Source organism: Trichomycterus rosablanca, chromosome 14, assembly GCF_030014385.1.
Source record: "Trichomycterus rosablanca isolate fTriRos1 chromosome 14, fTriRos1.hap1, whole genome shotgun sequence".
Taxonomy (NCBI): Eukaryota; Metazoa; Chordata; class Actinopteri; order Siluriformes; family Trichomycteridae; genus Trichomycterus; species Trichomycterus rosablanca.
The window spans coordinates 20,298,080-20,370,168 of NC_086001.1; the positions used below are offsets into that span (position 1 = coordinate 20,298,080).

General features: G+C 39.3%; 2 protein-coding genes, 2 long non-coding RNA genes and 11 other non-coding genes across 15 annotated transcripts; 6 read left to right on the plus strand and 9 right to left on the minus strand.

The window, feature by feature from the left end:
• The first annotated feature begins 690 nt into the window (after nt 1-690).
• On the plus strand, nt 691-762 carry trnat-cgu (transfer RNA threonine (anticodon CGU)). The gene has a single exon. It is a non-coding gene; the product is annotated as a tRNA-Thr (tRNA).
• A 4,077-nt stretch (nt 763-4,839) lies between these two features.
• Nucleotides 4,840-4,913, minus strand: trnai-aau (transfer RNA isoleucine (anticodon AAU)). The gene has a single exon. It is a non-coding gene; the product is annotated as a tRNA-Ile (tRNA).
• A 7,182-nt stretch (nt 4,914-12,095) lies between these two features.
• Nucleotides 12,096-12,167, plus strand: trnaq-cug (transfer RNA glutamine (anticodon CUG)). The gene has a single exon. It is a non-coding gene; the product is annotated as a tRNA-Gln (tRNA).
• A 307-nt stretch (nt 12,168-12,474) lies between these two features.
• On the plus strand, nt 12,475-12,546 carry trnaq-uug (transfer RNA glutamine (anticodon UUG)). The gene has a single exon. It is a non-coding gene; the product is annotated as a tRNA-Gln (tRNA).
• A 2,532-nt stretch (nt 12,547-15,078) lies between these two features.
• Nucleotides 15,079-20,581, minus strand: LOC134326176 (maternal embryonic leucine zipper kinase-like). The gene is made up of 16 exons (XM_063008371.1): nt 20,537-20,581; nt 18,904-19,004; nt 18,364-18,476; nt 18,241-18,288; nt 18,015-18,157; nt 17,592-17,712; nt 17,409-17,494; nt 17,177-17,293; nt 16,944-17,087; nt 16,789-16,857; nt 16,443-16,535; nt 16,159-16,257; nt 15,915-15,983; nt 15,669-15,833; nt 15,482-15,576; nt 15,079-15,369 (listed from the first exon to the last, which is right to left on the minus strand). Exons 1-14 carry the CDS (start codon nt 20,579-20,581, stop codon nt 15,717-15,719), a joined length of 1,365 nt encoding a protein of 454 aa, XP_062864441.1. The 3' UTR covers nt 15,079-15,369; nt 15,482-15,576; nt 15,669-15,716.
• Nucleotides 19,803-19,876, plus strand: trnai-aau (transfer RNA isoleucine (anticodon AAU)). Its single transcript has one exon. It is a non-coding gene; the product is annotated as a tRNA-Ile (tRNA).
• Nucleotides 19,987-20,060, plus strand: trnan-guu (transfer RNA asparagine (anticodon GUU)). The gene has a single exon. It is a non-coding gene; the product is annotated as a tRNA-Asn (tRNA).
• A 5,035-nt stretch (nt 20,582-25,616) lies between the features above and the next one.
• On the plus strand, nt 25,617-32,699 carry LOC134326177 (zinc finger protein 271-like). Its single transcript, XM_063008372.1, has 2 exons — nt 25,617-25,634; nt 31,521-32,699. Exons 1-2 carry the CDS (start codon nt 25,617-25,619, stop codon nt 32,697-32,699), a joined length of 1,197 nt encoding a protein of 398 aa, XP_062864442.1.
• An 11,993-nt stretch (nt 32,700-44,692) lies between these two features.
• trnaq-uug (transfer RNA glutamine (anticodon UUG)) lies at nt 44,693-44,764 on the minus strand. The gene has a single exon. It is a non-coding gene; the product is annotated as a tRNA-Gln (tRNA).
• Nucleotides 44,765-45,075: 311 nt separating this feature from the next.
• Nucleotides 45,076-45,147, minus strand: trnaq-cug (transfer RNA glutamine (anticodon CUG)). The gene has a single exon. It is a non-coding gene; the product is annotated as a tRNA-Gln (tRNA).
• Nucleotides 45,148-45,547: 400 nt separating this feature from the next.
• Nucleotides 45,548-45,619, minus strand: trnaq-cug (transfer RNA glutamine (anticodon CUG)). The gene has a single exon. It is a non-coding gene; the product is annotated as a tRNA-Gln (tRNA).
• A 793-nt stretch (nt 45,620-46,412) lies between these two features.
• Nucleotides 46,413-48,583, minus strand: LOC134326925 (uncharacterized). Its single transcript, XR_010014644.1, has 5 exons — nt 48,359-48,583; nt 47,693-47,762; nt 47,461-47,506; nt 47,083-47,198; nt 46,413-46,722 (listed from the first exon to the last, which is right to left on the minus strand). It is a non-coding gene; the product is annotated as an uncharacterized LOC134326925 (long non-coding RNA).
• A 6,323-nt stretch (nt 48,584-54,906) lies between these two features.
• LOC134326901 (uncharacterized) lies at nt 54,907-56,333 on the minus strand. Its single transcript, XR_010014632.1, has 3 exons — nt 55,819-56,333; nt 55,413-55,674; nt 54,907-55,332 (listed from the first exon to the last, which is right to left on the minus strand). It is a non-coding gene; the product is annotated as an uncharacterized LOC134326901 (long non-coding RNA).
• A 3,771-nt stretch (nt 56,334-60,104) lies between these two features.
• Nucleotides 60,105-60,178, minus strand: trnan-guu (transfer RNA asparagine (anticodon GUU)). Its single transcript has one exon. It is a non-coding gene; the product is annotated as a tRNA-Asn (tRNA).
• A 10,005-nt stretch (nt 60,179-70,183) lies between these two features.
• On the minus strand, nt 70,184-70,257 carry trnai-aau (transfer RNA isoleucine (anticodon AAU)). The gene has a single exon. It is a non-coding gene; the product is annotated as a tRNA-Ile (tRNA).
• Nucleotides 70,258-72,089: the final 1,832 nt, after the last annotated feature.

Consider the following 72,089-nt stretch of genomic DNA (forward strand, 5'->3'; position numbering starts at 1 on the left):
TTGTCAAGAAAAAATAGACCTGCGGTGTAATTTAGTGAATTCTTGCACTGCACATGGCAGAGGACTAAAAGAAATTAAGACCATGTAGAATAAAAGTATTAGGAAAGTATGAGGTTAAAAGCATCAGCTTTTATTTATTCTTAAAAGAAAAATACATGAACCTCAGTCATCTCACACGAAGATCTGTTCTGCTCAACAACAGTAAAGCTCTCCATCGTTTCTGTGTGGCAGCTCCATAACTGAAGGGCTGTCAGTGTAGAATCGGGTATGTGGGTATATGACCTGCCCTTGTATACCGGCCGGTTAGCTCAGTTGGTTAGTGCGTGGTGCTAATAACGCCAAGGTAGCGGGTTCGATCACCGTATGGGCCACACCCACTTTTGGACTTAAACTAACAAACAAGTGAGGTCAATAGTACCTGCTAGTTAGAGAAGGCCAGAGAAGGCTGGCCAAAAGTGACCAAACCCCTGGCCCTTTTGCCCAATTAGTTAGGTAAAGATTAAAACAGACAAGGGTGAAAGCAGGTTAAAAACTATGGTCAAGTGTGTTTCTAAAGCCGATGGCTTTAAGAACGGTCACTATCAAGCTGGCGTTCTGCTTGTTACTCTTGAACTTTAAGAATGTGCTCAGCTTCCAGTTGTTACTTTTGCACAAGAAAGTTTTTTCAACTTTCTGCCTGCTACCTGGAGAGGCGCGATGGCCAAGTGGTAAGGTGTCGGTCTCGTAAACCGAAAATCACGGGTTCAATCCCCGTTCGTGCCTTTAACATGCATGCTCTCATTTTAAAACATGACCAATATGCTCTAGTTCACATTCCCCCTAGGCTAATTTAAGAATCACATTTCATTTCCTATTTTCCCTTGCAGGTCTTATTTACCACTTAATGCTGTGCTTCCACACCAGCACATTTCCTCTACATAGGGATGGCAGCTTAGAGGTACTGCATGCCGTGCCTGTATGAGCTTCAGAGTGTCACAATCCCTTGAAATATCCAGGTACTTAGTCAGACTCAATCACAAGCTCATTTTAAACTTCACCCAGCTGACTGAGCAAAGGTACAGGAGTTAGATGAATTTTGGATTGGACTTTCTATTGGCTTGCATGACATGATGGAGCTTGTTAACCGAGTGTTTAATGTCTTTTGGAGCCAACCGGTTCAGAGAGCCAGTTCTTAACCGCTACCACAGAAGACTATGCATGTGTGCTGTTAAATCTGCAATCCCTCACTTGACAGAGGCTAGAGATTCCTGCTCCTGGTTCTGCTTCTCTTTTTGCAAAGACTCTCATACCTGTTGGAGGTTTACCCTAAGAAACACAAGTCAAGGATGTAGCTCAGTGGGAGAGCGTGTGCTTTGCATGTATGAGGTCCTGGGTTCAAGCCCAGCATCTCCATTTAGTAGCTTTTAATTAGGGACCATGTCTTGCCTGGCGGTCTTATTCTCTACAATAGCGCTAACGAGCCACAGCAATCCTGCCATGTCACAAAAGGAAATGTAACTCAGTGGTAGAGAGCATGCTTTGCATGTATGAGGTCCAGGGTTCAATCCCCTGCATCCATTTGTTACTTTTGCACAGGGACATTTTTCAGTGTGTGACCTTTCTTTGCTTTGCTACCACTGCCATAAGGCGTCGCTCTCGGAAACCAAATCTCACAGCTCATTTCCAGAGTGTGTCTTATTCGTGCTTTGTTTTTAATGTCACAGACAAAATGCTCCTTGAAACATACACTTGGCCGTTAAAGACCCAATCACAAGTTTTTTCTTTTGTAAACTTCACCTGACTGAAAGATCAACGGCTATAGGACAGCACAAGAGAACTAAATACATCAAAGCTGTAATTCCACAGCAGCATCTTACTGCTACACAGGGATTGTAGCTTAGATTAAGCCGTTTAAATATCCGGGTAGTTGTTTCAGACCCTGTTAGAACATCAAGTTCTTTTGAAAAAAATCTTGCTGCTCAGATCTTCTACTCCAGTGTCATTTACTGAATATGAGAAAACAAGCCTTTGAATTCGTAAGTGTATACTGGGAGAGACTTAAACACACACACACTTATAATAAGTCTTCCAATTTATTAGGTATATGAAGCAGACTTATATAGTCTGTGTCTGCATGAGAAATGTGAGCCTATGCCTAAACTTAGTTGAATTTTATGGGTGAGATAGCCCGAAGCTAAGTTAATGGTTAGGGAGCTGGGATTAGAGAACACACAAAAAACCTATATAAATAGGTGCTATGGTTAACTATTGCTGGGATGTGTAACACAGAGGTCAAAGGAGAAGGACAAATGCCAAAAGTTTATGAACACTTTTTTATTATATCTATCAGTTCCCCTTTTTCAGGCCCAAAAGGCCTGATCTAAATAATAAAATTGTTTCTGGGCCTGGGAATGAGATTCATAACAGAGTTTTGGATACAGTGTAGAAGGCATGGTCCAAATAGGAGAATACACAGTATGATTAGCAGAATGGGTATGAAGGAGGAAAAAATCCAAGGACCCGAGCCTCCAAATAGATTAGTGAACCATTTATACCAAGAGTCATCAGCAAGGACTGGAACAGAAATAGAGTCCTTCATATGTGGAATAATATCGAAAACATTTTGATGATAATCAGGCACTTAAAAACAACATGAGGAATTCAGGACTTTACATACACCTCCTTTCTCTGCAAGGAGTAAATCTAGGGCCAATCTATTTTGTAGAATAGCTTGCCTAAGGGAGCTCATTTCTTCATTAATTAGGGTAAGGGCCTGCTCTGTCTGGTTAGCAAGAGTGAGGACCTGTCATGCCACAGCATTAATTTTGCGCACTGTCCAGGTGATACCTATATTTGGAATGATTGATAGGCCTATCCTTTCACCTGGAGTTGTCCAAGGGTCAGTGAGGCGGTAACCATTGAAACCTGAAGGCATGCTTTCTGTCGAACGTTTAACTTTATGGGGTATATGGGGTATAACTTTAATAGCACGGTATACAGAGACCCCTGGCATCACCACAGCAGGGGTGCACCATCCATGCCATAAATGTCAGACAATACCTTTGTGAGTCCTTGTGGGGAGCCGTAAGTGGGCATTAGTTCCACAAACCCACATGGCAGTGGAGATTCTAAAGGCTGGGGGAACCTCTACAATAGGAGCTCCAGTTATCTTGCCTGAAGCATTAGTTACCCAGGCCCACCTAAGGACCTAAGATTGTAACATTCACTGCACATAAAGTGTGGCCTATAAGGCGACGTCTATATTTTGTGCCATTTATAGTAACTATGCCAGGTTGAGCACACAGGCACACTGATCCTTGAACTGGTCTTACATGAAAAAGCCCAGTAAAAGTATCAGGGGTGAATGGATTAGTGAAATCACTTAGAGTATTACTAAAAATAAAAAGTCAGTATTAAATAAACCATTATTTAGGTTTAGCAGAAACAAGACCTCTGGAGGTACCAAACAAGTGTGGGACTGTGACTGATATTGTCTTAGAAAGGAAGAGTTTAAAGGAACAGCTTCCCAATCTTGGGAAAGAGCGTGACAAACAAGGCATGAGGTATTAACGTGAGTATTCACTGAGGCTGTGAATCCTGTCAAAACCCCTGTCCGCGTCACAGCAAGCACGGTAGTAGGCGGCCCAAAAGCAGCTTCTCCAACCTTCCTAGGATTTAGAGACTTCACTAAAACTAAATCACCATGTTGATATGGGTGTGTTGGGTTATCTGATGGAATAGGCAGAGAGACAGAAACTTTAGTATTTATATTAGACAATTTTTCAACTAACGCTGCAGCATAGTCAGCATATGCAAGTCATCTGCAGAGAAAAGTTTGTTAGTTCCCTTTACCAACAGACAAGGAAATGGTTTGCCAAAGATGACCTCGAATGGAGAGAGTTTAGTGGTTGAACTTGGCGTCATTCTGATTTCTAGCTTACAGCAGGTAACAAATCAACCCAATTCTTACCTGTCTCTAACATGGCCTTAGTTAATCTTTCTTTAATAGTCCGGTTCATTCTTTCTACCATTCCAGATGATTGAGGATAATAAGGAATGTGAAAATGCCAATTGACCTGCAGGTATTTACATAACTTCTGAGTAACCCTAGAAGTAAATGGAGTACCCTGGTCACTGTCAATACATATAGGAAGTCCATATCTAGGAAAGATTTCCTGTGTCAATATTTTCACCACAGTCTCAGCCTTTTCTGTAGCAGTGGGAAAGGCTTCAACCCATTTGGAAAATCTATCCACAATGACAAGTAAATACTTAAACTGTCCACAAGATGGCATGTGTGTAAAGTCAATTTGCAAGTGTGTAAAAGGCTGCTCTGGTAAAGGTAAAGAATCACATTTTACAACATATAAAATGTTGACTTCATCAAAAAGAATCGATTCCTTCAGCTTCTAACAGCTCATTGCTGAGTACTATCAACTTAGTGAATCGACTCTTTCGAGTCTATTCCTGTCGTTCGACTTAAAGAACAAGATTAAAGAATCGACTCATTTAATTCATTTGAACGCGCAGACTCACTCGCTCTTCCGCTGTGCGCTTCTCAAACTGAACTGCACATGAGAAAGAAATCTATGTAGAGATCTCAAATAACATGAACCTGAAGGTATGAACTTAAACTGTAGAAAAGAAAAACAAGCCAGTAGCAGCAGTGTGCACATTAAACCATTTGCAGAAGGGTCATTAAGTTTGGCTAATTGAAATAATGGCATGTTTCTGACCTGAATGAGAGGGGCAGTAAAAAGATCTCACACTTGTCAGAGACAACGTTTGAAGCCCAGGTCAGTAGAACCTGCTAGTTAGAGAAGGTTCACTTGTTTGTTAGTTTAAGTACAAAAGTGGGTGTGGCCAGTACGGGGATCGAACCCGCGACCTTGGCATTATTAGCACCACGCTCTAACCAACTGAGCTAACCGGCCATTTCATTTAGTTACTTTAAATCTTTGTACATAATTCAACACTAACTCCATTCAAGCAGCTGAAACTGACTTTCTTAATACACATCTAAGAGGTTTTGTGGGTTCTTATACAGTGGGGTCAAAAAGTATTTAGTCAGCCACTGATTGTGCAGGTTCTCCTACTTAGAAAGATGAGAGAGGTCTGTAATTTTCATCATAGGTACACTTCAACTATGAGAGACAAAATGAGAAAAAAAAATACAGGAAATCACATTGTAGGTCACCCACAAACAAGCAAGATTTCTGGCTCTCACAGACCTGTAACTTCTTCTTTAAGAAGCTCTTCTGTCCTCCACTCGTTACCTGTATTAATGGGACCTGTTTGACCTCGTTATCTGTATAAAAGACACCTGCCCACAGCCTCAAACAGTCAGACTCCAAACTCAACCATGGCCAAGACCAAAGAGCTGTCGAAGGACACCAGGAAGAAAATTGTAGACCTGCACCAGGCTGGGAAGAGTGAATCTACAATAGGCAAGCAGGTTGGTGTGAATAAATCAACTGTGGGAGCAACTGTAAGAAAATGGAAGACATACAAGACCATTGATAATCTCCCTTGGGGTCAAGATCTCATCCCGTGGGGTCAAAATGATCATGAGAACGGTGAGCAAAAATCCCAGAACTACACGGAGGGACCTGATGAATGACCTGCAGAGAGTTGGGACCAAAGTAACAAAGGCTACCATCAGTAACACACTACGCCGAGAGGGACTCAAATCCTGCAGTGCCAGGCGTGTCCCCCTGCTTAAGCCAGTACATGTCCAGGCCCATCTGAAGTTTGCCAGAGAGCATATGGATGATCCAGAAGAGGATTGGGAGAATATCATGTGGTCAGATGAAACCAAAATGGAACTTTTTGGTAAAAACTCAACTCGTCGTGTTTGGAGGAAGAAGAAAAACCCAAGAACACCATACCTACTGTGAAGCATGGGGGTGGAAACATCATGCTTTGGGGCTGTTTTTCTGCAAAGGGGACAGGACGACTGATCCGTGTTAAGGGAAGAATGAACGGGGCCATGTATCGTGAGATTTTAAGCCAAAACCTCCTTCCATCAGTGAGAGCATTGAAGATGGAACGTGGCTGGTTCTTCCAGCATGACAATGATCCCAAACACACCGCTCGGGCAACGAAGGAGTGGCTCCGTAAAAAGCAATTTATGTCCGGGAGTGGCCTAGCCAGTCTCCAGACCTCAACCCCATAGAAAATTTGTGGAGTCCGTGTTGCCCAGCGACAGCCCCAAAACATCACTGCTCTAGAGGAGATCTGCATGGAGGAATGGGCCAAAATACCAGCTACAGTGTGTGCAAACCTGGTGAAGACTTACAGGAAACGTTTGACCTCTGGCATTGCCAACAAAGGTTATGTTACAAAGTATTGAGTTGAACTTTTGTTATTGACCAAATACTTATTTTCCACCATAATTTACAAATAAATTCTTTAAAAATCCTACAATGTGATTTCCTGAATTTTTTTTTCTCATTTTGTCTCTCATAGTTGAAGTGTAGCTATGATGAAAATTACAGACCTCTCTCATCTTTCTAAGTAGGAGAACCTGCACAATCAGTGGCTGACTAAATACTTTTTGGCCCAACTGTATGTGTGAACTATCTAAACTATATATTTCTTAAAGTTCTTGACTGAGCTTAATGCCACCAACCAGTGACTGGAGCAGATACGACTCAGGTCCTGCACACAGTAAGTAGTGCTGATACACAGTACCAGCCTGCATGCCAGAGGGGCTCCAAACATCAAGTTTTCACTCATTAAATAATGTATTTTGTGAACCTTGTGGAATGAATGTAGGATTCTGGGTTTTAGGAAGTTTAGCTACTGTTAATCCCAGTTGAACTAAAAACAACCTGAATTTAATTAATTGTTCATTAAGACTTCACTAAGAGTTATTACCATCAAGCAAATGTAAAGCATATTTCTACATGAAGAGCATCTGTTTCCAGATAATATACACTGAGTTTATTCGTTTGATCATCAGACATGGTTGTGCAGTAAAAGGCACTCGTCCCTGTGTGGGCTCGAACCACCAACCTTTCGGTTAACAGCCAAACGCGCTAACCTATTGTGCCACAGAGACACATGCACAATCAACAGCACAGCTGTTTCATTGGACGGTACACACAAAAAATCAAATCTCTCTCTATACAGGCTCACTGTGGAGGCAAATTGGTGGTTAAGTGGGCGGGTCTAAACTGATGAAGGCTGAATGAATGTACCACAATACAGTATAGTTTAGATAGTTCACACATATTAGAACCCTTAAGATGTATTAAGAAAGTCTGATCATAAGAAATGACTAGACAGTGATGTCTGAAGCAGGACTGAGATCTCGGATCATTAAAATAACATGAAACTGCTGCATTTCTGGTGCAATAACAACCAAATTCAGTTTAGGAGCCGCTCATTTTTACAGATCTTCAATGAAAGTGTGCAGAATCTCAAATGGTTTGTGCTGCCATGCAGCTGGTTGAATGGAGTTAGTGTAGAATTATGTTCCAAGATCTAAAGAGACAACAGATTAACCGGCTGGTTAGCTCAGTTGGTAAGAGCGTGGTGCTAATAACGCCAAGGTCGTGGGTTCGATCCTTCGTTTCCTCTTGGACTTAAACAAACAAGTCAGCCTTCTCTAACTAGCAGGTCCTATTGACCTGGGTTTCAAACTTTGTCATGCTGTTAGGGCGATATACTACTTTTTATTCAATGTATTTAACTACATAGTGTTGTACAACATTCCATGTGTACTTAATACTTTTGTATTTGAATACTTGCATACTTTAATACTTGCTTACTATAATACTTTGCAATAATATACTGTATATTGAGCTGCTGTAATAAATGATCTATCTATAGATTCATTTAATTTTATCTGTAATGCTAGTGATGGGCTATCCTAAACTATCTTTAGGAAGGTAGCTATATCTAGCTTTGGGGTTGTTGAGGCTAAATATTCATGATTGTTGTAATGTTGCTACACAGTCACATTAGAAATCTCTTCTAAAACTAATGATTGATATTGCAGGGTCTGATGAAGACACTAAAAATCTTATCCGGTGGAGAGTGGTCAACCAGGCCCTCTTCACCGGAAAACAGAATGCAGCGGTTCGAGGGTTTGAGTAAGTAACTGTTTCTTTGACGTAACAAAACTTGTGTTACATCTTATGTATAATATTAATTACAAAGGGTGGTATAAAGACAAGTTTTAGTATTCAAGTTTTGCTAACTTTTTCAAAGCATTCAAAACTTTTAATGACCAAACTTTTTTTGAAGTAGTGTATGCTATATACATTAATAACTGTTATGTGCATTATATTGTAGAGCCTTTGTGTTGGAGAACCAACTGCAGGGGAAGGTGACTCCCACTTATGTGAAGAAGAAGTGGGAGAACCTCAAACAAAAATACAAAGTAAGCTTCGTTTGTTGGTAAGTTGTCTTCAGTAAAAATATCAGAAAAGATTTGTAATACAAGTTAAGTTTATGAATCTTGTAGGAACTGAAGTGTCCACCTACTGGGGTAAGTACAGAGGGTGGTGAAACAACAGCAGCATCCTGGAAATGGTACGTGGATATGGATGAGGCAATAGGTGGGAGACCATCAATTAGCCCAGCGACCCTTATTTCCTCATCTGGCCAGGATGCTGCTATAGCTTCACCATCCTCGAGAAGCATGGAAACCCCAGCCGAGAGACGAGGGGAGAAAGATTTAGTTGAGTATCTGAGGGAGATGGAAGAAAGGGAAAATGAGATGGAGATAGAAGCAGCAGAGAACGAGGAGAGAAGATGGAGAGAGGATGAGGAGAAGGAGGAAAGAAGAGAAAGGGAAAGAATAGAACGAGAGGAGAAGAGAGAGCAAGAGGCACGCCAGAGAGAGGAAAAGCGAGAGTGAGAGATGCGCAAGAGAGAGGAGAGGAGAGACTAGGAAGCAAGAATGAGGGAGGAAAGGAGAGATAGGGAGGCAAGAGAGAGAGAGGAAAGGTTTATTAAAATCCTACAGATTCTAATGAAAAAATAAATATTTGAAAATCAAAAAGTGTTGTAGTATTATTGCATGTTGTGAGAAAGAAAATGTGTTGGCAAATAATGGAAATAAAGGATTTTCTTTTTCATTTAACCTTAATTAAAAATAGAAAAAGTGTAAAAATTGGAAATTGTAATTAAAAAAATATTCAAGTTTTACTTTTCAATAATGCATAAACTGTTAATGTCAAGAGACAATCAAGAACTGTAGAACAAAACATAAAAACAAACATCATGAACCTATTAACAAAACATTTTTCTAAATATAATCATGCTCATAAAGAGCTGGTATGCTGTGCTGTGGTGCTGAGACAGCTGCAGCCAGATGCTTTCTTCCATCTTCACCTGATGTAATGTCATTAATTACAGGCTCTGGTTGGTCAACATGTACCTCTGTTAATTCTGGCTCAATAATGTCTCCATGAGCGATACAGAGGTTGTGGAGCACCGCATAGCATGCAACAACCTCTGGGGCGAAGACAGGTCTCACCTCAAGGGCTTTAAAGAAAATGGAACGCCATCTTGTCTTCATCATTCCAAAAGCACTTTCCACCACATTCCTGGCCTTGGTCAGTTTGCTGTTAAAACGAGCCTGTACAGGGTTCTGCACAGGCTCTCGATAGGGGGTCAGGAGCCGGATGGGTGTATTAATGCAGGGATAACCCCCATCCCCAAGAATGTATCGTCCTGCAGGTGGGTATAAGCCCTCTTTATACACAGGGCTGTTCTTTAGTACCCTTGCATCATGAATCGACCCAGGGTAACCAACAAAAATGTCTCTGAACTTCCCCTGGTGGTCACAGATGGCTTGAAGCTGAATTGAGTGGAACAGCTTCCTGTTTAGGTAGCACTGTGTGCTGGCAGATGGGGGTTTTATTCGAATGTGGCACCCATCAGTAGCACCAACTGCCACTCTAAAATATTCGGATCCGGCCAAGTGGGCAAATCCAGCTCCTACACACTCTAGTTAATCACCAGTTGGTAGGGTGATGATCCTCCTGACGAGCCCTCTGACAGGCTTACTCATTTTGTGCACAATGTCGTGCACAGACGATTTTCATTGTAGTAGTCTAATCATGGTAATGTAGTATACTGTTGCTAAAGGTTAGCAGTACTTACATTATTTCTGAGGTAAAAAATCAATAACTTTCTTAGTTCAATTCTGTGATTTACTACTCTCTGCCGTCTCAGTGTGGAGTCGGGATACATGACTATAGATTAATCAGTAAGTGGCGCAAATAAAGACGATAAATACCCAAAATTTTAGCGAGTGGAGCTTGAAATGAGCATGCTGTCTGTAACTATGGTCACTTGACGTTGGTAAGATGGCGGACGTAGTACGTACGGGTGTTGTGTGCATACTGCACACTTCTGTACTGAAAGTACGTACTTCTTTACCGGCCGAGTGGTGCATACTTCCTCCAATCTACTACGTACTCAGTAAGTATGCGATTTCGGACGCAGCCTAAGTCTGTGTCTGTTTCTGTTGATTATTTTGAACTTACTTTGTTTGTAAACTGTGAATGAGTTCTTAATCTGGTCGTGATGTTAGTGAATTACACCTACATCTCTCTGATGATCTGACCGATGAGCTGTCTGTCCTGACCCGCTGCTTAAGCCCGGCTAGCTCAGTCGGTAAAAAAAAGATGGTAACGTTGAATCTCAGGGTCGTGGGTTCGAGCCCCATGTTGGGCGAGTATCTTCATTTAACATCTACTGAAACCAAAAGGACGTTCTTCCACTTTGGACAGCCGGTCTCCGGTGACTTATCAAGTGGATGTTTGTGCTTGTAGGACTGTTGTTTACTGAATGTTTTTCAGTTACTTATTTCCACTATTCTGTTGGACTACACGTTGTTGTTGTGTCTCATATCCGTTTGATCAACAGACATGGTTGTGCAATAAAAGGCACTCGTCCCTGGGTGGGCTCGAACCACCAACCTTTCGGTTAACAGCCAAACGCGCTAACCGATTGCACCACAGAGACACGCGCACAGCTGTTTCATTGGACGGTACACATGGGTCACATGACTTGCTAACTTTTACAGCAGGGTAATTCAGTTTGGCAAATTGAAATAATCACATGTTTCTGACCTGAATGAGAGGGGCATTAAAAATAACTCACACTTGTCAGAGACAACGTTTGAAGCCCAGGTCAATAGGACCTGCTAGTTAGAGGAAGAGCACTTGTTTGTTAGTTTAAGTCCTAAAGTGGGTGTGGCTCATACAGGGCTTGAAGCAACGCCCTTGGCGTTATTAGCACCACGTTCAAACCAACTGAGCTAACCAGCCGGGGTGCAAGGACAGGGCATGTACCCACAAACCCGATTCTACAGTACACTGACAGCCCTTCAGTTATGGAGCTGCCACACAGAAACGATGGAGAGCTTTACTGTTGTTGAGCAGAACAGATCTTCGTGTGAGATGACTGAGGTTCATGTATTTTTCTTTTAAGAATAAATAAAAGCTGATGCTTTTAACCTCATACTTTCCTAATACTTTTATTCTACACGGTCTAAATTTATTTTAGTACACAGTTCAGTTAGCAGCTCCAAAAAATGTTATCATCCATATCCTTTGCTGTGTGCGAGAGGTTTTTAGCTTTTTTTTGCCCTGAAATGAGTTTTTGCAACTTGGGATATCTGACATGTTAACTTCCATCTATTCATCCAGCTTAAATACCATAAACACTACATAAAAAAACATGTGGAGTTAATGGTGTAATTATTAACCTTTGTGCTGAATTGTTTATTTTTTGTGCTTCCATGGTGTAATGGTTAGCACTGTGGACTCTGAATCCAGTGATCAGAGTTCAAATCTCGGTGGAACCTGGTTTTATTTAGGTAAAAACACTGTTATCAATGCTGAGAAGACAATAAATAGTGTTTCACATATGACTGCTCTATGCCAAATTAGAACACAAAGTGGCAAGTCATTGTTTACTTTTATTTAGTGTTTAAAACTTCTAAATTACCTCAGTTTTTTCTATTGATTTCAGTCAATTATATCAATCACGTAGTGTAAATAAGTTGAGATGTAAAAGTAAAGTCCGAAGTTTTTTTTGTTTTATTTACTCAGCAAATGGCGAATCATTACGTTTAGTTTTCTTGGTGTCAGGGTTCCATGGTGTAATGGTTAGCACTCTGGACTCTGAATCCAGTGATCCGAGTTCAAATCTCGGTGGGACCTTACTGCTTTTATTTGGGGCCCGGTGTGAGGTCCAAGATTGAGAAACATTAGCAGTTTCAGGATGGTAGCATTCAGCGCATGTGCAGTACAACAGAGAGTTTAGAGTCACCTTAAATGACATGTTAATTTCCATCCATTCATCCAGCTTAAATATCATAATACCACTAGTAGTGTTATAGTGTTCCACATGTGACTGCTCCATCCCAAAATATAATTGCAAATCATTGTTTACAGCGCCATCTAACAGCCAACTTGCTCTTAAATGATTAATTATTAACTTTTGGGCTTAAGTAAGACCTCACAGTGTGGTTCCATGGTGTAATGGTTAGCAGTCTGGACTTTGAATCCAGTGATCTGAGTTCAAATCTCAGTGAAACCTGGTTTTATTTAGGTAAAAACACTGTTATCAATGCTGAGTAGAGAATAGTGTTCCACATGTGACTGCTCTATGCCAAATTGTTACACCAAAAGGCAAATCACTGTTTACAGCGCCATCTACCGGCCAACTGGGTCCTAAACTTAACTCAGTACAGTGGAATAGTTTGTTATTTTGATACTTGGGTGGCAATGTTTAACTAAAATTACTCTTATTTACTGACTGAAAACTTCTAAATTAGCTCAGAATTATATCAATCACATAAGTTTAAAAAATCTGAGATGTAAAAGTAAAGTCTGAAGTTGTGTGTGTGTGTGTGTGTGTGTGTGTGTGTGTATTTTTCTTTTTGGCTTTGACTCTGGATTTGTGTCCAGAGTGCTAACCATTACACCATGGAACCACACAGTGAGGTCTGACTTAAGCCCAAAAGTTAATAATTAGTCATTTAAGAGCAAGTTGGCTGTTTGATGGTGCTGTAAACAATGATTTGCGATTATATTTTGGGATGGAGCGGCACTTGACACTGACAGCCCTTCAGTTATGGAGCTGCCACACAGAAACGATGGAGAGCTTTACTGTTGTTGAGCAGAACAGATCTTCGTGTGAGATGACTGAGGTTCATGTATTTTTCTTTTAAGAATAAATAAAAGCTGATGCTTTTAACCTCATACTTTCCTAATACTTTTATTCTACACTGTCTAAATTTCTTTTAGTCTTCTGCCATGTGCAGTACAAGAATTCACTCAATTACACAGCAGTTTTTTTTTTTTTTATTGCCATTGATGAAATGGATTGTAAGCATTTATAAAGGTCATGCCACGTTCATTAGGTGAAATGAAGCCAGAATTAAAGATGGCAGAAGAACAGGGTGGTATTCTTACTTTCATTGATTAAAATACTCAGGTTAGAAAGTCCTGACACGCAGCACATGCTCACCTGACTCTCTCTCAACCATGCTACCTTTAATCATTAAAGTAGGGGTGGCCCATATGGGGATCGAACCCGCAACCTTGGAGTTATTAGCACCACGCACTAACCAACTGAGCTAACCATCCAGTTAACCTGTTCTTCCTTTAGATCTTTGTACATGATTCTACACTAACTCCATTCAACCAGCTGCATGGCAGTACAAAAACCATTTAAGAGTCTGCACACTTACAGTGAAGATTAAAGCAAAACATCACAACGAGAAATCCTGACTTCAATCAATTTCTTTGAGGAATAACAGAAAACTTGAGTGACGTCCCATTCTTAATCCACCGGGTTTAATATGATGTTGGCCACCCTTTGCAGCTATAACAGCTTCAACTCCTCTGAGAGGCTTTCCACAAGGTTTAGGAGTGTGTTTATGGGAATTTTTGACCATTCTTCCAGAAGTGCATTTGTGAGGTCAGACACTGATGTTGGACGAGAAGGCCTGGCTCACAGTCTCCGCTCTAATTCATCTCAAGGTGTTCTATATGGTTGAGACCAGTCAAGTTCTTTCACACCAAACTGGCTGATCCACGTCTTTAAGGACTTTGTGCTTTGTGCACTGGTGCACAGTCATGTTGGAACAGGAAAGGGCCATCCCCAAACTGTTCCCACAAAGTTGGAAGCATGAAATTGTCCAAAATCTCTTGGTATGCTGAAGCATTAAGAGTTTCTCTCACTGGAACTAAGGGGCCAAGCCCAACTCCTGAAAAACACCCCCACACCATAATCCCCCCTCCACCAAACTTGTACAAGTACTGTTCTCCTGGCAACCGCCAAACCCAAACTCCATTGAATTGCCAGGTAGAGAAGCGTGATTCATCACTCCAGAGAACACGTCTCCACTGCTCTAGAGTCCAGTGGCGGCATGCTTTAGTCCATGCGCTTGGTGATGTAAGGCTTGGATGCAGCTGCTTGGCCATGGAAACCCATTCCATGAAGCTCTACACACTGTTCTTGAGCTCATCTGAAGGCCACATGAAGTTTGGAGGTCTGTAGTGATCGACTCTGCAGAACGTTGGTGACCTCTGTGCACTATGTTCCTCAGAATCCGCTGACCCGCTCTGTCATTTTACGTGGTACCACTTTGTTCCCAAACGCTTCCACTTTGTTATAATACCACTGACAGTCGACTGTATAATATTTAGTAGTGAGGACATTTCTCGACTGGACTTGTTGCACAGGTGGCATCACAGTACCACGCTGGAATTCACTGAGCTCCTGAGAGCGACAAGGCAAGGTGCTTGGTTTTATACACCTGTGGCCATGGAAGTGATTGGAACACCTGAATTCAGTGATTTGGATGGGTGAGTGAATACTTTTGGCAATATAGTGTATTTTGTAACTGGACCTCGTGTATTATAAAATGGTTGTTAATAGTGTACTGTCTCTTTAGGAGATATGAGTTCATTAAGTTTTAATGTAACAATCTCAGGCTGCTCTGAGTGAGCTGACAGTAGGTCTGTATCTTCACTGCTGAGTTCAATGTTCTGTAACATGTCGGAAACGTTGTGTTGCTATTGTAAAAATGAACATCCATGCACCTTCATATATTCAGTGAGATTATTTATTTATTATTTAATGTTATAAGATGTTGATGCTTGTTGATCCTGGTCATTCATGCTATACACTTCTCATACAGCTGTGTGGATCAACAAGGGCGGCACCTCAGTGGAGTTCCTCTAACCAGTCACAGATACCCAAAATGCATCGTTCTGGTAAAAGAAGAGAGAGAGAGGATGGGTTAGAGAGAAACATCTGCAACAATCACTGAAATGTGAAATTGAGATGTAACGTGTCCTGATTGGACGGCTCCACCATCGTCCCTCCTTGATGGGCCGACAACGTCTCCTGCTAAATAAAACAAGAAGAGATGTAAGAACATTCCAGAAGCTGTAGCGTTTGGACAGATGAGCATGTAGAGCAGCGTTTATCAGGTAAAATACACTGATTGTGGAAATGTTACCTGGATTTCTTACACGTCCGCTCAGCTACACACTGGACTACTGCGCTGCTTCCTTCTCAAGAGCAAAAGATACGTGTGGTCTGATCATACTTCCACTGCACACACACAAACACATTAATAAATATTAATAAATATGTGTCTACATTTTAGCATCTGTGTTGATGCAGATACAAGTACTGAAGTGTACCTCAGACTCCAGCTGCTCCATCATGTCCATCATGTCACTGTACTACGTCTAGGGTGGATGTTGTACCGGGCATGTGCTGTGCCATTCCACAGGGCTGCTGTACCCCTTCATTACCCACTCGTGATCCAGCAGATGCTCCACCTTTATACGCCGCTCTGGAACCACCTACAGGACAAGATACAAGAACTTCAGGTGATGAAGCCCACAGAGAAACACACACCCGCTTTGCTCACATTAAACACACACCTGCAGCATTTCTTTAAGCAGCAGTACAGAACCAGGAGACAGCCAGTCAGGAGTGTCAAAATGTCCTTTCTGAGGAAACACAGAGCAAAACAATCACATCTGATCAAAGAACATCACCACAAGCTGTTACTGTTACTTTTACTGTATGTTTAACATGCTGCTGATCATTAAATAATGGATTCTGTTTCATAATCGTAACAAGACGTGTATGCCAATGGTGTTTCATTGTCGTTCCAAGACTTACAGTGATTTGTTCATGGAGCTCCACAAAGTTGTCACCATCGAACGGGAGGTAGCCACACAGCATCACATATAGGACAACACCCAAGCTCCAAACATCTGCCTAAAACACACACACATATTCATTGTCTTTTTTAACCATGCTTTATCCTGGTCAGTACCCTCATCCAGACCTCATAGAATAACTCATGAATGGGGCTACAGAGGGGACTGAACACCTTGGATTTGGAGACTTTTCAATTGAAGTTCATCAGGAATAACCTGGGGACACACCCCAATCAAACCTACCTCTGCACCATGATAGGGTTGCGCATCAATGATTTCTGGTGCCAAGTAGGGAGGGGTTCCACAGCCCTCAATCAGAGCAGTACCCAATCCACCCTACAACAAAACAGATTTCTATCAACCGAAGGTCCAACTGTTGACTCACATCTGCAACACAGCACACAAACTGAACCAGCATGGCTCTGTGATGTCCTGTTCATCTAACTGATCACTGAAACTAATTGTGGACACCATGTGTGCAAGGCTTTATTAAAGCATGATGTATGGGGGTAAGCACACCACCTTACTAGACTCTCTGAATGGCACGCTTGATTTAAGTATACACTACAGTCTTAGGAGAGACACGAACCTCTGGTTTGGCACAGAGACCAAAGTCGATGAGCTTGATGTTGTTCTTCTCATCCAGCATGATGTTTTCCTGAGAGTCAAAATAAAACACGTCATGTTCAAGCACTAACAAAGAAAGAGCACAAAGTATAAGTGGAAATCGTTTGGCTGACGCACTGGCTTAAGGTCACGGTGGGCGTATCCCTGGCTGTGGACGTAGGCCAGCGCCGAGACGATCTGATGGAAGATCCTGCGCGTCTCCTCCTCCGACAACCTGTCGTTATTATCGATGTGGTCAAACAGATCTCCACCCGGACAAAACTGGAGGAGAGAGCGAGTCAAGTGAGAAGCAAATCATCGTAAATCCAGAGATTGAAGCAAATCTGATAGTTTCCAACCACTGATGGTACCTCAAGCACCATGTAGATCTGGTCAGCAGTCTCCATGACTTGGTACAAGCGGCACACGTGCTGATGATTGAGGCTCTTCAGGGCTTCAATCTCGATCCTCAAATCGGACAACTCATCCTGCAATGGGGATGAAACAGGAACAGTTTTTTCTTTTCAAATCAGAATGAGAAGAACCAAACGTTTGGAAACTGAGACACGTCCGTCTTTAACAGACGGTTTTGCTGAAACTAACCCCGAGCTCTTTCTTCTCCAGGATCTTGATGGCCACTGGCTCTTGAGTCTGAATGTGCCTGCCGAGCTTGACCGTCGCATAACCACCTGAAGAACGATTGAATTTAAAAAAAAGTCAGGTTTCAAAAGATGCACATCTGTGTTACACAAAGGCAGAGAGATCACTGAAAGTGGTACCAGTTACCTGATCCAATGGTTTCGTGAACCTCATAGCACTTGTGCAGCTCGGAGACGTCCTCAACCACACGTGACGTTCCCTCTGAGATGTCGTCCGTCTCGGGTACAGTGCATGGCACCTCAACCTGCTGCCCATAAGAGACATGTTATTATTATTACTGATTTGGCCTCTTGTTTGGCCTCTTCAGAAGGTCATCACAGGTATCTGGAGCCAAGGGAGGAACCAGGGGAGGATCCGTAGGGCCAACACGACCATTGAGGAGGTCCCACAGATGCTCAATTGGGTTCATGTCTGGGGCTAAGAAGAATCCAGGGGCCAGGGTGGTACTCAGTGGTCGTCTTGACCCAATAAGGTCCTGGTAGGTCGTCACAGGTATCTGGAGCCATAGGAGGATCCAGGGGAGGATCAACACAGCAAACTGATACTCACCTGATCTGCCTTATGGTCTCCTTCATAGACTGAACCACAGTCTTCCTTTCCCAGCAGCTCTCCAAGGGTGTATTGGCTGTCCGGGTTCGTGTCGGTCGTCTTTTCCTCTTGACCTTCTCCGTTGGTGGTTTCTCCTTCAGCATCTTCAACACAAGTATCACCAATGATGCTTCATGTGTTATGTGGACCAAAAATAAGGGTCCATATAAAGGGCCAGCGTACTCACCCTTGTTCTCGGGAGCATCGCAGATGACTTCTCCAGAACTGATCCCACCTACGAACCCCAAGGGTTAAATATATAGTCACTAGAGTTTAATAGTGTCGGGCTCGAACGTGGTGTTAAGGTTACCTGGAGCTTCAGAAGACACTCGTGGTCCCTGTGAGTCTGTCTGCTTGCTTGAGGAATCTGATTCTGAATCATTCTCGTACCCGTCTGATTCCTGCTGATTTAGACGGATTAAACTGGTGTTACAGAGACGAGAACTGAACCCCTCCCCTCCCGGAGTATAGTGGTGATGATAATTCACCTCGCTCTCGACTGTTCCTTCTCTCTCAGTCAGGTTCTGAATGGCGCTGATCCACGCCCGTCTACCTGCCTCACAGTCGGCCTGGAACGTACAGCTCCTGTACACACACGGTGATAGATACAAATTATATAGGATGCAGACAGGCAGACAGATTGAGTAGATAGATAAACAGATAGATAGACAGACATTCAGACAGACAGATGGATAGACAGATAGATAAATAGTCTGTCTATCTACCTGTCTGTCTGTCTGTTTATCAGCCTGTCTGTCTTTCTATCCATCATCTTGTCTATCTATCTTTTGTCTGTCTATTGATCATCTGTCTGTCTGTCTATCTCTGATGATTATAGATCTGGACTTACCTTGTGGGCGTGACCACCCGGAAGCAGAAGCGTCGCCCGGCGTCCTCGCAGCTCTGGACCGAACAGCGCTGCAGGTCTTCAACCAGCACCGTGAAGTCACGCTGCGGGAATAGAACATAAAACCTTCTTATTTATACGATGATATAAACGCTGGTGAAATCGTCCCAGACTTAAACACGACGGGGCGGTTTGGGGCGCAGCCCGGCACAGAAGTCGACCTCTGCTGTGATGCGCCTGAATTATGAGGGGAGTAAGACTGCGGTGCATTATGGGTATTTCACAGAGTCCAGGAGAGAGCTGATTTAGATCATGTAGTCATGTGACCTACCTTAAACCTCTTCTTGTATAGAAGCTGATCGTTTTGTATGATGAACCACCGCCTGCAGAGATCAAACAAATCGTATATATATAATATTGAGTGTATATATATATAATATTGAGTGTATATATATATATATATATATATATATATATACTGTATGTACTTTGTTATAGTCCCTTTAAAAGATGCACTTTAACAAGTGACTTAATCCTGGTGTGTTCTTAAGTGGCCCTCTACTATGTTTAAGAGCAGAGAAAAACCCCTAAATTATCTTTTTAGAAAATTAGAAAATCTTAGAAGCTCATCACATTCATCCACGTGTCTTTCTTTTACAGACTGAGTGTTTTGTTTTTTGTAGAGATGCGACTGGAAAGGAAACTGTAACAAATGACCTGGTAAATCATCAAGTTTTTTAAATTAATATTTAAACGGAATTAATTCATTAAGTCTCCTCTCCTACAGCCGAGACAAACTTGAGACCAACAGTAAAGCTCTCCATCGTTTCTGTGAGGTCCATAACTGAAGGGCTGTCAGTGTAGAATCGGGTATGTGGGTATATGCCCTGCCCTTGGACGCAGGCCGGTTAGCTCAGTTGGTTAGAGCATGGTGCTAATAACGCCAAGGTCACAGGTTCGATCCCCGTACTGGCCACAGTCTCTTTTGGACTTAAACTAACAAACAAGTGAACCTTCTCTAACTAGCAGGTACTATTGATCTGGGCTTCAGACGTGTGTACCGCCCAATGAAACATCTGTGCGCTTGTCTCTGTGGCGCAATCGGTTAGCGCGTTCGGCTGTTAACCGAAAGGTTGGTGGTTCGAGCCCACCCAGGGATGAGAGCCTCTTATTGCACAACCTGCCTGTTGATCAAACGGATATGAGACACAACAACAATGTGTAGTCCCACAGAATAGTGGAAATAAGTAACTGAAAAACATCCAGTAAACAACAGTCCTACAAGCACAAATATCCACCTGATAAGTCACCAAAGACCGACTGTACAAAGTGGAAGAACATCCTTTTGGTTTCAGTAGATGATAAATGAAGATACTCGCCCAACATGGGGCATGAACCCACAACCCTGAGATTAAGAGTCTCATGCTCTACCGACTGAGCTAGCCGGGCTTAAGCAGCATGTCAGAACAGACAGCTCATCGGTCAGACCATCAGAGAGATGTAGGTTTAATTCACTAACATCATGACCAGATTAAGAACTAATGGTTAAACTGCACAACCCAACAAGTTAAAATAACCCATCATGTGTTCTGTCCAATATTTACACAGTGCTGGTTGCCAAATAACACATTTTTACCTGCATTCGGTCTTTTCTTTTCTGTATACCAAAAACAGTCGCCATAGCAGGTCTATAACACGTTACAAAAACACTTGGGACACTTTATTTTTGCTTTCTTTATCTTGCCAGTGTCACATTGTATTGAAACTAAAATAAATAAATAAAAACTTAAAATTTAAAAGCAAGTGTTTAGGTTCATTCATCATCTTAACACATATTACAAACTAATCAAGCTCGTCAAATTTCAGACATTGTTCACGTAAACAAAAATCTCAGCACAAGATTCATTTATTTATAGACGGTGCTGTTTATGGTTTTAAACTTAAAAATATGAACAGTTAAAAAATAACAACCAACACAACATCAACAATTTAATAATAATGTCACAAATCTGTACCCAAGCAACAAGCTGTAATTTATCTAGCACCACTAGATGGGAACGATCTCTGTACAACAGTTTAAACTTCACTTTAAAAGTCAGTTCAGTGTGTTTTACTGTAGTAAGAATAGCTCCACATGTTTTGTACGTAGTGTTTATGGTATTTAAGCTGGATGGATAGATGGAAGTTAACATGTAATCTAAGGTGACTCTTAGGTTTATTCGCTGCTGTTGGCTTATAAAGTTTTACTGAACAAACTGGCTCATATTTTGGCACTGATGTACCTTCCTGAATGGTGATCTGCTTGGTTGACACAACTAGCACAAGTAATCGCGGTCTACACCCCACAAGCGCTCTGTTGTACTTGCACATGCGCTGAACGCTACCATCCTGAAACTGCTAAAGTTTCTAAACCTCGGAACTCACGCCGGCTCCCAAATGATACTTGAGTAAATAAAGCCAAAAATAAAAAAATACACACACACACAACTTCAGACTTCAACATCTCAGATTTTTTAAACTGACGGGATTTATATAATTCTGAAATAATGTAGAAGATTTGGGTAGTACATTTTAACTAGTCTTTTGCTAAACATTGCCACCCAGGTATCAAAATCATAACAACACACCCCACTGTTAATAATTACGTTGAGTTAAGTTTAGGACCAGTTGGCCGGTAGATTGCGCTGTAAACAATGATTTGCCTTTTGGTGTTACAATTTGGCATAGAGCAGTCACATGTTGATAACAGTGTTTTTACCTAAATAAAACCAATTTCCACCAGAATTTGAACTCAGATCACTGGATTCAAAGTCCAGAGTGCTAACCATTACACCATGGAACCACACTGTGATGTCTAAATTAAGCCCAAAAGTTAATAATTAGTCATTTAAGAGCAAGTTGGCTGTTAGATGGTGCTGTAAACAATGATTAGCGATTACATTTTGGGATGGAGCAGTCACATGTGGAACACTATAACACTACTAGTGCTATTATGATATTCAAGCTGGATGAATGGATTGAAATTAACATGTAATTTAAGGTGACTCTAAACTAGCACAAGCAATTGTGATGCTCTGTTGTACTGCACATGCGCTGAATGCTACCATCCTGAAACTGCTAACAACTTCAGACTTTACTTTTACATCTCAAGTTACGATACCAGATCGATACCAAATTTTGCAGTATCGCACACCACTTATACAGATGTGCTAATGGAGATGTTTTACTGCTAAGCTGCTGTTCAACTCCAGTCCAGTTGGTGACGCTGGTGCGTCTTAAGTTGTTCTGCCAACCGCCATTAAACATCATAAGAAGAACAAGAAGCTGCTGTGTTTGTACTGTAGAGCCTCATCTGTAAGTAAAATATGTATTTAATTATAACCCTTATATTTAATTATAACCACATTCTAATTAATAATAAAACTAGAGTTTATAATAAAACATCACTGTGAAGATTTGAGGAGCTTTAACTCCAGTTTTATTTAAACAAACAAACTATTAGCTGCTCCGCTAACTGTTAGCATCACACATGATTCAGTACTGATGAACCGATTCATTGAACCGATGAATCAGTCGATTGTAACGGATTCAGAGTTTATTCATTATTAAATCTAATATTTTGATATAAACGCGTCACATTTTCAGCTTTGTTTACAGTTTGTAATGTTTGTTAGAAACAGCGAGTTCTTGTAGCTTTGTTTACAGGTTGTTTTACAGGTTTATAGTAAAAGTTAAAAGTATTAGTACAGCACTGTTATTGGGAGTGGATGAGAAACTAGATGTAAAGAACATCAGACTTCATCATTTCACTTTGGGCCACAAAACCACTTCCACCAAACTCAAAGGGTTGTTTCCCAGACAGGGATTAAGGCTTATAGTCCAGGACTACATTTAGCTTTAAATAGAGAATCTCCATTCAAAATGCTGTGTAGTCTAGGACTAGGCTTAATCCCTGTCTGTGAAACCAACCCAAAAAGTTCTATTAGAAGTCTTTTCTGTCTGATGCTGCTCAGTCCCACAATAGTTTCAACATTTTCACTCTGTTTACAGCCTCACAGCATTAAAAAATAAACAGTTAAACAGTCTGAAAGAGTATTCCTGAATTTCTCTTTAATAGGGAATAAAGTACATTTGTCTATCTGTCTGTCTGTCCGTCTGCCTGTCAGATCTTTTAATAATGCAGTCAGCAGAAGAGGGACACGTCACCCCCATAGATCTACAAAATGAAGGATTCCAAGAGAAACTAATAAAAAAGGAGGAGGAAGAAGATGGAAGTTACTTCTGTAAGTAAATGTGGAGCATGATGCCACTTTCTTACCAGAGAGTGTGGTACAGTACAGTGTGGTACAGTACAGTGTGGTACAGTACAGTATGATACAGTACAGTGTGGTACAGTACAGTGTGGTACAGTACAGTGAGGTACAGTACAGTGTGGTACAGTACAGTATGGTACAGTATGGTACAGTACAGTGTGGTACAGTACAGTATGATACAGTACAGTGTGGTACAGTACAGTATGGTACAGTACAGTGAGGTACAATACAGTGTGGTACAGTACAGTGTGGTACAGTACAGTGTGGTACAGTACAGTGTTGTACAGTATGGTACAGTACAGTATGGTGCAGTACAGTGTGGTACAGTACAGTGTGGTACAGTACAGTGTGGTACAGTGTGGTACAGTACAGTGTGGTACAGTATGGTACAGTACAGTGTGGTACAGTATAGTGTAGTACAGTACAGTGTGGTACAGTACAGTGTGGTACAGTACAGTGTGGTACAGTATGGTACAGTACAGTGAGGTACAGTACAGTGTGGTACAGTACAGTGTGGTACAGTACAGTGTGGTACAGTATGGTACAGTACAGTGAGGTACAGTACAGTGTGGTACAGTACAGTGTGGTACAGTACAGTATGGTACAGTACAGTGTGGTACAGTGTGGTACAGTGAGGTACAGTACAGTGTGGTACAGTACAGTGTGGTACAGTATGGTACAGTACAGTGTGGTACAGTATAGTGTAGTACAGTACAGTATGGTACAGTACAGTGTGGTACAGTACAGTGAGGTACAGTACAGTGTGGTACAGTACAGTGTGGTACAGTACAGTATGGTACAGTACAGTGTGGTACAGTACAGTGTGGTACAGTACAGTATGGTACAGTACAGTGTGGTACAGTACAGTGTGGTACAGTATGGTACAGTACAGTGTGGTACAGTACAGTGTGGTACAGTATGGTACAGTACAGTGAGGTACAGTACAGTGTGGTACAGTACAGTGTGGTACAGTACAGTATGGTACAGTACAGTGTGGTACAGTGTGGTACAGTGAGGTACAGTACAGTGTGGTACAGTACAGTGTGGTACAGTATGGTACAGTACAGTGTGGTACAGTATAGTGTAGTACAGTACAGTATGGTACAGTACAGTGTGGTACAGTACAGTGAGGTACAGTACAGTGTGGTACAGTACAGTGTGGTACAGTACAGTATGGTACAGTACAGTGTGGTACAGTACAGTGTGGTACAGTACAGTATGGTACAGTACAGTGTGGTACAGTACAGTGTGGTACAGTATGGTACAGTACAGTGTGGTACAGTACAGTGTGGTACAGTATGGTACAGTACAGTGAGGTACAGTACAGTGTGGTACAGTACAGTGTGGTACAGTATGGTACAGTACAGTGTGGTACAGTACAGTGTGGTACAGTACAGTATGGTACAGTACAGTGTGGTACAGTACAGTGTGGTACAGTACAGTGTGGTACAGTATGGTACAGTACAGTGTGGTACAGTACAGTATGGTACAGTACAGTGTGGTACAGTACAGTGTGGTACAGTATGGTACAGTACAGTGTGGTACAGTACAGTATGATACAGTACAGTGTGGTACAGTACAGTGTGGTACAGTACAGTATGGTACAGTACAGTGTGGTACAGTACAGTGTGGTACAGTATGGTACAGTACAGTGTGGTACAGTACAGTGTGGTACAGTATGGTACAGTACAGTGAGGTACAGTACAGTGTGGTACAGTACAGTGTGGTACAGTATGGTACAGTACAGTATGGTACAGTACAGTGTGGTACAGTACAGTGAGGTACAGTACAGTATGGTACAGTACAGTATGGTACAGTATAGGGCTGGGCGATATATCGAGATTTTATAATATATCGATATATTTTCATACGCGATATAAGATAAGACAATATCGCGTATATCGATATAGATGTTGCGTTCCAGTTAGATCCGACAGTTCGTCTTTCTCTTCTCCCAGTTTGTCTCTGCACATGTTCACCTGCCCCGCCCCTCTCCCTCACTGAACACAACTCGCCCCTCCCTCCCCACCACGTGACTCCCTCGCAGGGCATGTTCTAAACAGCTCTAGTGATTACAGAGCTCCGTCTAAAAATTATATTTTCGTTGTTGATCTCTTTGAATCTATAACACTTGCATTGATGTAGATTTGAAAATGACAACACTGAATATAACATTTCAAGAACAAAAGTGTTTATATGAGCTTTGATCTGGTCTGGGTGCGGAGTTTCATATCGAACGCAGAACGCTGAGACGAGCGAGCGCAGCGCAGCTACTATGCGGGTTTTACCCCGAAAAAATAATAATGAAAACACACACAAGAAAAGCAAAAGAGAACTTAATATTTTCACAGTGATTGGGAGGAAAAGTGTTTCATTCGCGGGACGACGGCAGAGAACGGCACAATGTGGAGAGAGGCTTCAGTACGTGTCACAGAAACGTCCATTTAAATCGTAGCTTTTAAAAAATCTTACTTAACTGATCATTTGTATAAACATGGGACAGAGTTCATGATTTGTTCTAAAACAAAAGTAGTGATCAGTACAAACTGGATCAGTACAAACGGGACATTATTTGAAGATGGGATTGTTAATGATTTCCTAAAAAAATGCTACAGAAGTCATAATTAGTCAAAATAAATAAATAAAAATTGTGTGATTTTGATCAAAATGCTACAAATGTGCTCATTCATACAAAACCATCAGGAACAATATTTACAAAAATATCAGAGATGTGATCGCACTGACTTTCAAATATTGAAACTGATTGAGATGAACAGAAATAAATAATGTTACATGTTTAAATATGTCTGTGTTTCCTGCCATGGTAAATCATTGTTAATAATTATTGCAAGAAATAATTAACATGTGATCAGACAGTCTCTTCACATATGAATATTTATTATTATTATTATTATTATTATTATTAATCATAATATTATCATTAAAGGTGAACCATGCAACTTTGTTATTCAGGAAGTTTGTATCCTACAAGTAGCCCTGTGGCTTACTCAGCACCCTTAAAGTAGCCCTCTGTTTCAAAAAGTTTGGTGACCCCTGATTTAATATATGCCAATAGTTTATTTTTGAGGAATTTCTCATGTTTATCTACAGCTGAATGTTAATAAAAGTGCCTGTATAACATTTGGAACATGTAGCTTTGTCTCAGAAGTGTCTTTTTGTTATTACCTCATGGGATGAAAAAATATCGAGATATATATCGTATATCGCCATTCAGCTAAAATATATCAAGATATTATTTTTGATCCATATCGCCCAGCCCTAGTACAGTACAGTATGGTACAGTACAGTGTGGTACAGTTCAGTGAGGTACAGTACAGTATGGTACAGTACAGTGTGGTACAGTTCAGTGAGGTACAGTACAGTATGGTACAGTACAGTGTGGTACAGTACAGTACAGTGTGGTACTGTACAGTATGGTACAGTTCAGTGAGGTACAGTACAGTATGGTACAGTACAGCATGGTACAGTACAGTATGGTACAGTACAGCATGGTACAGTACAGTGTGGTACAGTACAGTGGTACAGTTCAGTGAGGTACAGTACAGTATGGTACAGTACAGTGTGGTACAGTACAGTGTGGTACAGTACAGTTTGGTACAGTACAGTGTGGTACAGTACAGTGTGGTACAGTACAGTGGTACAGTTCAGTGAGGTACAGTACAGTATGGTACAGTACAGTGTGGTACAGTACAGTGTGGTACAGTACAGTATGGTACAGTACAGTGTGGTACAGTACAGTGTGGTACAGTACAGTATGGTACATTACAGTGTGGTACAGTACAGTGTGGTACAGTACAGTATGGTACATTACAGTGTGGTACAGTACAGTGTGGTACAGTACAGTATGGTACAGTACAGAGTGGTACAGTACAGTATGGTACAGTACAGTGTGGTACAGTACAGTATGGTACAGTACAGTATGGTACAGTACAGAGTGGTACAGTTCAGTATGGTACAGTACAGTATGGTACAGTACAGTGTGGTACAGTACAGTATTGTACAGTACAGTATGGTACAGTACAGTATGGTACAGTACAGTGTGGTACAGTACAGTGTGGTAAAGTTCAGTGAGGTACAGTACAGTGTGGTACAGTACAGTATGGTACAGTACAGTATGGTACAGTACAGTGTGGTACAGTACAGTATGGTACAGTACAGTGTGGTACAGTACAGTGTGGTACAGTACAGTGTGGTACAGTGTGGTACAGTACAGTGTGGTACAGTACAGTATGGTACAGTACAGTGTGGTACAGTACAGTATGGTACAGTACAGTGTGGTACAGTACAGTATTGTACAGTACAGTGTGGTACAGTACAGTATGGTATGGTACAGTACAGTGTGGTACAGTACAGTGTGGTAAAGTTCAGTATGGTACAGTACAGTGTGGTACAGTACAGTATGGTACAGTACAGTGTGGTACAGTACAGTGTGGTACAGTACAGTGTGGTACAGTACAGTATGGTACAGTACAGTGTGGTACAGTACAGTATGGTACAGTACAGTGTGGTACAGTACAGTGTGGTACAGTACAGTATGGTACATTACAGTGTGGTACAGTACAGTGTGGTACAGTACAGTGTGGTACAGTACAGTATGGTACATTACAGTATGGTACATTACAGTATGGTACAGTACAGTGTGGTACAGTACAGTGGTAAAGTTCAGTATGGTACAGTACAGTGTGGTAAAGTTTAGTATGGTACAGTACAGTGTGGTACAGTACAGTGTGGTACAGTACAGTGTGGTAAAGTTCAGTATGGTACAGTACAGTGTGGTAAAGTTCAGTATGGTACAGTACAGTGTGGTACAGTACAGTATGGTACAGTACAGTGTGGTACAGTACAGTGTGGTACAGTACAGAGTGGTACAGTACAGTGTGGTACAGTACAGAGTGGTACAGTACAGAGTGGTACAGTACAGTGTGGTACAGTACAGTGTGGTAAAGTTCAGTATGGTACAGTACAGTGTGGTACAGTACAGTATGGTACAATACAGTGTGGTACAGTACAGTGTGGTACAGTACAGTGTGGTACAGTACAGTGTGGTAAAGTTCAGTATGGTACAGTACAGTGTGATTAGTATTGGAGTCACTAATCATTACAACTAATAAGAGAATGTGGATAGTGGGATTAGAACCTGTACTGTACCGTACTGTCCTGTGTAGAAGTGCTGATACTTCCAGTCTGGATTAAATCTAAGTAGTATTTATTTGTGGTAACTAAACCCACAACCTTCAGTTTCCTCCAGTTGTTGAGTTTCTTCTTCACATATTGATGAATTTCAGGTGAAGGATCTTTAATCCCTGTGGAACACGTCACCTCTGAGGAACACCTCACCCCAGAGGACCAACAGTGTGGAGGTTTCCAGATGAAGCCTGTGAAGAAGGAAGAACCTGAAGATAAAGATGAACTCAGTAAGTAAAAAGAACATTTATTATTGAATTTATTTGTGTCTATCACTAATACTAACACTAACAGCACCACTAAACCCTCACAGTCACACAAACGACTCTAATCTCTATTTATACAAATAAAGAAAACCGTCGAGCCCAACTTGTGAGAATCTGTTCAGCCATGATAATAGAGACAGCAGCTGATCTGGTGTTAAGAACCACACAAACTACAATAATAATAATAGTAATAAGTTTAATTTATATAGCGTCTTTCACCAAACTCAAGGTCGATGTACACTGACAAAACAAACATAACAGAAGGGATCGATTACACATAGAATTCAAGAAGAAAAATGAAGGTATTGTGTACAGAGAAATTCACAGAGAGAAGAGATCCAGCAAAGAGTCGAGCAGAGAGTTCTAGAGTGCCTCCCATAGTGGACAACCTAAAGAAAATAATCATTCATGATGCATCATGGTACAGGACTTTATCATCAGATCTCAGTTTAACATTTACTAACAATCTTTATTATTTATAATGTTATAAATGTATTTGATTATTTATAATGTTATAAATGTATTTGATTATTTATAATGTTATAAATGTATTTGATTATTTATAATGTTATAAATGTATTTATTATTTATAATGTTATAAATGTATTTGATTATTTATAATGTTATAAATATATTTTATTATTTATAATGTTATAAATGTATTTCATTATTTATGTTATAAATGTATCTCATTATTTATAATGTTTTAAATGTATTTGATTATTTATAATGTTATAAATGTATTTGATTATTTATAATGTTATAAATGTATTTGATTATTTATAATGTTATAAATGTATTTATTATTTATAATGTTATAAATGTATTTGATTATTTATAATGTTATAAATATATTTTATTATTTATAATGTTATAAATGTATTTCATTATTTATGTTATAAATGTATCTCATTATTTATAATGTTTTAAATGTATTTGATTATTTATAATGTTATAAATGTATTTGATTATTTATAATGTTTTAAATGTATTTGATTATTTATAATGTTATAAATGTATTTGATTATTTATAATGTTATAAATGTATTTATTATTTATAATGTTATAAATGTATTTGATTATTTATAATGTTATAAATATATTTTATTATTTATAATGTTATAAATGTATTTCATTATTTATGTTATAAATGTATCTCATTATTTATAATGTTTTAAATGTATTTGATTATTTATAATGTTATAAATGTATTTGATTATTTATAATGTTTTAAATGTATTTGATTATTTATAATGTTATAAATGTATTTGATTATTTATAATGTTATAAATGTATTTATTATTTATAATGTTATAAATGTATTTATTATTTATAATGTTATAAATGTATTTGATTATTTATAATGTTATAAATATATTTTATTATTTATAATGTTATAAATGTATTTCATTATTTATGTTATAAATGTATCTCATTATTTATAATGTTTTAAATGTATTTGATTATTTATAATGTTATAAATGTATTTGATTATTTATAATGTTTTAAATGTATTTGATTATTTATAATGTTATAAATGTATTTGATTATTTATAATGTTATAAATGTATTTATTATTTATAATGTTATAAATGTATTTGATTATTTATAATGTTATAAATGTATTTGATTATTTATAATGTTATAAATGTATTTGATTATTTATAATGTTATAAATGTATTTGATTATTTATAATGTTATAAATGTATTTATTATTTATAATGTTATAAATGTATTTGATTATTTATAATGTTATAAATGTATTTGATTATTTATAATGTTATAAATGTATTTGGTTATTTATAATGTTATAAATGTATTTGATTATTTATAATGTTATAAATGTATTTGATTATTTATAATGTTATAAATGTATTTGATTATTTATAATGTTATAAATGTATTTGATTATTTATAATGTTATAAATGTATTTGATTATTTATAATGTTATAAATGTATTTGATTATTTATAATGTTATAAATGTATTTGATTATTTATAATGTTATAAATGTTTTTGATTATTTATAATGTTATAAATGTATTTCATTATTTATAATGTTATAAATGTATTTGATTATTTATAATTTTATAAATGTATTTGATTATTTATAATGTTATAAATGTATTTGATTATTTATAATGTTATAAATGTATTTGATTACTTTTAATGTTATAAATGTATTTGATTATTTATAATGTTATAGATGTATTTGATTATTTATAATGATTTAAATGTATTTGATTATTTTCTGCTTCAGAACTGAACAAGGATTTCTGCTGCTCCTCGTGTCCACGTTCCTCTACAACCCAAAATCAGCTCCACAATCACATCAAAAGCTGCAACCACGATAAATATGAGACTCTGGTGAAGATTAAGACTGAACATGAGGATCTGACACCCACCAGAAGCTCCAGTAATCAGCAAACGTCCTCTGGTACTGTCAGCATTAACACCTCTCTCAGTCCCACACAGGAAGAAGGAAACGTCTGCTCACAGTGTGGGAAGAGCTTCAAGTTCCAGTGTGATCTCAAAATACACCAGCGCATTCACACAGGAGAGAAACCGTATCAGTGCTCACAGTGTGGGAAGAGTTTTAGTCATCAGAGTGTTCTCAGAAGGCACCAGCACATTCACACTGGAGTAAAGCCGTATCAGTGCTTACAGTGTGAGAAGAGTTTCAATACAAAGAGTGATCTCAAAATACACCAGCACATTCACACTGGAGAGAAACCATATCAGTGCTCACAGTGTGGGAGGAGTTTTTATACACAGTCTAGTCTCAAAATACACCAGCGCATTCACACTGAAGTAAAACCTTATCAGTGCTCACAGTGTGAGAAGAGTTTTAACACACAGGAATCTCTCAAAAAACACCAGCGCATTCACACTGGAGAGAAATCGCATAAGTGCTCAGAATGTGGAAAAAGTTTTATTCAACAGACTAATCTCAAAAGACACCAGCGCATTCACACTGGAGAGAAACCATATCAGTGTTCACACTGTGGAAAAAGATTTATTCAACAGATTAATCTCAAAACACACCAGCACATTCACACTGGAGAGAAACCGTATCAGTGCTCACAGTGTGGAAAGAGTTTTAATAGACAGAGTGATCTCAAAACACACCAGCGCATTCACACTGGAAATAAACCGTATCAGTGCTCACAGTGTGGGAAGAGTTTTAATCAACAGAGTTCTCTCAAAAGACACCAGCGCATTCACACTGGAGAGAAACCGTTTCAGTGCTCACAGTGTGGGAAGAGTTTTAATGCAAAGAGTGAGCTTAAAATACACTTGCGCATTCATAGTGGAGAGAAACCATATCAGTGCTCACAGTGTGGGAAGAGTTTTAATACACAGAGTAATCTCAAAATACACCAGCGCATTCACATTGGAGAGAAACCGTATCAGTGCTCACAATGTGGAAAAAGTTTTATTCAACAGAGTCATCTCAAAAAACACCAGCACATTCACACTGGAGAGAAACCGTATCAGTGCTCACAGTGTGGAAATAGTTTTAATGAACAGAGTGATCTCAAAACACACCAGCGCATTCACACTGGAGATAAACCGTATCAGTGCTCACAGTGTGGGAAGAGTTTTAATCAACAGAGTTCTCTCAAAAGACACCAGCGCATTCACACTGGAGAGAAACCGTTTCAGTGCTCACAGTGTGGGAAGAGTTTTAATGCAAAGAGTGAGCTTAAAATACACTTGCGCATTCATAGTGGAGAGAAACCATATCAGTGCTCACAGTGTGGGAAGAGTTTTAATACACAGAGTAATCTCAAAAAACACCAGCGCATTCACACTGGAAAGAAACCATATCAGTGCTTACAGTGTGGAAAGAGTTTTAATCAACAGGGTAATCTCAAAAAACACCAGCGCATTCACACTGGAGAGAAACCATATCAGTGCTCTCAATGTGGAAAGAGTTTTAATCAACAGAGTGCTTTCAGAAGACACCAGCACATTCACACTGGAGAGAAACCGTGTGGAATCAGATACTAACAGAGTCTGTACTAGATTGGAGGAAGTACGCAGCGCTTTCAGTACAGAAGTAACAACACCCCTACGTACTACAGGGGTTGGACAAAATAACTGAAACACCTGGTTTTAGACCACAATAATTTTTTAGTATGGTGTAGGGCCTCCTTTTGTGGCCAATACAGCATCAATTTGTCTTGGAAATGACATATACAAGTCCTGCACAGTGGTCAGAGGGATTTTAAGCCATTCTTCTTGCAGGATAGTGGCCAGGTCACTACGTGATGCTGGTGGAGGAAAACGTTTCCTGACTCGCTTCTCCAAAACACCCCAAAGTGGCTCAATAATATTTAGATCTGGTGACTGTGCAGGCCATGGGAGATGTTCAACTTCACTTTCATGTTCATCAAACCAATCTTTCACCAGTCTTGCTGTGTGTATTGGTGCATTGTCATCCTGATACACGGCACCGCCATTGGATGCACATGGTCCTCCAGAATGGTTCGGTAGTCCTTGGCAGTGACGCGCCCATCTAGCACAAGTATTGGGCCAAGGGAATGCCATGATATGGCAGCCCAAACCATCACTGATCCACCCCCATGCTTCACTCTGGGCATGCAACAGTCTGGGTGGTATGCTTCTTTGGGGCTTCTCCACACCGTAACTCTCCCGGATGTGGGGAAAACAGTAAAGGTGGACTCATCAGAGAACAATACATGTTTCACATTGTCCACAGCCCAAGATTTGCGCTCCTTGCACCATTGAAACCGACGTTTGGCATTGGCACGAGTGACCAAAGGTTTGGCTATAGCAGCCCGGCCGTGTATATTGACCCTGTGGAGCTCCCGACGGACAGTTCTGGTGGAAACAGGAGAGTTGAGGTGCACATTTAATTCTGCCGTGATTTGGACAGCCGTGGTTTTATGTTTTTTGGATACAATCCGGGTTAGCACCCGAACATCCCTTTCAGACAGCTTCCTCTTGCGTCCACAGTTAATCCTGTTGGATGTGGTTTGTCCTTCTTGGTGGTATGCTGACATTACCCTGGATACCGTGGCTCTTGATACATCACAAAGACTTGCTGTCTTGGTCACAGATGCGCCAGCAAGACGTGCACCAACAATTTGTCCTCTTTTGAACTCTGGTATGTCACCCATAATGTTGTGTGCATTGCAATATTTTGAGCAAAACTGTGCTCTTACCCTGCTAATTGAACCTTCACACTCTGCTCTTACTGGTGCAATGTGCAATTAATGAAGATTGGCCACCAGACTGGTCCAATTTAGCCATGAAACCTCCCACACTAAAATGACAGGTGTTTCAGTTATTTTGTCCAACCCCTGTACGTCCGCTAGGGCTGGGCGATATGGATCAAAAATAATATCTCGATATATTTTAGCTGAACGGCGATATACGATATATATCTCGATATTTTTTCATCCCATAAGGTAATAACAAAAAGACACTTCTGAGACAAAGCTACATGTTCCAAATGTTATACAGGCACTTTTATTAACATTCAGCTGTAGATGAACATGAGAAATTCCTCAAAAATAAACTATTGGCATATATTAAATCAGGGGTGACCAACCTTTTTGAAACAGAGGGCTGCTTTAAGGGTGCTGAGCAAGCCAAAGGGCTACTTTGGCTTTGTAGGATACAAACTTCCTGAATAACAAAGTTGCATGGTTCACCTTTAATGATAATATTATGATTAATAATAATAATAATAATAATAAATATTCATATGTGAAGAGACTGTCTGATCACATGTTAATTATTTCTTGCAATAATTATTAACAATGATTTACCATGGCAGGAAACACAGACATATTTAAACATGTATCATTATTTATTTCTGTTCATCTCAATCAGTTTCAATATTTGAAAGTCAGAGTGATCACATCAAAATCATTAACAGTCCCATCTTCAAATGATGTCCCATTTGTACTGTTCCCGTTTGTACTGATCACTACTTTTGTTTTAGAACAAATCATGAACTCTGTCCCATGTTTGTACAAATCAGTTCAGTAAGATTTTTTAAAAGCTACGATTTAAATGGACGTTTCTGTGACACGTACTGAAGCCTCTCTCCACATTGTGCCGTTCTCTGTCGTCATCCCGCGAATGAAACACACACTTTTCCTCCCAATAATTGTGAAAATATTAAGTTCTTATTTGCTTTTCTTGTGTGTTTTTTCATTATTATTTTTTCGGGGTAAAACCCACATCTCGTTCCCCCCATAGTAGCTGCGCTCAGCGTTCTGCGCCCGATATAAAACTCCGCACCCAGACCAGATCAAAGCTCATATAAACATCAAACAGTTTTGTTCTTGAAATGTTATATTCAGTATTGATATTTTCAAATCTACATCAATGCAAGTGTTATTGATTCAAAGAGATCAACAACGAAAATATCATTTTTAGACGGAGCTCTGTAGTCACTAGAGCTGTTTAGAACATGCCCTGCGGGGGAGTCACGTGGTGGGGAGGGGCGAGTTGTGTTCAGTGAGGGAGAGGGGCGGGGCAGGTGAACATGTGCAGAGAAAAACTGGGAGAAGAGAAAGTCGAACTGTCGGATCTAACTGGAACGCAACATCTATGTCGATATACGCGATATTGTCTTATCTTATATCGCGTATGAAAATATATCGATATATCTTTAAAACTCAATATATCGCCCAACCCTAACGTCCGCCATCTTACCAACGTCAAGTGATGACGTGATGACGTATTATCGCCATGGTTACAGACCACCATAGTTACAGACAAGCCCCACTTGCCAAATTTTTGGATATTTATCGTCTTTTTGCGCTAATCATAACGTTATTTAGGGTTGTACACAATAATAAATTTTTTATTTTGTTTATCTTACACCTCTGTAAACCGAGGACTCCTCCTTCTCCCCAATTTCTTGTTTTGTCTTTGCAGCTACAGTTGCATTATGGGATACATTATGGGTTGCATACTCGAACATGGCTGCCCAAGAAGTAGGTCATCCGGGTACTTCTCGCGTACCTTTTTATGTACACTGTGTATTCGGACATACTAACCGCTCTCGCATACTGCTCTCGTGTACTATTGAGTATGGAAGTATGCGATTCTGGACGCAGCTCTCATCAGTGCTCACAGTGTGGGAGGAGTTTTAATCAACAGAGTTTGTGCTGTTAATACAGTTCATGTGGTAAATGTTTACTGTTTGTTTAAGAGTCATTTGGTAACTGATGTAGTAGCGGTTCGCTAAGTGAAGCGATTCGTGCACAAGAATGTAGTGGAGCCTCGTGAAGTTCATTTCATGCCTGTGGATGCATTGTGGGTATGTTTATTTGTTAATAGATGTTTTAATTGATGTTTATTAAGAGTATTAGTTGATTTTGTATTACATGCTTGAATCAGGTTAGCTCATGATGCATTAAGTTAAATGAATTTGCACATGTTGGCTTATTAGTATTGAAATGCAGAACTTGGAATAATATGCATATGGACTTTAAACTTAAATATCATTTGATATTCATGTCTTGATGTGCTGAAGTTTATAAACGTGTTGTTTTTACTTCTTGTAGTTTTAACCTACTTCCAGTTTGCCATTAAACAGAGTTGAACTAAACATCTTCTACAGTGTGGTGATTGGTGGAGGAGTTATCTATGCAGGGTACGCACGCTGAGAGGGTACGCACGCTGAGACTGTAGCCTAGTTGTTTGTTTGTAGCCATTAGCTAAATAACTTTTTATTAATTAATTAATTAGTTAATCTTTTGCGCGTAGTTGATATAGAGTGTTATTTTGTCTATCGTAAAAAAGCGCTTGTGTTTACGCTTGTTTACTAACGTAAATCCGTGCTTGTGAAAACTTCTGCTACCGGCATCCGAACGAAGCCGGTTTTAGTTTGTTTTGTAATTCAGCGCATAAACATTTTATTCATCCAGAATTAAAACCGCTTTCTGTCCGCACGAAGCGCGTTTGTGTTTGTTTGTTTTTGTACTTCAGCGCTTAAACACCTTTGTTTTGTGGGGAGTTAAAACTGTTTTCTGTCTGTAGGAACCGCGTTCTGTTTATTTGTTTTGTACACAAGCGCATAAACACCGTTTTCCTTTAGAATTACAGCCGTTTTATCCGAACGAAGCGCGTTTGTGTTGTTTGGTTGTTGGTTTTTGTATTTCATCTTATCAACGCCTGTTTCGTCCGGAATTAAAGCCGTTTTTCTGTGACTACCAGCAGAAGCGCCGGTGTAACCAACATAAACATCAACTTCAACTTCAACTTCAACTCATCTTCTAAAGCTAAGTATTGTTATTATGGCCCCAGCAGGAGCTTTATTTCCCTGTTCCGAGTGCAACATGTTCAGTTATTCCTTCTCCGTGTTTAGTGATAACTTTATATGTGATAAGTGTAGATTAGTTGTTAGTCTGATGGAGAAGATCTCAGTGTTAGAAGGGCGCATTCGGGCGTTAGAACAGACTACTACTAGTGAGGGCTTAGATTCAGCTGTAGCAGTCCCGAATGCCAGCAGTTCAGGTGTAGAACCCCAGACTCCGGCATTAGAGTCCTCACAGCGGGGCGACTGGGTGACGTCTCGGCGACCATCTCAGTTGCACGTGTCCAACAGGTTTTCCCCACTCAGTGAGCCACCCGCTGAGAAGCCTGTTAATGTAAGTGCTCTGGTTATAGGAGATTCTCAGCCCCGACACGTGCGTATTGCAACCCCCATAGAGACACCAGCAACCATAGTCACTTGTATTCCGGGGGCCAGGGCGCCTGACATCAGAGCAAATCTAAAAGTGCTGGCTAATGCTAATCGTAGATTTTCGAAGATTGTTATCCACGTCGGCACTAATGATGTTCGTTTACGGCAGTCTGAGGTTACTAAGAGTAATGTTAAAGAGGTGTGTGAGTTAGCTAGGTCGATGTCTGAGGCAGTAGTGTGCTCTGGCCCCTTACCGATTCGACCCAGTGGTGAAACCTACAGCAGGTTGTTGTCGCTGAACCGCTGGATGTCTAAATGGTGCTCAGAAAACTGCATTGATTTTGTAGATAACTGGTCCACTTTTGAGGGAAGGCCTGGTCTTTTGAAGCGGGATGGTGTCCACCCCACGTGGGAGGGTGCTGCTCGCATTTCTTGCAGCATAGGTGACAGGCTTTACCACCACGTTAGTGTAGCGGCAGATAGTGTTAAATGACTATCCAGAGCCAAGACCAGGCAGCAGACAAACAGGCCTAACCGACTGTCTGCGAGTCGCCATCGGACGTCACCTGGAATCCTTAGGTCACAAACCATTGAGACTGTGTCTGTTTACCGTGGCAGGTGTAAGCCAAAACAAAATCAAAAAGTATGTCATAATAACTTAATTAAAATTAATCTAAATGAGCATCATGAAAACCCTAGTAAGGCTAGGGTTAAGGCTAAGTTCTAAACATCAGGTCACTGGCATGCAAAACAGTAATTGTAAATGAAATAATTACAGATAATAGTCTTAGTGCACTTTGTTTAACTGAGACCTGGGCTAGACCTGATGAGTATCTAAGTTTAAATGAAGCATCTCCTCCGGGTTACAGTTATGAACATAAGCCACGTCTTAGTGGTCGTGGTGGAGGAATAGCCACAATTTATGATAAAGACATAGGTCTTACTGTAAAATCATCTCCCATAACAAACTCGTTTGAAGTTCTTATCTCTGACATAACCAATAAAGGTTCATCTGATAAAAATAGTATGTTTAAACTGGCTACTGTTTATCGACCCCCTGGTCCTTACTCAGAATTTCTTAACGAATTTGCCGATTTTCTTTCTAAATTAGTCTTATCAACTAAGAAAGCTTTAATTGTTGGTGACTTTAATATTCATTATGAGGATAAGTGTAATCCACTCAAAATTGCGTTTGATTCTATTTTAGAATCCTTAGGCATCACCCAAAATGTAACAGGACCCACTCACCGCTGTAAACATACCTTAGATTTAATACTTACTTATGGTATAAACATAGACAACCTGGAAATTATACCACAGAATGACTTAATCTCTGATCACTCCCTACTAATTTATGAAGTGTCCCTGTCCAATAATATACAGCAACCAAATCGTTTTAAATATAAGCGCACTATTACATCTGCAACTGCAGCAGCGTTCATAAACTGCCTACCAGAATTACCAAATATATCAGCATCAGAACCTAAAGAACTAGATCAGGCAACTCAAAACCTAGAGACTGTATTGCGCACAACCTTAGATAACGTAGCCCCACTCAAAACTAAACTGATTAGGGAGAAAAAACTTGCTCCATGGTACAATGACCACACATGCGCACTTAAACAAGCAGCACGGAAATTAGAACGTAAGTGGCGTCACACTACACTGGAGGTGTATAAGATTGCTTGGAAAGATGCTCTAACTGAGTATAAACATGCACTTATAAAAGCTAAATCTGTATATTATTCATCCCTAATAGAGAAAAATAAAAACAATCCCAGATTCCTTTTTGAGACAGTGTCCAAATTAACTAAAAACGTCAATGAAACTGAATCTAATATACCGCCTGACTGTACCAGTGATGATTTTTTAAAATTCTTTAATGACAAGATAGAAAAAATACGACTTCAGAGTCAGAGTGTGTCACCTGCCAATGTTAAGTATGGACTCACTCCGAGCAGCATTGGTGATAATAGTAACGAGTTAATCCAACTAAATTCCTTTAATCCAATCTCCCAAAAGGAACTAACTGTGTTGATTAAATCATCGAAGTCATCATCGTGTATACTCGATCCTGTTCCAACTCGTTTACTTAAAGATTTACTCCCAGCTATTGTAGAGCCCCTGCTTACATTAATCAATGCATCCCTTAGCCTTGGGTATGTACCTAAATTGTTTAAAAGTGCTGTTATTAAACCCCTGATTAAAAAACCTAATCTTGATCCACATGTTTTATCTAATTATAGGCCAATTTCAAACCTTCCTTTTGTCTCAAAGATATTAGAAAAAGTCGTTTCCAAACAGCTATGTTCTTATTTGAATGAAAATTGTATTCATGAAAAATTTCAATCAGGATTTAGACCCAACCATAGTACCGAAACCGCATTAATTAGAGTAGTTAACGAGTTGTTAATGTCTTCTGATAATGGATGTGTCTCTTTTCTTGTTCTATTAGATCTTAGCGCAGCGTTTGATACGGTCGATCATAACATTTTACTGGATAGGCTAGAAAATACAGTAGGTGTTAAAGGACTCGCACTCTCTTGGTTTCAATCATATTTGACTGACCGCTCTCAATTCGTTTATGTAAATAATAAATGCTCAGAAACTACAAAAGTAAAGTGTGGTGTTCCACAGGGGTCGGTACTTGGACCGCTATTATTTACACTCTATATGCTTCCACTAGGTGAAATTATTCATAAACATGGCATAAACTTTCACTGCTATGCAGATGACACACAGCTGTATATATCAGCCAAACCAAATGATACTGACACAATCAGTAAGATAGAAGATTGTGTAAACGACATAAAAAACTGGATGTCGTGTAATTTTCTTTTACTTAATTCAGATAAAACTGAGGTTTTACTTGTTGGCTCTAAAGCTGCAAGAGACAAGTTGTCTAACCTGGTGCTAAACCTAAACACTTTCTCTGTTACTCCCAGCCCAGATGTAAAAAACTTAGGTGTCACAATAGATTCAGATCTCTCCTTTGATACACACATTAATAATATTACTAGAGTTGCTTTCTATCATTTGCGTAATATCTCTAAAATAAGAAATATACTATCTGCTAATGACGCCGAAAAACTGATCCATGCGTTTATAACTTCTTGGTTAGATTATTGTAATGCTCTTCTAACTGGATGCTCTGGTAGATCCTTAAACAAACTCCAGTTAGTTCAAAATGCAGCAGCTCGAGTGCTAACTAGAACTAAAAAATTTGATCATATCACTCCTGTTCTATCATCTCTACACTGGCTGCCAGTTAAATTTCGCATTGATTACAAAATACTTTTACTAACCTATAAAGCGCTACATGGTCTGGCTCCACAGTATCTGAGTGAGCTTATTAATTACTACAACCCAGCACGTCCACTTCGTTCACAAGATGCAGGGTTACTTATAGTTCCTAAAATTAAAAAGACCAAAGCTGGTGGAAGAGCATTTTCTTACAAAGCTCCACAACTTTGGAATAATCTTCCTGCCTCTGTTCGGTATTCGGACACAGTCTCAATGTTTAAGTCTAAACTGAAAACATATTTATTTTCTCAGGCTTTTGATTAATATAGACAAAGGCGCAGGGCTTGGGGGTTCTTGGTCATAGAAACTTGTGGTGATCAGGGATGTTGGGTCGCTGTCGTTCTGCCTCTCTTGTCCAATCACTCTGGTTTGGGTAGGAGAGGTGGGCGCTGATGTCCTGTGAAAGCCTTCATGACCTTGTTACCTGCTCGCTCTCCCTTTTAGTTATGCTGTAATAATTAGGGCTGCCGGAGTCTAAAACTCTCTGTAAAACTGTTTGTCAACTAGCATTGTACATTATTAACTACATTCTCTGTTGTTTTACCCCGAGGGCATTCTGATGGAAACCTGTTTACCCGCCGAGGTTAAGGATTAAAGTCGAGACTGCCGGGACAACGATGCTGCTCCTGTCAGATGTGACGGGTCTGGAGTAATTGCAACGACAAGAAATCACTACAGACTTTATTGAAGACTAGAGCGGATAACAACTCTATTATTATTTAATTGTTTATTTATCTATTTATTACCACTGTATGACTTTTAGATCATTCAATTCTGTGTTTGTATGATTTGTGTAAATCGTGTATTTATTTAAAGTATCCTCCAGACCACCCAAGAAGGATGGGCCCTGTTGAGTCTGGTTCCTCTCAAGGTTTCTTCCTGTAATTTTCAGGGAGTTTTTCCTTGCCACAGTCGCCCTCGGCTTGCTCAACAGGGGTTTTTGTATCTGTTGGTCCTGGATTTTGTAAAGTTGCTTTGAGACAATGTATATTGTAAAAAGCGCTATATAAATAAAGTTGACTTGACTTGACATGATGGTATGAATATGATAATTAATCATTAAATGTAATGTGGTGTAATGTACCAACCTCAGATCTGAATCTGTTTTTGTTCTTTATTCAAGTTTAATCTACTTTAATAAACACAGAACAACTTTTACTTTCAAGTGGAAGAATTTTACCCTGGTCTTTATGGTGTTTGCAAAGTTTTCATAAATGAATAGCCTCTTACTTTAACACTTCTAGGTCTACACTCCAAAATTCTAGTTTTTAGATGATTTCCACTTAGCAAATAATGAACCGTCCTCAACCAGAATGTACATGAGAAGGTGTGAATGGAGGGCTGTGGACTGAACAGTGTTGCATTGTTCTATCATCATGAGTCTTTGTTCTTTGTGTTTATCTATAGACCAAATTAGTGGTAGCTAAACTCCTTTGTTAAAAGAAATATTTATATTTACGTTTAATTATCCTACCATCTTCTAGTGCATAAAACCCAGTTCATATAAATCCTAATGAAGGTGTTTTTGTACTAAATGCAGGTGAAAGAGGATCAGCAGCAGCAGCTGAGCGGTGTGTGTGGTTCTCTGTGTGTTTTGTCTCTGTTTCAGGATCTTTTATTTGAAAAGCTGCGTGTAGAACAGAGAAAGTAAAAGACGCCACACAGCGGAGTGAAAGGCTGAACGACGGACGTCTATAAGAAGCAGCTTGTTTACAGAGTCTCTTGCTTATGGCCACACCACCCTGAGAACACCTGATCTAGGAAGCTAATCGGGGTCGAGCCTGGTTAGTACTTGGATGGGAGTCCGCCTGGGAATACCAGGTGCTGGAAGCTTTTATCCACACACACCCACCTTCACTCCAAACCTCCTGTTACACACTGACCCAGTGGCTTTTTCTTCATCAAAGCTACACAATGAGACAAAGATCAGCTCATACTTTCATTCTTACTACAGTAAAACACATTCAACTGACTTTTAAAGTGAAGTTCAGAATGTTGTACAGACATCGTCGACATCTAGTGGTGCTAGAAATAAATTAAAATAAGTGAAATGTTTATTTTGTACCTTGGTTTTATGTTATTTGTACAAACATTTGTTTTATGCAACTTTAAACTGTAATAAAAGAAAAAGTGGGTGTGGCCCATACAGGAATCGAACCCGTGACCTTGGCGTTATTAGCAGCACGCTCTAACCAACTGAGCTAACCAGCCTACGTACAAAGGCAGAACCTATACCCCCATACCCGATTCTACACTGACAGCCCTTCAGTTATTTATTCTGGGTGGTACGGTGGCTAAGTGGGTAGCACTGTCGCATCATAGCAAGAAGGTCCTGGGTTTGATCCCCTGGTGGGGCGGTCCGGGTCCTTTCTGTGTGGAGTTTGCATGTTCTCCCCGTGTCTGCGTGGGTTTACTCCGGGTGCTCCGGTTTCCTCCCACAGTCCAAAGACATGCAAGTGAGGTGAATTGGAGACACTAAATCGTTCAAGACTGTGTTTGATGTAACCTTGTGAACTGATGAACCCTGTGTGAAGATAAACTACCGTTCCTGTCATGAATGTAACCAAAAGTGTAAAACATGACGGTAAAATTCTAATAAACAAATAAACAAACAGTTATTTATTCTTAAAAGAAAAATACATGACCGTGTAGAATAAAAGTATATAGCTCTACATTTCTTTTAGTCTTCTGCCATGTGCAGTACAAGAATTCACTAAATTACACAGCAGTTCTCTTTTTATTTATTTATTTATTTTTGCCATTGACAAAATTGATTGTAACCATTTATAAAGGTCATGCCACGCTCATTAGGTGAAATAAAGCCAGAATTAATGATTGCAGAAGAACAGAGTGGTATAGCCTGAGGTAAACCTTAGCAAGTCATGTGACCCATGTGTACCATCCAATGAAACATCTGTGATTAAGAACTAATTCACAGTTTACAAACAAACACAATTCAGAATTCGTAACAGAAACAGACACAGATTTACTGTCGCTGTATTGTATTATAGTGTTAAATTGTTGCCTATTTTATTGAGATGATGCTTTAATGCTGTATTTTCTTACATTTATTTAATCCAGCACAATGGTTAAACTGCACAACCCAACAAGTTAAAATAACCCATCATGTGTTCTGTCCAATATTTACACAGTGCTGGTTGCCAAATAACACATTTTCACCTGCATTCTGCGTTTTCTTTCCTGTATACCAAAAACAGTCGCCATTGCAGATCTACCACACGTTACAAAAACACTTGGGACACTTTATTTTTTCTTTCTTTATCTTGCCGGTGTCACGTTGTATTGAAACTAAAATAAGTAAATGAAAACTTAAAATTTAAAAGCAAGTGTTTAGGTTCATTCATCATCTTAACACATATTACAAACTAATCAAGCTCGTCACATTTCAGACATTGTTCACGTAAACAAAAATCTCAAGTGGAAGCACAATTTATTTATTTATAGACGGTGCTGTTTATGGTTTTACACTCAAAAACATGAACAGTTAAAAAATAACAACAAACACAACAACAGCAATTTAATAATAATGTCACAAATCTGTACCCAAGCAACAAGCTGTAATTTATCTAGCACCACTAGATGGGAACGATCTCTGTACAACATGTTTTGTACGTAGTGTTTATGGTATTTAATTAAGCTGGATGGATAGATGGGAGTTAACATGTAATCTAAGGTGACTCTTAAGTTTATTCGCTGCTGTTGGCTTATAAAGTTTTACTGAACAAACTGGCTCGTATTTTGGCACTGATATACCTTCCTGAATGGTGATCTACTTGGTCGACACAACTAGCACAAGTAATCGTGGTCTACACCCCACAAGCGCTCTGTTGTACTTGCACATGCGCTGAACGCTACAATCCTGATACTGCTAAAGTTTCTAAACCTTTAGGTAGATGGCGCTGTAAACAATCATTTGCCTTTTGGTGTTACAATTCGGCATAGAGCAGTCACATGTGGAACACTATTCTCTACTCAGCATTGATAACAGTGTTTTTACCTAAATAAAACCAGGATCCACCGAGATTTGAACTTGGATCGCTGGATTCAAAGTCCAGAGTGCTAACCATTACACCATGGAACCACACAGTGAGGGCTTACTTACTTTAGCCCAAAAGTTAATAATTAGTCATTTAAGAGCAGGGTGGCTGTTGGATGGTGCTGTAAACAATGATTTGCGATTATATTTTGGGATGGAGCAGTCACATGTGGAACACTATAACACTACTAGTGCTATTATGATATTCAGGCTGGATGAATGGATGGAAATTAAAATGTAATTTAAGGTGACTCTAAACTCTCTGTTGTACTGCACATGCGCTGAATGCTACCATCCTGAAACTGCTAATGTTTCTCAATCTTGGACCTCACACCGGGCCCCAAATAAAAGCAGTAAGGTCCCACCGAGGTTTGAACTCAGATTGCTGGATTCAGAGTCCAGAGTGCTAACCATTACACCATGAAACCCTGACACCACAAACACTAAACGTAATGATTCAGCATTTGCTGAGTAAATAAAGCAAAAAATACACAACTTCAGACTTTACTTTTACATCTCAAGTTATTTATATTTAAACTTACGTGATTGATATAATTAATTGAAATCAGTTGAAAAAACTGAGGTAATTTAGAAGTTTTAAACACTAAATAAAAGTACTTTTAGTTAAACATTGCCACCCAAGTATCAAAATCACAACAAAACGTTCCACTGTTGGAAAATGGCATTAAGTTCAGGACGCAGTTGGCATGTAGATTTCGCTGTAAACAATGACTTGCCATTTTGTGTCTAATTTGGCATAGAGCAGTCATATGTGAAACACTATTGTCTTCTCAGCATTGATAACAGTGTTTTTACCTAAATAAAGCCAGGTTCCACTGAGATTTGAACTCAGGTTGCTGGATTCAGAGTCCAGAGTGCTAACCATTACACCATGGAACCACAAAAGACATGTTTTTAATGAAGAATTGAGCACAAAGGTTAATAATTACACCATTACCCAGGAAAAAATGTACTGTGAAATTTCATAGTAAAACTGTGAAATATTTTACAGTTCTACTATGAACTTTTGATGGTAATTTGGCCACTTCATGGTTCTACTGTGAACTTTCATAGTAATCTAGTTGACAGTTCTACTATGAACTTTTACAGTAAAACCATGAATTATTTCACAGTTTTACTATAAACAATTTCATAGTAAAACTGAATTATTTTACAGTTCTACTATGAATTGATGGTAATTTGGCCACTTCATGGTTCTACTGTGAAATTTCAAAGTAATCTAATTGACAGTTCCACTACGAACTTTCAGTTTGACCATGAATTATTTCACAGTTCTACTATAAACAATTTCATAGTAAAACTGTAAACCTGATTGATTATTTTACTGTGAAGTTTAACAGTTCCACTGTAAACTTGGTAAACAGTTTTACTCTGAACTTCACAGTTTACTTTGACTGTAATTACTGCACTTTGACATTATACAATACAATACAATACAATGTATAAATCTCACAACTCCATTTATTAAGCAACGGTATAATTTCAAACATGCACAAAAACAACTGGTAAGGATTCCTTCTAAATGGTAAACTGATAACACATTTACTTGGCATTCTATATTGTAATGTTAAATGTACTATAATAATAGTAATATAGAAAATAATAGTAATAGATTGTATTTGTTATATAATAACAATTATATTACACTTAATAATTTATTTTACGATGGTAATTATACAATAATATATTTTTATTATACAGCAATATATACAATTATATAACTGAATAATGTATTGTGGTATAAATCTATATATATAAACTCTATACATACATAATGAAAAATCTAATTTATAATCATTCACTATGCATTTAATTATGGCAGTATTGGGTGCTTGGATGTGTCCTGTGTCTGAGTGTGTGTGTGGGGGTGTGAATTGTGACATGAATTACACCTCTTGTTTTCCTAGCTTGTCCACATTGTTGAATTTGCTGGTGAAGTACACTTTCTGGACCTCCTTCATGGGGAAAATATGTTCGACCACCTTTAAAAATGCAAAAATAAATAAATAAATAAAATAAATAATCAAACATATGCCGCCATCACCTCTAAGCTACAGGGGCCCTAATATATTTGATCAGCAATGCATTACATCTGATGTATCATAAAGCATATACTTGGTGAGCGTATCAATATGTAAATGCAAACATATGTTTATACATGTTCAAAAGATTGATTGATCTTAAGCAGAAATTAAAGTGACAGACAAAGTACAGTGTATTTAATTTTTTCAATATAATCTGTTGTTTGAGTGCTCAATATATGACGAGATATAAGAACTTTGTGATCTTACAATTAATTCTTATGGTGCAAAAAATATTTATTGCTGAAAAACATGACTTACCTTCATCTGCACTAAAGCACTGACGCAGACAGATCTTCTCTCTTTTTAATTTCATTATTTTAGTAGCTCAGACTGCCTTAAGATGGATCGGCATGGCCCATCTGATTCACTAGTTACTAGAAAAAGAATCAAACAATTAATCAGCAGCTATGCAATCAGTACACAGTTTAGCATTTACCCCGTAGTAACCCAACAGAAGCTAAAAACAGTCAGGGCTTTAAGCATATATAGATGGGCAGGCGGGCACAAAGGTGGATGAATGGATGGATGAAAAGACATTGTCAGCACCAAAACTGTAAAGAAGTGAGTTGTTTTACATGTTTTTACACAAATATATTTTAAACACAATCTATTTTTAAAAAATCAACTAGCACTTACTTTAAGTTTCCCAGATCCAGGCAATGTTCTCTTTTACAGCATAGTCCTAGAATGAAATGATTTAGAATATGCAGTTATCTGAGTTATCTACAAAAACAGTAACATTCTGTGGATGTGGTTGTAAAGCAATGGACTGAATATCAAACTTGCTGCTACTATCATGAACAAGAATATGGAAAACATGTCCTTATGTGCTGATGTAAATGTAGGCAGATCATGTTATCTACAATACCCGGGTCTTCACTGTTGGACACTGAGACTCTCTCAACCTCAGCAGCCCTCCTTGACATGTGACCATTTTCCTGGAATAAAAATACTGTTTTTAATTTCATATTTAAAATCTGTAGTTAACAGAATGCTACAATAGCTTAAACACAGTGGCACAAATGCAGGGTTTTCCCTGGGTTGTTGGTGGGCTTACTATTTTAAGAGCAACTTGCAGGTTAACGTCCACATTTAATTAATGTAGAGATATGTGTATAAATAAGACATAAAGGTGAATTGTCTCGTAGGAAGTATTAAAAGCATTTACAAACTTCTCTATGTTCATTTCTTAGTAATATTATCTGTACACTTAAAATCATACAAAGTGATTTATTAGGTTTATTATAGTGTAGTTCAGCACTGTAACAACACTATAAACTAAGTAATTGTACCAGTCTTAACGTGTTGCAAGTATTACTAAGCATTTAAAAAGAGCACAATCAACTACCGTCAGATAACAGACTGTTAATGCTAATGGTTTAGTAACGTCCCAAGTAACTCATTTGAAGACATCGAATCCTGAGACCTGTGTTATTTTCGGCTTTCTAATATGGCCACTTATTTTTAATAACATTTCAGGCACAGTAAAGATATTATTGTTTATTATTATAAACGGTTTAAGTTTTTGACTTACCATCGAACTTCAGGGTTTAGCGCGCGCCGCTTCACCAACGTCTTTTTATCCATTTCTCACTTTCCAGATAAACAGTTTAACCGTTGACGAGATTTTCCGTCGTCAGATTCTTGTCCTTTAATAAGTTCTGACTCAATAACACATGTAGCAGGAACTTTATCTTTAAGCAGATACACAGCGCGGACTTTAACAGACTCGTTTTTGAGAATTAAATCACTGAAACTGACACTAAATTTGTATTTCGCGCGGTTCACCTGAGAAGCTCGAGACGCTTGGTTGAAATAACGGTCTCAAATCAAGTGCGCATGTGCGCATGCCCAGATGTCCAGACTGACATGATGTCTGACATGATGTGTGTAGAGGAGAGGTTTGTGCAGAACAGGCAGAATAAAAGGTTATAAAGTCATCTGTCTGATGTAATATTGATGTAATGTAATATTTGTCCTGTCTGCATGAGGTTATTTGTATTTTTGTAATATTATAAATATGTAAATCTGTGCTGTATTCTTTTTTTATTGGAATATTGTTAATCATCTATTTTTTTTTAGATGTAAATAATGTTTTTTTGACATGTTTTTCATGTCATGTAATTAATTTACCCCCACACACATACATTTACACCCTTCATTCACATACCTACTTTAAATAATACATAAATATTGTATACATTATTATTGTCTTGATATTTGTATCTTGTCGTTTACCTATATGGCCATAGTTAAACTGTAAATTACTGTAAACATCAAACATTAGAAGAGGTGACTATGAACTATTCCTAGTTGAACTTTAAACTGTAAGTTGACTGAATTTAACAATTCAACAATATCATGTTTACAGTTGAACTGTAAACTTCACAGTCAACATTATTAAACACCAGAGGAGGTGGCCATGAACTTCATGGTAACATGAGAGTTCACAGTTGTACTTATGGTCAAACTGTAAAAATGACCGTAGAACTGTGAACTATTATGGTTCAACTGTAAACTTAACAGTTTTACTGTAAACTTCACAGTCAATATTATTAAACACTGAAAAGGTTAGAATGAACTTCATAGTGACATGAGAGTTCACAGTTGTACTTATGGTCAAACTGTAAAAATGACAGTAGAACTGTGAACTTTTATGGTTCAACTGTAAACTTAACAGTTTTACTGTAAAACTTCACAGTACATTTTTTCCTGGGTACAGTTACATATTTGTAATGACATTACAGTTACTGTGATGAGGGATGAGTCGTTCACAAACGAACCGATTCTATTGAACGACTCTTTGAAATGAACTAAAGGAACCGAGTCGCTCCTCTAGTATAAGGACAAATAATTAAGGAATAAACTCGTTTAATGATGTTAAATCTGATTGGTTCATGGCGTGTATGTTTTAAAGCAGAAACAAACACAGGCACATCTCTGCACAAGAGAGGATTTTTCTGAAACTAAAATAAAGTAAATAAATGGAATTTGTTTGTAGATGTGATTCCAGTATACAGTATTTGTTTGGGTTTAGAATGTAACGTGAAAGTAAAGTAATGAGGAACGAGATTATATTTTCCAGGATGTAATGAGTAAAGTAATCCCATTACAATTGTAGTTAAGTAATAAGTAATGAGTAATGGATTACTTTTTTGAGTAATTACCCCAACACTGCTCAGGTAGCTTTAGAGAGGACTACAGTCAGTCCTAGACGTTCTTCCATGCAGTTTCTCTAATGTCATGTTTTGTTTTCCAACTCACACATTCACACCAGTAGAAGCTTAAAAATAACACTACAAACCAACTAGTCTATAAGCACAAGAGGATTCATCTTTATAGATGGTGCTGTTTATGATTTTACACTTAAAACATGAAGAGTTTATTTTTATTACAACAAACATAAAGTAAAAATTAATAATTATAAAAATAAAATAATAATAATAATAAAGTCACAAATCTGTACCCAAGCAACAAGCTGTAATTTATTTCTAGCAGCACTAGATGGCGACGATGTCTGTATAACATTTTGAACTTCACTTTAAAAGTCAGTTGAATGTGTTTTAGTAAGAATGAAAGTATGAGCTGATCTTTGTCTCATTGTGTAGCTTTGATGAAGAAAAAGCCGCTGGGTCAGTGTGTAACAGTAGGTTTGGAGTGAAGGTGGGTGTGGTTAAATATGAAATGTGTTTAGAGACATGGTGCCCTTCCAGTGTCAGCAGCCCAAAGACTTGCTGTTGCTTCACCTTTTGACTTGTACACTCCTGCCAAAATGAGCAACCCAATGTAAGCTTGCAAGTGGGTCACATCCAAGTCTTCCCAACTGTCCCCATACACACACCTCTCTAAATTTGTCTAAATCTTACATATTTCCTTTCAAGTGGTGGTGTTATGAAGAGCTCAAATGCTGATTTTATGTCTTGACATGGCTGACAGCGTATCTGGTGGGGTCTGGAACCATTTTGATGACATTAGCAGCACTAAGTCTACCCTGTTGTTCAAGTGGGGAGACAGACCATAATAACTTCCAAATTTTTGGAAGGTAGTGTGTTTGCTGGTGGTTGAGAAACAAAAGAAGGGTCAACACTGAGGGTCTCATTCTCATCAAAGGAGGAGGCCTCATAATCAGGGTCCTCCTCAACATCATCCTCTGTCTCTATATTTTCCTGTCCCCACAGCATGAGAAATATCAAAAATCTCGTGAGGATGATGTTTTTCCCTCCCCCATGTTGTGTGAACTATCAGTGGTTCTCGCACTACTACAGTTGTGAGTATGTTGGGTTAGGGCCTTAAAGTTTTTTTAAGATTAGAAAATTGCATGTCATAGTGACCTCAATATCACCTAAACAACCAAAACAAATGTGTGTAAAATGTTGATATTTATTATATGTTTTTTACAGCTAAAACAGCCTGGGGTCAAACTGACCCCAAAGAACATGTGTACAGGACACTGAAAACATATTATCATGTTAATTTTATGTTTACCCAGTTGTCCACATTAAGTTAGGAAAAGTCATTAAATATGAAGCAGAAAAAATGATGTAAATCATTTATTTAAAGACGTTAAACATTGAATGGGGTCAAACTGACCCCAAAGGTAATAGAAGGGTTCAATCATTCAATCAAGGAACTTCATAAAGACTTGTAAATAAGTGCTTTAGGCATGATAATGTGTTTTGTCTTTGTAAACATGTTTCCTGGGTTATTTATGCCAGCCAATGACTAAAAGTTTTTATAATATTGTCAACTGCCAGGAAGAACTAATGTAACCAACCTTTTATATACATCACGACCCTTACTCAAAAAAGGTGGACCACCAGCTCCATACAAATGTAGGTATAGATAACTAATGTAATTATTACTATGTTTAAATCGTATTCATAATATCAGTGTAAGTTTCCTTTAGATGTATGTTTTAAATGATTTTTGATAGCCTTTGCTGCCATATTTATGTATAGCTGGCTAGATAGTTAGTTGACCATACTGGCCAAGCTAGCATTTTTGGCTAACATTAAAACATACAGTTTATTGTTCTGTTACTACAGTATATCAGTATTTTTAATATAATGTTTTAGTAAGTTTTAGTCCTAAAGAGGAGCAGTTAACGTTACCTTGAAATCCTGAGTGAATAAGTGTAAAAGATAACGGTTCTCTTATTTAAACTGAACTAAAGCCTCGCGCATGCGTTCAGGGAACCTTTCGTATTGAAGTAGTGAACTGATTCTATCTGACACCACCATGTATTAACATTAAGGTAATAATTAAAAATCACTTGTCAGTTATCATTGTTATGCAGCCATAATCGGGCCAGATGTGGGGTGCCGCAATGTAGCCTAGTCTCAGTCAGCCGACAGTGCCGACATGCAGCCATAATCGGGACAGATGTGGGGTGCCGGAATGTAGCCTAGTCTCAGTCAGCCGACAGTGCCGACATGCAGCCATAATCGGGACAGATGTGGGGTGCCGGAATGTAGCCTAGTCTCAGTCAGCCGACAGTGCCGACATGCAGCCATAATCGGGCCAGATGTGGGGTGCCGCAATGTAGCCTAGTCTCAGTCAGCCGACAGTGCCGACATGCAGCCATAATCGGGCCAGATGTGGGGTGCCGGAATGTAGCCTAGTCTCAGTCAGCCGACAGTGCCGACATGCAGCCATAATCGGGCCAGATGTGGGGTGCCGCAATGTAGCCAAGTCTCAGTCAGCCGACAGTGCCGACATGCAGCCATAATCGGGCCAGATGCGGGGCAGACAGACAGCCGACACTGCCGAACCGGAGCCGGAATCGGCCAAGATCTATCGTGCTAGCTGGGTTGTTTCTACACTCACTGTCCACTGTGTAGTGTTAACTGAACAGAGATCTGAACACAGTCGTGTAGTGTGAACTTGGTATTAGTGGTTAAGGTACTGGGCTAGCAATCAAAAGGTTTCCAGTTCAAGCCACACCATTGGCGAGTTGTCACTGTTGGGTCCCTAAGCGAGGCCCTTAACCCTTATTTATTAGAACTGTGATAAGTGTAAGTATAAAATAGGAGCAGTAATTTGGTTCCTTTGCCATATACAGTGTTACGCGGGGAGAGAAAGGACCCAAGATGCAGAGATAAATTAAATTATAATTCTTTATTTAACAATAAATAATTATAAACAAAAGACCACGCAAAGGAAAACATAACTGGATCGGGGTGGGAAACCCCGGACGAAGCTGCTGAATAAAGAAAAGCCCGTGCGCTTACAAATGCCGCAACGGGAAAAAACACATCAAACTGAAAACCCGGGTAACGAAAACAAAAAAAAGCAAAAATCGGCTTATTGTCAAAGCCACTCGAGTATTAACACCAGCACATAGAGACTGGGAATGGCTGGAGCGAAAACGGCTTATAATAAAAGCCACTCGGGCATTAACACCAGCACGTCGGGACTGGGAATGGCCGGAGCGAAAACGGCTTATACGAAAAGCCACTCGGGCATTGTCACCAGTACGTAGAGACTGGGAATGGCCGGAGCGAAAACGGCTTATAATAAAAGCCACTCGGGCATTGTCACCAGTACGTAGAGACTGGGAATGGCCGGAGCGAAAACGGCTTATACGAAAAGCCACGCAGGCATTGTCACCAGTACGTAGAGACTGGGAATGGCCGGAGCGAAAACGGCTTATTATAAAAGCCACTCGGGCATTAACACCAGTACGTAGAGACTGGGAATGGCCGGAGCGAAAACGGCTTATAATAAAAGCCACTCGGGCATTGTCACCAGTACGTAGAGACTGGGAATGGCCGGAGCGAAAACGGCTTATTACAAAAGCCACTCGGGCATTGTCACCAGTACGTAGAGACTGGGAATGGCCGGAGCGAAAACGGCTTATAATAAAAGCCACTCGGGCATTGTCACCAGTACGTAGAGACTGGGAATGGCCGGAGCGAAAACGGCTTATTACAAAAGCCACTCGGGCATTGTCACCAGTACGTAGAGACTGGGAATGGCCGGTGCGAAAACGGCTTATAATAAAAGCCACTCGGGCATTGTCACCAGTACGTAGAGACTGGGAATAACCGGAGCGAAAACGGCTTATAGTAAAAGCCACTCGGGCATTGTCACCAGTACGTAGAGACTGGGAATGGCCGGAGCGAAAACGGCTTATAATAAAAGCCACTCGGGCATTGTCACCAGTACGTAGAGACTGGGAATAGCCAGAGCGAAAACGGCTTATAGTAAAAGCCACTCGGGCATTAACACCAGCACGTAGTGACTGGGTAAAAAAAACATTGGCATAGGAGTCAAAAGGGTGGATTTGAACCGGGACTAACGGACACGGAAAAAGCAATGGCTTAACCGCTTAGCCACGACGGCTGTAAAGAAGCCACGACGGCTGTAAAGAACCCGCGGCAGCTTTTGGCTTAAGGGCTGCTGTGAGATAGCGGTTAGCTTGGTCTTAGCTTCATGCTAGCATTGCTAGCGATAGCTGAATCTAAACACCAAAAATAAACAACAGCTCGAGGACTGTAAAAAACCGCACCAGCTATCCCTAACCAAGAGAACCAAAACCCTAACTTACCTCGGCCTTGCGACCTACACACCCCAACGCTCTAGGAGCGCCGGGGGTAACCAGACTGTCCCTAAGAAAGCAAGTTCGTGGTGTGTCACCATGCCAAACAAAAGAAAGAAAAGGAAACAAAAGGTGCGACGCCTGCAGCCTGGTGACGCCCCCTTAAATAGGGAAGTCACAGCTGCAGGTCATCTATATGAGGCCATGCTCCTAGGTGATCTGTAAAGCCTGCGACATCAGGAACCGGTGTAGGTTCTACTGACGCCGCAGACACCTTACATACAGCCTCTTTTCCTCAAATATCTGGACACCTTACTTCCTCTGTATTGTGTCCACATTCCAGTTCCCAGTTTCTTCCCACATCTCACAACTCAAATTCCCTCAAAATAAAGAGCAGCATGGAGAGCAACTGTAACTGTAATCTTCTATAAACCTTCCACTCTTATTCTGCCTCCGTCCCAACTTTTTATAGCAATGAGTGAAATCATTGGAAATCTTTTCTTTTAGAGAATAAAGACACCAGAGAATGAACGAATCACAGTTTCTTCTTTTTATTACATTTTCACAGAACATCAGCTTTTACACATCTGGATCTGGTCCACGAAGTCATCCGGGCGTTGTCCTGATGTAAAGACGTAAACTTAATGGCAGCACGTCTCTCTGAAATCTCAATAAATTGGTGGTATCTTCACATGTCGCCCATGTCTTGGGTCCTGACGCACCTCCACAGGTACAGAAACTGTGAACACACATTAACAACACGTCAACCACCAGACATGCATCCCTGACAGTTAAATAAAGGTTCTAATCAAGGTTGGCTTTTAGATGTGTTCTGTTTCCAGCCTTTCATGAAACCGTCGGAGGCTCCGCCATAAAAGCGTCTCCAGTGCAGCAGCCAGGGCTTCAGGTTCTGCGTACAAAGACTCGTCCAGAGTGAAGATTTCATCCAGGAAGTTCAGCATCTCAGTCTGAGAGAGAAAAATAATAAATAACAGATTACTAGCAGACAGTTCTATTCGAGATCATTCGTGGTGTAAAGAACACGCACCTGAAGATGGAATAAATAACGCTCTGTGTACTGCCATTCAGTCCATCTGGGCGTAACGCACGAATAGATGAGAGCAATCAGCTGGTCCAAAAAGAGCCTTCGTCTCCGGTGTTTGACTACACTTGTAGTGCAGCACAGATTCATTCTAGACTCTATAGAGCACAGACTCTCTTACTGAAATGATCTGATGCACCCTCGCTCTTCCCAGAATTCCCAGCAGCACCAGCTCTAAGACGATGTCCATAAAGTTGACGTGCTGGATCTGTGAGTAGAAGGAAAGTAGGCAGATTCCTTATTTCTATATGGCCGCTCTCGACATCCACCTGTACTATTAAATATTTTGTGCTTATTAAAGTCCCACAAAACCTGAATTACACTCGGGTAATAACACTGTGTTTAGTTTTACCCGGTCTGAGGTCTAGAAGTTTCCTCTGGCTGGTGGCGAGCCCTCTTGGCCCTTTCCGGACCATCAGAGCACACAGGTGGCGACGGCCATGAGGCATAACCCCTGTATGGATGTAATGCCCAGTCCGAGTGCAACCAGAGCAGCTTCCAGGAACAAATGATCAAATCCAGTAGATGATGGACTTGCTCTGCTATTCTCTGCTTCACCAGCGACAGGGTCGACCGATGAAGTTTTCAACAGCAAGTCCTTGGGGTCTAAAATCAAAGGATACCGCCTGGCGTACTCGCTCCAGACCCTGGCCAGGTTTTTGTTCCCTGAATCGACGACCTTTCGGAGTCTCATCCTCGGAGCTGCAGGCTTTTCACACTGAGAGTTGTAGTGTGTCTTAGCCAGGCCGCTAAACCGTCCAGCGGCCTGGAGTAGTTGTTGAGAGACGATCCTGAACATCTTGGGAGAAAGCTGATCAGCAAAATGTGAAGTGGCTTCTGCAGTTCTGCATGTAGCTGCTCTTCAAACTCTGATTTACACCTTAGTGTTCTAATAGAACTTATGATGTCATAATGCACCTTCATCCAGTAGATTTAAAGACTTTCTATCATTGCACTGAGCACCGTTTTTTAAACAAGCATGCTCCATTAGTATTCAGACATGGCTTCAAAACCTGGCATGTGGTCACTTTCTGTACGGAGTTTGACATGTTCTCTCAAGATTCTCTTATAACAAATAAAACAATCGTAAGTGGTGGTGCTGGAGAATCTCTTAGGTTTACATTTACATTTTCAGTATTTAGCAGACGCCTTTATCCAAAGCGACTTAGTACAGTTACAGTATACAATCTGAGCAACCGAGGGTTATGTGCCTTGCTCAAGGGCCAAACAGCAGCAACCTGGCAGTGGTGAGGCTTGAACCAGCAACCGTTTGATTACTAGTCCAGTACCCTAACCACTAGGCTACAGGTTTAAACGTTCCATTGCAAAATCTGCATGAAGCTTGACTGAACTTGACCACATGGGCACAAATTCCCACAGACACACTCCAAAGTCATATTAAAGCCAGTAGTAGCAGCAGCGTAAAGATTTGCTAACCAGTGCTAACAGGGTATGTGTTCCTAATAAATCCCAAAAACACTGTTGCACCTGCTACACTAATTCATAAATTTTTTTGTGTTTGTGTTGGACCTCTAGGGGTCCCTTTCTTCTGATAAACAGGGTACGAAAATGGTACACGGTGACAGGTGTGCTACAGTCAGTAACTGTATACCCAAAAAATTTATTTGTGTGGTAGGTGTAGCTTATAATCAAATATTGCAGGTATCAGATAGGTTCCTAATAAAGTGCTCGATGAGTGTCAAATGTGCCAAAAATATACTGTATAGTTTAGATAGTACACACATAAGAACCCACAAAACCTCTTAGATGTGGATTAAGAATGTCTGAACATAAGAAATGACTAGACAGTGATGTCTGAAGTAGGACTGAGATCTCAGATCATTAAAATAACATGAAACTGCTGCATTTCTGGTGCAATAACAACCAAATTCAGTTTAGGAGCCGCTCATTTTTACAGATCTTCACTGTAAGTGTGCAGAATCTCAAATGGTTTTTGTGTTGCCATGCAGCTGGTTGAATGGAGTTAGTGTAGAATTATGTACAAAGATCTAAAGAGAAAAGCTTAACTGGCTGGTTAGCTCAGTTGGTTAGAGCAGCCTTTCTCAACCGGGGTGCCGCGTCTGGCTTCGTCAGGGGTGCCGTCAAAAATATTCTCACGTTACTGATATTATGAAATAAATTAAAAATAAAATAATAAAATACAAAAAAGTCAACTTATCATGAAAATGTAGACCATTAGTCGCCTCAAACATCAAAATGTGTCTCACACGCCCCTTTCCCCATGCTACAACATCAACGCGGGTTGCGTGCCTTGCCTATAGTGATGAGTCGTTAAAACGGCTCTTTAAAATAAACAAAAGGAACCGAGTCGCGCCTCTGGGAGCCGTTATAATACATATTTATATTTCTGTGTGGTTCTTATCGGCTGTAATTCAACCATTCCGCTTCTATCAGTAGAGGGAATCAGTCAGTCATAATAAGAGCTGTTTATTGTCGAAATTCAAATCACTTTCAGTATAGCGGAGAGAGCAAGCGACACACACACACACACACACACACACAGAGAGAGAGAGAGAGAGAGAGAGAGAGAGAGAGAGAGGTAATTACCTCATTAATGTAAATATTATCATTTTTATTGTTATTATTTTGCACTGTTTTTATTAATATTTTTTTTCTATTTCATATTTTTGCACATGTAACTGTTTTGTATATACAGTGGTGTGAAAAAAATAGCAGTCCAACACCATTAACCTGATCACTGTTTTTAGTAGAAATGCTATTTCTACATAGCAAATAATTTACTTGAAAGTGTAGTACAGTAATGAAAACAAAACAAACCCAACAATTAGGACATGCATGCCGCTTATTCTGAGTAATCGAAGCATTGATTGAAAGAGGGTTGTTCAAAATAATAGCAGTGAGGAGTTCAATTGGTGAAGTCATTCATTCTGCAGAAGAACGGGTGTCAATTTTGGCCCTTATTTAAGGTAGGAGGGTGGCAAATGTTGCACAGGTTGGTCATAGTGCATTTCCTTCTGAAATACTGGGTAAAATGGGTTGTTCCAGACATTGTTCTGATGAACAGCGTACTTTGATTAGAAAGTTGATTGTAGAGGGAAAAAACATACAGAGAAGTGCAGCAAATTATTGGCTACTCAGTTAAAATGATCTGAAATGCCTTGAAGTGACAACCAAAACCTGAAAGACGCAGAAGGAAGCGTGGAACTACTGTTCGAATGGATCGAAGAATAGCCAAAATGGCAAAGGTTCAGCCAGTGATCACCTCCAGAAAGATCAAGGAACATCTGAAGTTAGCAGTAGGACAGAAGATGATTAAGTGAAGCCAATTTACCAGCAAGAACTCCTTTCAAAATCCCGTTGTTAAGACAAAGACATCCTGAATGGGTTCAAATTTGCCAAGGAACACATTGACTGGTCCAAAGAGAAATGGCTCAACATTTTGTGTACTGGTGAAAGCAAAGTTGTTCTTTTTGGGTCTAGTGGCCGTAGACAGTATGTCAGACGACCCCTGAGCACTGAATTCAAGCCACAGTACACTGTGAAGACAGTAAAGCATGGTGGTACAAAATGATGATATTGGGATGTTTCTCATACCATGGTGTTACACCTAGTTATCACATACGAGGGATCATGGATGAGTTTAAATATATCAGAATACTTGAGCAGATCATGTTGCCCTATGTGGAAGAAGAAATGTCCTTAAAATGGGTGTTTCAACATGACAATGACCCAAAACATCTTGGTTACAGACAAACAAAATTGAGGTAATAGAGTGGCCAGCACAATCCCCTGACTTTAATCTCATAGAGAACTTGTGTTCTGACGTCTGAAATGTGTGTTTTTTTTAAGGCAAAACCCAAAATTGCAGAAGAACTGTGAAATTTAGTCTAATCATCCTGGACTGGATACCTGTTCAGAGGTGCCAGAAGTTGGTCGACTCCATGCAACACAGATCTCGGAAACAATCGTTATGCCACTGAATATTAGTTCAGTAATTTAAAGTAAAGTGAAACCTCAAACATTTTTTTTTAGTTTATACATACATTTTTTTAGTTTTTGAAGAAAAATTCTGGCACTGCTATTTTTGAACAGCCTAATATTAACTTTTTGTAAAGGATTAACACAAACTGGCTACATTTTTTTAATGTTTTGATTTAGAATTGAAAGTGTAGTATTTTCAGTGCATTTGCATTTATGGAAATAAAAGTTATTATAATGATTTTGTGCTTTATTCACTTTTTTAAAATCACTGATATTTTTCTGAACACCACTGTATTTGTGTTTTTTTTTTTTTTTAACGAAAGTTATTTAAAATGTAGCGAATTACAATTCTTAGTACAAAACATACTTAATGTTAAAAAGTAAAATTACTGGTTGTAAAATCTACTTTTAAAAGTACAAGTACACAAAACAACTACTCAATTACAGTAACACGAGTAAAAGTAATTCGTTACTTTCCACCTCTGGCTACTGTTAATATTTTTCCCAATTGAACTGAAAACACAACCTGAATTGATGTTTAATTGTTCATTAAGACTTCACTAAGAGTTATTACCATCCAGCAAATGTAAAGTATATTTCTATATGAAGAACATCTGTTTCCAGATAATATACACTGAGGTTTATGATCAACATGGTTGTGCAATAAAAGACACTCGTCCCTGGGTGGGCTTGAACCACCAACCTTTCAGTTAACAGCCGAACGCGCTAACCAATTGCGCCACAGAGACATATGCTCAGCATTTTCCTTGGACGGTACACATGGGTCACATGACTTGCTAATGTTTAAGTCAGGCTAAAATACAGTATAACACTCAGTGTTGCTACCTTACAGTATCTCACAAAAGTAAGTGCACCCCTCACATTTCTGCAAATATTTTATTCATATCTTTTCATGGGACAACACAATAGAAATGAGACTTGGATATAACTTAAAGTAGTCAGTGTACAGCTTGTATAGCAGTATAGGTTTTTTGTTGGTTATCCTGGGCCGGTTCATGATGCAAGGGTTCTAAAGTACAGCCCTGTATATAAAGAGGGCTTATACCCACCTGCTCTTTACACTGCTATAGAAGACTGCTATTTATATGAGCTAAGATCTCTTAAAGCATTTTATCACTATTGGTGTGAGAGTGATGGGGCGGTAGTCATTCATACATGTGATGCTGGACTTCTTTGGGACTATAATAACATGAAACTGCTGCTTTTCTGGCACAATAACTTCCAAATTGATGTCTCGATAGCGGTAATTATTTGAATTATCAGATTATTTATGTACAGAGTAGTTAAAACCAGCTGTTGTGTTGTAAGTGCTGTAGGTTGTGATGTAGTTTTTCTGTTATTCCTCAGTGAAATTGATTCAAGTCAGGATTTCTCACTGTAAAGTTTTGCTTTGATCTTCACTGAAAGTGTGCAGATTCTCTAATGGTTTTTGTGCTGCCATGCAGCTGGTTGAATGGAGTTAGTGTAGAATTATGTACAAAGATCTACAGAGAATAGATGAACTGGCCGGTTAGCTCAGTTGATTAGAGCGTGGTGCTAAGAACACCAGGTGAGCATGCGCTGTGTATCGGGACTTTCTAACTTGAGTAATTTGATCTTTGAAGGTAAGAATACCACCCTGTTCTTCTACTATATTTAATTCTGGCTTCATTTCATCTAATGAACGTGGCATGACCTTTATAAATGCTTACAATCAATTTTGTCAATGGCAAAAATAAATAAATAAATAAAAGAGAACGGCTGTGTAATTTAGTGAATTCTTGTACTGCAGAAGACTAAAAGAAATGTAGACCGTGTAGAATAAAAGTATTAGGAAAGTATGAGGTTAAAAGCATCAGCTTTTATTTATTCTTAAAAGAAAAATACATGAACCTCAGTCATCTCACACGAAGATCTGTTCTGCTCAACAACAGTAAAGCTCTCCATCGTTTCTGTGTGGCAGGTCCATAACTGAAGGGCTGTCAGTGTAGAATCGGGTATGTGGGTATGACCTTCCCTTGTACATTGGCTGATTAGCTCAGTTGGTTAGAGCGTGGTGCTAATAACGCCAAGGTTGCGGGTTCGATCCCTGTATGGGCCACACCCATTTTTGGACTTAAAATTTTTACTTCAGTAAACATTAGCAAATCATGTGACCCGTGTGTACGGTCCAATAAAACAGCTGTGCGTGTGTCTCTGTGGTGCAATCGGTTAGCGCGTTCGGCTGTTAAACGAAAGGTTGGTGAGTCGAGCCCACCCAGGGACGAGTGCCTTTTATTGCACAACCTGCCTTTTGATCAAATGGATATGAGACACAACAACATGTAGTCCCACAGAATAGTGGAAATAAGTAACTGAACTAGTAAACAACAGTCCTACAAGCACAAATATTCACCTGATAAGTCACCGGAGACCGGCTGTCCAAAGTGGAAGAACGTCCTTTTGGTTTCTGTAGACGTTAAAAGAAGATACTAACCCAACATGGGGCTCGAACTCACGAGCCTGAGATCAAGAGTCTCATGCTCTACCGACTTAGCTAGCCGGGCTTAAGCAGCAGGTCAGAACAGACAGCTCATCGATCAGACCATCAGAGAGATGTAGGTTTAATTCTCTAACATCACGACCAGGGGTGCGTTTCCCAAAAGCATAGTTGCTAACTACGGTAGCAACTTACATAGTTGGAACGATGCAGTTGCGATGCAAGTGTTTCCCGAAACCGTAGTTCGAACTACTGTTGTAACTACGTTGGTAAGTTGCATAGTTCAAAACATCGTAAGGCGACACAGGTGTTTCTCAAAAGCATAGTGCCAACGAACGTTCGTAACTACTGTGGTAAAGCTGTGTAGTTCCAACTACACCTGTAGATGTGTGGTTAGAAGCGTAGTTCCTGGCGACTACGTCATCGCTGACGTAGGACGCCGTTAAAGGACAGTAGTTTTGTACGGTAATCTTGGTGTACGAACATTTACAATGTAAAATGTTTAATAATGTAGTTCTTAATGGACTTCTTAATGTATTAATGTGGATATAGTTGCATTTGTCGAATAATTATTCACACACACACACACACACACACACACACATCATCATCATCTGTACACACACATCATCATCTGTACATAATGGATTCATACAGGAATGAGTGAATGAATATATGAATGAATATATGAATGAATGAATATATGAATGAATGAATATATGAATGAAACGGTTGTAAAATAAGTGAGAATTATTATATGTAAAGTTACAAAATGAATAGTGAAGGGAAAAGCTGTGGTTTAGATAGATAGATAGATAGATAGATAGATAGATAGATAGATAGATAGATAGATAGATAGATAGATAGATAGATAGATAGATAGATAGATAGATAGATAGATAGATAGATAGATAGATTTGATTGAATGTAACCTGAGCTTTACATATACTGCATAGCTACAGAGCAGTTATTGATAATGAGGATTGATTGAGTGTAAATAAACAATGGAATGAAATTAGAAAGTGCAGGAAGGTGCAGTTCCAAGTATATAGTACATGGTACAGATTAAATATAGATTAAATCTTAAATATAAGGTGATAAGTGACAAGCATTGCACATTGGATTGGGCCAATATAGCCATAACTATATGTACATTAGCATACATATTCATGTGTATGAATATTCTTAAGTACTTCCAAAGGGTGTGTGAGTGGGTGGGTTAGGGTTATAGGCCAAACATAGTTTTTATTAACTGGTGATGTCTTTCTTGGCCTGCATTCATTGCTCCACATTGCTTAATTATTACATGACTCAACCAAAGGTAAAATAACTTAACAAAGCATGAAAAAGGTCAACATAACATTTACCTTTTACATTTATAGTTTATGTGGAAAAGTGTTATGAAAAAGTGTTGAAGTGGTGAAAAGTGTTATTTTACTACAAAAAAATCAGAAGAGACAACATTGAAAGCTTTACAGTTATTTAAACCCCTAATGGTCTGCTCAACCATTTGGCTGATCTTACTTTGAGTCTAAATAACTGGGTGAAAATAAGCTGTATTTAAATAATCTTGTTTGGGCCATACTTCTTGTTTGACATGTGTTAAACTGAAACATATTGGGTAGATTGTTTTAAGAAACCTATATGTGAAATTACAGCCTGCAGCTGAAAAATATCCTTAAAAGTTCATCATTTTTGTGATCACCTCAACTGTTTGGTAGAGACTCATTACTCTAATAACTTTTTTTATTATGGACAATCATAATCACCCACTAGGGGTGGGCGATATGGCCCTAAAATAATATCACGATATTTCAGGTTATTTTTGCGATAACGATATTTTTGGCGATATAACAAAACACTAAAAAATATTTTATTTATTTCGAGAAAACACTATTGCAAAAAAAAAAAATAATGTTCAGGTTTTATTTGAATTAATATAAGTTAACACGTAAAAAAAATGTAAGAAGTATGTAAGAATTACACACACTTTTCTTTATTTTGTCTTTCCCATAAAAATAATGTAACATAATGTAGTGGTGAAGTCAGACAATTTCCATAGGGGTGGCCAGACTGAGACCATTGCTCACACAGGGGTGGCACAGAATCTAATACCTTTTTTTATGTGGTCACTCATTTTTTTATCTATACAGGCAGTGAGTGCCATGTAGAATTACATCACGAAGACCTGCATACTAATAATAAGCTTTTTTTCTCTTTCTATTTTCCCCGACAAGTAATATATATATATATATACAGTGTATCACAAAAGTGAGTACACCCCTCACATTTCTGCAGATATTTAAGTATATCTTTTCATGGGACAACACTGACAAAATGACACTTTGACACAATGAAAAGTAGTCTGTGTGCAGCTTATATAACAGAGTAAATTTATTCTTCCCTCAAAATAACTCAATATACAGCCATTAATGTCTAAACCACCGGCAACAAAAGTGAGTACACCCCTTAGTGAAAGTTCCTGAAGTGTCAATATTTTGTGTGGCCACCATTATTTCCCAGAACTGCCTTAACTCTCCTGGGAATGGAGTTTACCAGAGCTTCACAGGTTGCCACTGGAATGCTTTTCCACTCCTCCATGATGACATCACGGAGCTGGCGGATATTCGAGACTTTGCGCTCCTCCACCTTCCGCTTGAGGATGCCCCAAAGATGTTCTATTGGGTTTAGGTCTGGAGACATGCTTGGCCAGTCCATCACCTTTACCCTCAGCCTCTTCAATAAAGCAGTGGTCGTCTTAGAGGTGTGTTTGGGGTCATTATCATGCTGGAACACTGCCCTGTGACCCAGTTTCCGGAGGGAGGGGATCATGCTCTGCTTCAGTATTTCACAGTACATATTGGAGTTCATGTGTCCCTCAATGAAATGTAACTCCCCAACACCTGCTGCACTCATGCAGCCCCAGACCATGGCATTCCCACCACCATGCTTGACTGTAGGCATGACACACTTATCTTTGTACTCCTCACCTGATTGCCGCCACACATGCTTGAGACCATCTGAACCAAACAAATTATTCTTGGTCTCATCAGACCATAGGACATGGTTCCAGTAATCCATGTCCTTTGTTGACATGTCTTCAGCAAACTGTTTGCGGGCTTTCTTGTGTAGAGACTTCAGAAGAGGCTTCCTTCTGGGGTGACAGCCATGCAGACCAATTTGATGTAGTGTGCGGCGTATGGTCTGAGCACTGACAGGCTGACCCCTTACCTTTTCAATCTCTGCAGCAATGCTGACAGCACTCCTCCGCCTATCTTTCAAAGACAGCAGTTGGATGTGACGCTGAGCACGTGCACTCAGCTTCTTTGGACGACCAACGCGAGGTCTGTTCTGAGTGGACCCTGCTCTTTTAAAACGCTGGATGATCTTGGCCACTGTGCTGCAGCTCAGTTTCAGGGTGTTGGCAATCTTCTTGTAGCCTTGGCCATCTTCATGTAGCGCAACAATTCGTCTTTTAAGATCCTCAGAGAGTTCTTTGCCATGAGGTGCCATGTTGGAACTTTCAGTGTCCAGTATGAGAGAGTGTGAGAGCTGTACTACTAAATTGAACACACCTGCTCCCTATGCACACCTGAGACCTAGTAACACTAACGAGTCACATGACATTTTGGAGGGAAAATGACAAGCAGTGCTCAATTTGGACATTTAGGGGTGTAGTCTCTTAGGGGTGTACTCACTTTTGTTGCCGGTGGTTTAGACATTAATGGCTGTATATTGAGTTATTTTGAGGGAAGAATAAATTTACACTGTTATATAAGCTGCACACAGACTACTTTTCATTGTGTCAAAGTGTCATTTTGTCAGTGTTGTCCCATGAAAAGATATACTTAAATATCTGCAGAAATGTGAGGGGTGTACTCACTTTTGTGATACACTGTATATATATAGCAACCTTAACATTATGAGAAAAAAAAAATATATATATATATACAGTATATATATATACAGTATATATATATATATATATATATATATATATATATATATATATATATATAGCAACCTTAACATTATGAGAAAAAAGCCCGGTGGGCCTTTACTCGTAGCGCGCCACAATTACTACTAAGTACAGTAGCAGTAGTACTAAGCAGTAGAACTACTTCTGTGTTGGTGGTTGACATTACTGTTAAGAGTATTCCTGCACTGTTTGGTGGAGGTGTGCTGTTGAATTGCGTCCCTGTGTGAACCTGCGTGCAGAAATACTTCCGCAAAAAAGCTGCCGGCAATCGGTGGTTGGTGTTTGGGTTGCCAAAGATTAATTTATGGTGGACATGGAGTTTTTGGAACGAGCTCCTGCACCGCAGAGCCGCGTTCCGCCATACTCGTTACTGTACCCAAATGACCCACGTAACGAACGTACATCATTTGCGTAGCTGTGTGACATCATTACGTAAAGTACGCAAAATATCGCTATTATTACGATATGGTACTTTTTGTATCGTTTGTAAAATTATACCGGTATTATCGTGAACGATACGATATAGCACACCCCTATCACCCACTGCACACAACCTTTGTGAAACAGAGAAGGAACATAATTCTAAAAGTAACAGAATTGTGGCACATGTATATATCTATGTATGTATGTGGGTGTGCACATGTATGCACAGACAGGCACATACCTCTTTGCACGGTACACTTTATACTAGTGTATCTATGAAAATACTATGTGCACTAGTAAAAACATATTAATTGTTTGTTGTTGGTATAATCCAAGGGACCTAAGATTTAGAACTAAGATAATATGTTTTAAACATTATTTTCTTGGTACCAAGAGTAATAAATTAACTGTTCATCAATTAGAGATTTCACTGCCATTATGAAAAAGATAAAAGAAAGAAATAAAGACTCGCTTCATGGGATTCGAACCCCTACTCCCGCAAACACGTTACAATGCCTTCAGCAGTTTATCCTCTTGAGCCACTATGGACTGTTACAGAAAAGGAAATTTAAATGTACTAAAATAACTAGTTCTTTTGGGTTTTTTTTTTCCCTTTAAGAAGAAGATTTGTACATAATTTGAATTATTTTACTTATAATAATTTTCATATATTAGTATTAATTATTTTTACGCTTATTTCTATATTATTGTCATTTCTATGAATGTTTTTGTTGTTGGTGGTGGCGGTGATATGAATATACTGTATATTATTAGATTAAATAATAGTGACGTTATTTCGGTCACAGCGCTCATATTTTATCTAAAATTACAAACTTTGTGAGTTTCTCCACGTTTCTCGCTGTGGAAATCAGAGCGAACACGTCGGGAAACATTGTAGTTCAGACAACGGTGGTTTAAACCAACGTTGTTCGAACTACTGTTGTACCAACATGTTACGACAGTTTCGGGAAACGGTCGTAATTCGGATGTTTGTTAGTTTAACGATGCATCGTACTATGGTAGTTCAATGCTAACCTCCGTGGTTGTTCGGGAAACGCACCCCAGATTAAGAACTAATTCACAGTTTACAAACAAACACAATTCAGAATAAGCAACAGAAACAGACACAGACTTAGGCTGCGTCCGAAATCGCATACTTACTGAGTACGTACTAGATTGGAGGAAGTACGTACGTACTACGTCTGCCATCTTACCAACGGCAAGTGACCATAGTTACAGACCGCATGCTCATTTCAAGCTCCACTCGCCAAAATTTTGGGTATTTATTGTCTTTATTTGCGCCACTTACTGATTAATCTATAGTCATGTATCCCGACTCCACACTGAGACGACAGAGAGTAGTAAATCACAGAAGAGAACTAAGAAAGTTATTGATTTTTTACCTCAGAAATAATGTAAGTACTGCTAACCTCTTTAGCAACAGTATACTACATTACCATGATTAGACTAATACAATGAAAATAAATGACAAAATGATAGATCTGACACAATAATTACAGTAGAATAATTTTTCGAAAATCGTCTGTGCACGACATTGTACACAAAATGAGTATGGCTGTCAGAGGGCTCGTCAGGAGGATCATCACCCTACCAACTGGTGATGAACTAGAGTGTGTAGGAGCTGGGTTTGCCCACTTGGCCGGATCTGAATGTTTTAGAGTGGCAGTTGGTGCTACTGATGGGTGCCACATTCGAATAAAACCTTCGTCTGCCAACGCACAGGGTTATCCCTGCATTAATACACCCATCCGACTCCTGACCCCCTATCGAGAGCCTGTGCAGAACCCTGTACAGGCTCGTTTTAACAGCAAACTGTCCAAGGCCAGGAATGTGGTGGTAAAGAATTTTGGAATGATGAAGACAAGATGGCGTTACATTTTCTTTAAAGCCTTTTCTTGAGGTGAGCCCTGTCTTCGCCCCGGAGGTTGTTGCATGCTGTGCGGTGCTCCACAACCTCTGTATCACTCATGGAGACATCATTGAGCCAGAATTAACAGAGGTACATGTTGACCAACCAGAGCCTGTAATTAATGACATTACATCAGGTGAAGATGCAAGAAAGCATCTAGCTGCAGCTGTCTCAGCACCACAGCACAGCATACCAGCTCTTTATGAGCATGATTATATTTAGAAAAATGTTTTGTTAATAGGTTCATGTTGTTTGTTTTTACATTTTGTTCTACAGTTCTTGATTGACTCTTGACATTAACAGTTTATGCATTATTTAAAAGTAAAACTTTCTTAGCAAAATTTTCAAAATTAAAATTAAAATTACAATTTCCAATTTTTACACTTTTTCAATTTTTAATTAAGGTTAAATTAAAAAGAAAATCCTTTATTTCCATTATTTGCCAACACATTTTCTTTCTCACAACATACAATAATACTACAACACTTTTTGATTTTCAACTATTTATTTTTTCATTAGAATCTCTAGGATTTTAATAAACTTTTCCTCTCTCTCGCCTCCCTATCTCTCCTTTCCTCCCTCATTCTTGCTTCCTGGTCTCTCTCTCTCGCGTCTCTCACTCTTGCTTTTCCTCTCTCTGGTGCGCCTCTTGCTTTCTCTTCTCCTCTCGATCTATTCTTTCCCTTTCTCTTCTTTCCTCCCTCTCCTCAGCCTCTCTCCATCTTCTCTCCTCGTTCTCTGCTGCTTCTATCTATTTTCCCTTTCTTCCATCTCTCTCAGATACGCAACTAAATCTTTCTCCCCTCGTCTCTTTTTGGCTGGGGTTTCCATGCTTCTCGAGGATGGTGAAGCTTCAGCAGCATCCTGGCCAGATGAGGAAATAAGGGTCGCTGGGCTAATTGATGATCTCCCACCTATTGCCTCATCCATATCCACATACCATTTCCAAGATGCTGCTGTTGCTTCACCACCCTCTGTACTTACCCCAGTAGGTGGACACTTAAGTTCCTACAAGATTCCTAAACACAGTAGAAGGACCTTAACTTGTATTATAAATCTTTTCTGATATTTTTACTGAAGATCTTACCAACAAACGAAGCTTACTTTGTATTTTTGTTTGAGGTTCTCCCACTTCTTCTTCACATAAGTGGGAGTCACCTTCCCCTGCAGTTGGTTCTCCAACACAAAGGCTCTACAATATAATGCACATAACAGTTATTAATGTATATAGCATACACTGCTTCAAAAAAAGTTTGGTCATTAAAAGTTTTGAATGCTTTGAAAAAGTTTGCAAAACTTAAATACTAAAACTTGTCTTTATACCACCCTTTGTAATTAATATTATGCATAAGATGTAACACAAATTTTGTTACGTCAAACAAACAGTCACTTACTCAAACCCTCGAACCGCTGCATTCCGTTTTCCAGTGAAGAGGGCCTGGTTGGCCACTCTCCACCGGATAAGATTTTTAGTGTCTTCATCAGACCCTGCAATATCAAACATTAGTTTTAAAAGAGATTTCTAATGTGACTGTGTAGCAACATTACAACAATCATGAATATTTAGCCTCAACAACCCCAAAGCTAGATATATTTACCTTCCTAAAGATAGTTTAGGATAGCCCATCACTAGCATTACAGATAAAATTAAATGAATCTATAGATAGATCATTTATTACAGCAGCTCAATATATATTAATGCAAAGTATTATAGTAAGCAAGTATTAAAGTATGCAAGTATTCAAATTTGCAAGTATTAAAATACAAAAGTATTACATACACATGTAATGTTGTACAACATTATGTAGTTAAATACATTGAATAAAAAGTAGTATATCGCTTTTATTGTCCTACCAGAATGACAACATTTGAAGCCCAGGTCAATAGGACCTGCTAGTTAGAGAAAGCTCACTTGTTTGTTAGTTTAAGTCCAAAAGGGGGTGTGGCCCGTATGGGGCTCGAACCCACGACCTTGGCGTTATTAGCACCACGCTCTAACCAACTGAGCTAACCGGCCGATGTACAAGGGCAGGTCATATACCCACATACCCGATTCTACACTGACAGCCCTTCAGTTATGGAGCTGCTGTTGTCGAGCAGAACAGATCTTCATGTGAGATGTGAAATGAAGCCAGAATTAAAGATGGTAGAAGAACAGGGTGATATTCTTACTTTCAGTGATTAAATTACTCAGGTTAGAAAGTCCTGATACACAGCATATGCTCACCTGACTCTCTCTCAGCCATGCTAGCTTTAATCATTAAGGAGGGTGTGGCCCATAAGGGGATCGAACACGCGACCTTGGCGTTATTAGCACCCCGCTCTAACCAACTGAGCTAACCGGCCAGTTCATCTGATCTCTGTTTAGATCTTTGTACATAATTCTACACTAACCCCATTCAACCAGCAGCACAAAAACCATTTGAGATTCTGCACACTTTCAGTGAAGATCTGCAGAAATGAGCAGCTCCTAAACTGAATTTGTTTGTTATTGCACCAGAAATGCAGCAGTTTCATGTTATTTTAATGATCCGAGATCTCAGTCCTACTTCAGACATCTCTGTCTAGTCATTTCTTATGTTCAGACTTTCTTAATACACATCTAAGAGGTTTTGTGGGTTCTTATATGTGTGAACTATCTAAACTATACTGTATTGTGGTACATTCATTCAGCCTTCATCAGTTTATCTCTGCTCATTCAGCCTACAGCAGTTTAGACCCGCCCACTTAACCACCAATTTGCCTCCACAGTGAGCCTGTATAGAGAGAGAGATTTTATTTTTACAACGTGCAAATAAACAAATTACTTTAAAAAAAACAAAAACAATTTTGTACAGGAAACAAATATAACAGTAACATAAAAAAGTAAAGTGCAAATCATTCCCGATTAAAGTGCGTAATGCTTTTCTACAACACCATGTTTTTACATTATTTTACCATGTTATGTCCTTATGTTATCAAAATATAAACAAAGTCTACTTTGGTCAACTTTTTTTGCTGAACAAAAACTGTAATAATGCATTGAAAACAAAACAAGACAGTAAAGATAAAGTCATATATCCACCATAAACCAAATATTTACAAATATCTTCTTCCCAAGATGATGCAAAATAAATCCAAAAAAAGTTGACCAAAGTAGACTTTGTAGGGTTCAAAGCTTATACGTCCACTTCAACTGAATCAGAGTTATTCCGTATAATGCAGTCCTTATCCATACCCTTAGTTAGTCCTTATTAAAGTTGAATGTCCTTTTTCAAAATCCATCAGTTAATAATGTGTAGTTGATTCCCGAATAAACTCCTTTTCTACAGAAGTAGCAATATTAATGCATTAGCAATGTAAATACACAAAGGAAATTAGCATATAGCATTAGCATCTACCTTCCATAATATTTCCAAAAAGAGAAATTATCCCAAGAATAATGATAATCAAAACGCAGTTTGCAGTACAGTAATCCCTCGCTATATGGCGCTTCGACTTTTGCGGCTTCACTCTATCGCGGATTTTATTTGCAAGCATGTCTAAATATAATTTGCGGATTCTTCGCTGGTTCGTGGATTTCTGCAGACAAGGGGTGTGTTCGAAAAGCTAGGGAGCTCTCTACATAGACGCATTTTACGTCATCCTGTGCGCTCTCCCGATTAGGAGGCTGTTCCAAATCCTAGATGCCTTAATATCCTCACTTCTTAACATTTCAACGTTATTTTCACTCAAGAATGAGTGAGCATCCGACACTGCCTTAGTGATCAAGGCAATCCCAGAATTCATTGCGGGTCAGGCGCTCTTCTCTCACAGAAAAATAAACATGGCTGACTGTGCGGACAAACGAATGGAGTTCTTTTCAAACGT

Bases quoted from the DNA above. Each gene is read 5' to 3' on its own strand.
- LOC134326176 (XM_063008371.1), bottom strand. From the start codon at position 20,581: ATGGCGACTGTTTTTGGTATACAGAAAAGAAAAGACCGAATGCAG. The intron at 17,495-17,591 runs GTAACTGGTACC...ATCGTTCTTCAG, and splicing joins TCACGAAACCATTGGATCAG to GTGGTTATGCGACGGTCAAG. The intron at 16,258-16,442 runs GTAGGTTTGATT...TGTGTGTTTTAG, and splicing joins AACCCTATCATGGTGCAGAG to GCAGATGTTTGGAGCTTGGG.